This window comes from Ambystoma mexicanum, chromosome 4q (assembly GCF_040938575.1).
Source record: "Ambystoma mexicanum isolate Mex_15411 chromosome 4q, UKY_AmexF1_1, whole genome shotgun sequence".
In the NCBI taxonomy this organism is placed as follows: domain Eukaryota; kingdom Metazoa; phylum Chordata; class Amphibia; order Caudata; family Ambystomatidae; genus Ambystoma; species Ambystoma mexicanum.
Genome location: NC_090928.1, coordinates 791,716,242 through 791,788,330, shown reverse-complemented (window position 1 = coordinate 791,788,330; position 72,089 = coordinate 791,716,242).

The window sequence follows — 72,089 nt, the reverse complement described above, 5'->3', positions numbered from 1 at the left end:
GAAGCTGGAAAAACAGCTGCAGGCTGGGCTACATGGCGGGTCAGGTCTGGAATCGTCTGAAGAACTGGTCAAGACTTCTCAGATGTCTTTAAGTGATGGCGGCTTGACAATGGTCAACGTTGCCATCAGTTGCAGATCAAGGAACTCGACTGGCTCAAAAATGTCCTTAAAGACAGATGTCGCTAGATGCTCCCTGAGGCACTTCTCCCAGATTCTTCAATGGGCTTTTGTCATCCTTTAAGTTGGACAGCCCAAAGCTGAGGAGGGTGTTGCAGGCAGCTTCCTTGTCCTTGGCTGTAGGCTCAAGGGCTTTCTGGCACTTCCTATCCACAAAGCTTGCTCCAGAGCCTAGCAGGGCTCGCTGTGTGCTGGCTGGGTACTGGTTCTGGAGTGGTTGGAGGGTCCTCTGAGTTCTGTTTCTCCCTATGTTCCCTGGGTGAAGTTGAGCGGAGGGATCTTGCTTCCCTCTTTGGATACCCTGGCCTTTCTTCACTGGTGGAAGATGTAAGGCAGACTGTACCTTCAGCCAGGGTCCAAGGTTTAGTTCTGTGTTACTTCAAGTTAAGTCTTCAGAGGATCTGCTAAAAGTGGGGCTCAGCCCTCTTTTAAAGCCAGGTGGACCACAGTGCTTGGTATAGGCTAAGCTTACCTTAGTAAACCAATCCTGAGGTCACTATCAACAACCTCCTTTATGCAAGCACTCATAACCAGAGTGCCTGGCAACAGGAAAGGTAAAGGGGTGAAAACTTGTGATACTCTGTTCCAACCATCTTCCTGTCCGTTGTTGATCAAGAGTCTCTCTGGTTAATGGATCCCTCTGTGGTTTCCTGATTAAAGAGGCAGTTATCCCTTGAAGCTGTGGTGAGACCAGATCTTTGGCTCCTGCAAACTACATTCTTGAACCTTATGAATGGGGTCCCTCTACCGGGGTGGCCTACTGTAAACACACAGTGCCAGACATGGCAGTTCACTGTCATTGATTCTGAGGGCAGGAGCTAGCTTCAGGTTGACACAGTAAAATATGAAAGGTTGCTGGGTTCCTGTCTCCTTTGTTAACCTGTGCAGCCAGGCCCTATGTGTGCCTCTTTGAAGTACCCTCTTATTGCTATGTTAATCAATGCCACCAGCTGCAGGGCCTAAGAAAAGAGCAGGGTGGATCCATTGAGCCTTTGTTAGTTAATAAGGCTGGTCATGGCAGCAAGAAGCTTGGTCCTTCACTTCCTGGAGATGACATAATGTACTCCTGGCTGTCACATTCCAACAAAATATGCCAGTGTGCACTGTGCCTGCAGGCGGTGTCCACCCAGAGTACAATGGTCTATGCATTTGTCGTGGTGTGAGCATAGGAAAATGTATGTGGATTAGCCCCACACAACCAAAGAATCTGCCTAACCTGTTTTGAATTGCATACATCAGCAAGAGTCGATCTAAAAGGAGTAGACATGCCCCTTGATAAAAGTGATTTTAGCATTCTCAGAGCAAAGACAGATCAAAGACATGCAGGCCTTAAGATTTGTAATGACCTGATTTACTAGATGGTAAGCATTTCAAGCTACCCTGACTTTCAGCCCCAGTGTGAATTTATTATTGCAGAGCAAAGTTGCTATCTCAGGCAATAGACTATTCAGATTGTTTTTTGATACATTAGGAAACATGGCACACAACACTGCACAGGACCCTTGCTTCCTGTGTGTTGGCTCAAGTCAACCTCACCTACCGGTCATAACGTGTGGGGGCGGCAGACCCCTAATTATCTCAGCCCAAACTGGGTCCACCACCTGAGCAACAAGTGCACCTTTTCTAAGTAAAGCAAGGTTTATTGTACAAAGTTTCCTGGGAGGAGTTGGATACTCCTGTGGAACCAAACCAACTCAAGTCTCAACGAACTACATCAATTGTTATATTGTTATACATTTTAGCAACAGTTAAAGACTCCCAGATATTTTATGACTACCCACCACTCAAAGATGATTGAACAAAACATTTACATCTTTTCCAAATGTATTCTTTCTCATTGGTCATCGACAATCTTAATGACCATCTTCAGATCTTATTCGAAGTCCGCCTTTGATGGGCATTGCTCTGTGGTAGGTTGTGACATCATGGCACAATGAAACATGCACATATAACATAATTCATTATTTAGTAACAACTGGCCTAGAGCATTTACCTTAAGTGTTATTTGCACATGGTCCCTTTGGATATTGTTGCAATTCGAGGAAGGGCTGATCGGTTTTCTTTGAACTACTGATTGTGATCTCATCTGCCCCAGACTCCTGGCTCCTCATAAAACATTCTAATGTATGCCTCCACCATGTAGAGCCTCTAGTTTTACCCTGAGAAAACAATTCAACTCTGGATACCCTGGCCTCGGGCCTCATCAGTTTTGCCAGCCCAAACAAATGGTCATTCCCCTCTGCGTGACTTCAAGGAAACGAGCAAGAATACATCTGTTCCCTGTGGAACTGTTAAACCATAAACCTTTGTTCTGTTTGGAGTATACCTTCTACTGGATGACTCATTCTTCCTCTGTCAACCCCTGAAGCCCGAAAAACTAGAATGTCTCAGCTGCCTAAAATGCATCGTGTAACTGGTAACTGAACAGTCTGAATAAACTCACAAAACCCCACTGCATGCAGATTTATATAAACTCCTTGTTAAACTTCTTCCATATTTCTCTGTGTGATGAAAATTCCCTTTCTATATATTTCGCTGTGCGTATGTTTTATAAATGTTATTCCTTCTTTACCATGGAATCTCAGGACAGGCTCCCCTCCACATGCACATTGAAACCCTCTCTGTCTTCCAGTTTCCGTGTGTTGATCGTGTCCATGTTGCATTTGTGATTTTAACATTGTATTTTTCTACATGCGTGCAAATCTAATAAGTATCAATTCTAGACAAGAGCAACACTAATCCCATCCACAATTAACTACGCTTGATACATATGACATAACAATATCGCGCTGCCACCCACCAGTCATTAATACGCTGCATGCCACATGAAGCCCTCATAATCATGGAGACCCTTTCAGACTACCCTGACACATGCAAACCTGCAAATGGGTCCCAGTTTTTTCTACCATCCCCTTGGCACTGTGGCATATATTGTCTGGTGGCAGGCTCAAGAATTAGGGGCTTTCATGCTAGTCAAAGTCAGGTTGTGGTTACTTAATCTGCCCCCGTTCTTTACTCAGTCACTAACGTCAAATGGCCCACAACACCCATTAGCAATGCCTGTACCCTTCCTGCTTCCTGTAAACTGGGCAAAAGCCGCTTTTCCATAGGGCAGATTGCTTAACGCCATATTCCTCTTACTTCAAAGCACTGGACTAACAGGTGTTCTTATAAAACCCTTTTTGGTATTGCTCATTTTAATCAATGGTGTCAAGATGAAGGGGTGAGTCAGCGAAGTCACGAGTTTGCACACTGGCATCATTTCAGAGGTGATCATTTATCTGGTGAGAAATTTGTCTACAGTACTTTCTATGCTGGGGGTCATTTCAATATCATTCATGTTCTTTGACCATTGGCCTCAAATGCTCTTCTGCAACCTAAATAAATGAATGTTTTAATTAATTTTCTATGAGGCATTGCTTATTTTCCTCAGAAAATAAATGAATACATCTCAAAGTGAGTCTTGTTTTCTAGATGTTTTTAAAAAGGTTTCAAGGGCAGCACGTTGTACCCTCTACACTAACAAAAGTCTTCGTGGTTCTTGAGCTGTTGTGAATCTACTTTTTCGCACCACAAGGAATGCCAGTAGAATTGTATGCTACAAGTAGCAGATATCATTTAAGTAGAAATGATTAAACACATGATGCGCTACGCAGTCTACAGTGTGTACATCACTTCATTTCATTATATGATTTAAGATTGCATTTTATGTATCTAACAATAAGTGTCATAATTTAAGGCTGCAGGTTGGAGAATTCTAATATATGTCTCTACATAGGGAGATCAGGGATCAATGTGTTTTCATCGTCAGTGTTTCACACGCTTCCACTTTCAACGTGAAGGTTTTACCTCTGGCATTTTTGTTGATTTCTTTTTTTAAATGGGGGTGTAACCCCCAAGCTCCATCTAGCCAGCGCTCACCAGCTCACCCGGCCATCCACTACCAACAAACCACTTACAGAAAACATGTTTTTTTTATTTTTTAAAAGAACAAAGTCCCTGAAAATGCCAGTGCCGAAAATTACACGTTTAAAGTGTAGGGGACCGATTACATAAACTTTGCACCTGTGCAAGTGCAAAGTTTGCACGGTATTAACACCAGAGCAAAGTTTGCCCTAGTGCTAATACAGAATGCTATTAGCACTAGGGCAAAGTACGCCCTGATGCACAAATGCATCAAACATTTATCTTTTTAGCACTAGGACAATTTTAGCCCTGGTGCTTTTAATATGCCAAACTGCACTTGTCGAGGTGCAATGGTTTTTTAATGTGTCCCAGTGGCTTTAAAAATAGGGCAAACTTTGCTCTAGTGCTAATACCGTGCAAACTTTGCACTTGCACCGGTGCAAAGTTTCTGTAATCTGGCACCAGATGTATAAATCGCTGGCCGGTGAATAGTGCTTTTATTGACTGACTCTGAATTACTCAGCTACCTTTATTAGTCTACCTTATATGGGTTCCTTGTTTTGAGGATCTTGGGAAAGAGAGACGAGTCAGCGAGGGGCCGTGAGACAGAGGGACCGTATTTACAAAAGCATTTTCGAATGCTAACATCCCATTGAAAGACGCTTTGTAAATCAGGAGGACAGCGATAAATAACGGTAAAGGTCATCAGAGCACCTTTAACCTGGATTCGTCAAAACAGGCAAAATCCATTAGGCGCCTTATCATCCCCTCATAACATTTACTTTTATCTTACTGATGATCTATTAAACCACAGAAAGCCACCTGGAGATCAGAGGCAATGCAGCTAAACTGCTGCATTTCATGTGGAGTTTGTCACAGGAGCACAGGTTATTTTTTCAAATTTCTGAGCCATATCACAAACCCACAGACATCACTGAGATGAGTGGGACCACATTCTCTGGTTCCACACTCTTCTCACAATGTTAACAATTTTAGATGGCAAATAAAAGTTCATTAGATAAGTAATGAATCCATCAAGGCTTATTACTTTGGACTAATGCGGACAAAGTATAGTTTGACACACATGACCTGACATTTGAATGACTATAAATTGCTAGAATGGACTTTATATAATTCTGATGCAGTTTACAGCTTGCAATCAGCTATGCAAAAAGACTTTGGGGCTAGAATCAGAAAACACAAATACCTACTTCAACTGTATTAGAAGTGCAATGAAGGCCTCCACTTGACAACCAGTGAAATGCGCATAAGAATGCACCATTTGATGCAGTGAGCCATCGTTTATTGCTTCTGAGATTACAACATGTGGGTATTTGTAAGGCCATTCTGGCCCCTTACCACTTATGTTTATTGAATCATGCTCAGACAGTAGCCAGGCCCCTCCTTTCCTCTGCGTCACTGCCATTCACGTGTGGGTCATCCCGTGCTCTGAATTCATTCATATTTACCTTTTGCACATCATCCAGTCATGTGGCTTCTGATTGTATTATTTATGCAGAAGATCCACATATATTATCAAGCCTAATCTTCTCAATAAAACCTCAAAAGGAATTCTACACAAAGGCCTGCGTCACATTGAACACTGGATGACAACCATGCTTCTTAAATCGAGTCCCAACCAAAAAACTGGGCTGATCCTATTTGGACATTCCCACCCAAAATGCACTCCCAGCTACTGGCTGAATAGCCTAGGACATCCTACCTCACCTACTGGGGAGTCCAGAATCTGGGCATCACCCGTGGTACCAAGCTCTCAATTAAATCCAACCCATACATATATTTTTTTTCGATTTTCATCCCAATGCTCACACTGTGGTCGGATTTCTTTATTTTGAACATTTTGCATACTATAATTGTTCTTTTATAACACGCTTAATACCAGAGATTGGTTTCTAAGCCGGATCGGGATTCGAATCTGTGTTTCGCTGAGATGTCTTGCTGCCAAGACAAATGCGTTGGCCCTTAGCTGTCCCACCTGTGGTAATTTCTTTACCATGCAATTAGATTTGAGGCCGATATCTTTCTGCACAATATTGACTAATAATTATGATCTCCTTTTCTTGCTCACCACTTATGTATATGTGCAGAGTTTTCTCCTTCAATTCCCCTTTTTTTGTCTCATTTATCTGTGTAATGGATTGATGTTGAATTTTGATGCAATATTACTATGCATATTGTTATGGTTTTTGCATTATGTGGCACACAAAAGCTATATCATTAAGAAAAATATTTTATTATAGAATAAAGACATAATTCTCATTAAAACTGTGTTAAATAATACACAGATTAAGGAACAACCCTAAAACCAGGTTATAAAAAAACAGGACGATCACATACACAACATCAATGTAAAAATAAAAAAACAACCATACCACATTAACTAAAAAAACAACATTTACCATACAAATATCAGTGAAAAATTAATTTGTTGCAATCTATATATAACCCAACATGTTTCTGTCTGTTGACTCTTAGATGTCTGACATTCATCAGGGGTAGCTCTTCTTAAAATTGTACAGTGATCGTCCCCTCCGGTCCTGGTGGGCATGGATCTGAACTTGATCCTTAATGCAATCTTGGGATCTGTGTATTCCAAGGATCCAATGTCGCCAATAATACAGTCGCATCCGCCGGATATCAGCCGCTTATATTAGCAATCCTTTTCAATGGATTTGAGTAAGAACACACTTGCAAAATGTGATAGCCAAATGTGTTCCCAAAAGAGAATAAACCTTTGAGGAAAATGATCAGTCTTTAACGTGAAACGGCTACTGTGTCAAGTTCTAACTCTTCAAACACAATCGGGTTGCCGAGGGCGAACAGGACGGCGCGAGCCAGAAGAGGAAAAGTACTGAGAGCGCCAACATCTTCCCGCGGCGTTCACTGGGCCTGGGAGCCGGGCCCAGGGGTGCAGACATGTCCTAAGCAGCGGTGCCGACGAGCGACGGATGAAGGCAGTTTGTTTTTAGGGGAGTGAGTCAGACGCTTTCAGGCCCCGCCCAGACCACACAGCTGCATCGCCCCTCGCCGCCCCTGAAGAGATGGAGGGTGCTCGGCGTTGGAAGTCCCGTCCTCCCATCCCCCTGAAATACACGTACCCAGGCCAATCGCGTGTAAAACTTCCCGCGCACCCCTGAAATACACGTACCCTGCTGAAATCGCGTGTAAAACTTCCCGCGCACCCCTGAAATACACATACCCTGCTGAAATCGTGTGTAAAACTTCCCGCGCACCCCTGAAATACACGTACCCAGGCCAATTGCATGGAAAACTTCCCGCGCACCCCTGAAATACACGTACCCTGCTGAAATTGCGTGTAAAACTTCCCACGCACCCCTGAAATACACGTACCCTGCTGAAATCGCATGTAAAACTTCCCGCGCACCCCTGAAATACACATACCCTGCTGAAATCACATGTAAAACTTCCGGCGCACCCCTGAAATACAAATACCCAGGCCAATGACGTGTAAAACTTCCCGCGCACCCCTCTAATACACGTACCCTGCTGAAATTGCATGTAAAACTTCCTGCGCACCCCTGAAATACACGTGCCCTGCTGAAATTGCGTGTAAAACTTCCCGCGCACCCCTGAAATACACGTACCCTGCTGAAATCGTGTGTAAAACTTCCCACGCACCCCTGAAATACACGTACCCTGCTGAAATTGCGTGTAAAACTTCCTGCACACCCCTGAAATACACGTACCCTGCTGAAATCACGTGTAAAACTTCCCGCGCACCCCTGAAATACATGTACCCAGGCCAATCACGTGTAAAACTTCCTGCGCATCCCTGAAATACACGTACCCTGCTGAAATCGCATGTAAAACTTCCCGCGCACCCCTGAAATACACGTACCCTGCTGAAATCGCGTGTAAAACTTCCCGCGCACCCCTGAAATACACGTACCCTGCTGAAATCGCATGTAAAACTTACCGCGCACACCTGAAATACACGTACCCTGCTGAAATCGCCTGTGAAACTTCCCGCGCACCCCCGAAATACACGTACCCTGCTGAAATCGCGTGTGAAACTTCACGAGAACCCCAGTAATACACGTACCCCACTCGCACAGGGTCAATCGCGTGTGGAACTTCCCGCAAACCCCAGTAATACACATACCCCGCTTGCCGTGCTGGTACAGGGTTAGCGCAGCCCTTTGCGCTGGATTGGGGATTTTGATGGCTTTTCCCTGCTGAAATTGCGTGTAAAACTTCCCGCGCACCCCTGAAATACACGTACCCTGCTGAAATTGTGTGTGAAACTTCCCGCGCACCCCTGAAATACACGTACCCTGCTGAAATCGCGTGTAAAACTTCCCGCGCACCCCTGAAATACACGTACCCTGCTGAAATCACGTGTAAAACCTCCCGCGCACCCCTGAAATACACGTACCCTGCTGAAATCGCCTGTGAAACTTCCCGCGCACCCCCGAAATACACGTCCCCTGCTGAAATTGCGTGTGAAACTTCACGCGAACCCCAGTAATACACATACCCCGCTTGCCGTGCTGGTACAGGGTTAGCGCAGCCCTTTGCGCTGGATTGGGGATTTTGATGGCTTTTCCCTGCGCGAGGGGCGTTCTTGGGGGAGTAACTGGCGCTGCTGCAGGGTCGCTGTGCCACTGTGCGCCACGGCTGGTTTTGGTAGCTAAAATCCATGAATACGCTGTGCGGGGAAATGGATTTTAGCGCACGCGGCTGGCGCAGAGATTTGCACGTGCACACTGTACGCCAGCTGCGTGCGCCACTTGTGCGCTAAATTCTATGAATTACCCCCCTTGAGTACTTAATCGGTAGTTAGGCATTTGTATACCTACCTTCTTATTTTAGGAATATTGACATTTTCAAAATAAGAAGTTTATGAAATTTCTGTGTTCCATTATGCCTTCCTACTTTAATGCCTGAAATGCTTTTTATTGAATGAGTAACTAGTATTAATATATAAATGTGGCTTTGTGGTAATAAGTATGTTAATTGTGAAACCTAAATCAAAAAATTATCTTTTCAACAAAGTTCCTGTTCTTTTTGAGTAAAGAAAATCTTATTGTATCTGAAATTGCCATAACAATGAGCCTTATAGTATGTACTGTTTGTCGACATTAGGTTATATCACACATCATTTGTTTGTTACAGACGGGGTATAGGATAAGGTAGTACTCAGCACCGGTAGAATGATTTACATATGTAATCAGTAGCATGGAATACAAAATGACATTCAGACCCTAAGGGGCTGATTCATGGAATACTTTGCGGGGAAAATAAGGACTTTGCGGGCCATTCTGCTTGCAAACCCCACCTTCATCGATTAATGGAATCGACTTTTCAGCACTTTTATGGACAACGCAGGGATTCCTGCATGGACAGGCACATCTCTGCGTGCAGTTGAGCGCATTTCGCGAGACTCCTCGCAGAGCGTGGGTGGGGCCTGCACAGCAATAAAAATAGGGGGTGGAATATTCATATACCGCATTTTCCATGCAGAATGAGGAATAAGGTGGGTGTGTTGAGGACGCAGGACATGGAAAGCAATGGGACACCCAATCCACTGTAAACCCAACCAAATTTTTGGATTCTAACGTCCAACCTCATGTCGGGAAAAAACACACGCAAAACCCCATCATCCACATGATAGCAGACATAAAGTTCAATGTGCAAAGAATCCAATGCATATAAAGCAAACAATGCACACCATACTAACGTCGCACAGCCACAATGAACGTTACAATAGTGGGAGCCATCGTACATGGACACAGAAGGAGGAGGAGGTTGCCCAGACAACAGATTTTGCTACACGCACCATGCTGTATGGGATGCCTGATGACCAGGTGTGTGCCAGGTACCTGCTCCCGCCCCATGTCATCCTAGACCTTGTTAGGGAGTGGGACCAAGACCTAGCATCACCCACCAACTGTTCCCAGGCCCTTACCCCTCTTGAAACGGTGCTGACAGCACTATATTTCATAGCCACAGGCTCCTTCCAGCACACCACTGCCATAGATGGTGGGATATCATAGGCCACACAATCCCGCTGTCTCCACCAGGTCTTGGCCTGTATAATATCATGTGCATGTATGCATAAACACATATATATGCTGAAAACACTGGAGGAAAGGCAGCAGTGTGCTGGGATTTCTACACTCTACCGGGCCCTGGCATCAGGAAAATATGGCAACTCTTCACTCATTGGTGAGTATGAACACACAGAAGCATGAATGGATTCATGGCACACACTTGTCACAGTATTATTACAGTGCACATTCCAGCCAGGGACTCCTTGCCCGACAAGGTTGGAATGACCCGGTAATTCCTCATTCACAGGACCCGGTACTGGAACCCAGTATGGAGGCAGCCATGCCCTTGTTAAGGGCATGGCTGCCTCCATACTCATAATGAGGCACCATGAGTTCTTTTCTGTTTGGGTAGGTCTCCAACATGTCTCCAACCCAACCTCCACAAACACCCCATGTCACAATGGACCAGGAATCAGGCCGGAGTGTATCAATAAGATATTTATCAATTTATTATTTAATCAAAAAGGAAAATCAAACAATTGTACAGTCACTAATGTTGTGGTACACAATTGCACTAATCGCTACAAAACAATTAGGTCAAGATATCCTGTTACAATTCTCACTATCTTTAATGGCAACACAGAAAAAGAGCAATTTTAGAAAGGGATAACACCAATGGTTTAGCACTCCCCCCTGCACCACTCACCCCCAGACATTAGTTAACTTGATTCCTTTGAATGAACGGCAGTGGCAAGGAGTAGGGATAGAGAGAGAAAATCGGATTTGGAGTAAAGCCTACCACCCCAAATGGAAGGCCAGAAAAGAAAGTGAAAACCCATTTTTGGAGCAAAACTGCAGAATTGGATTTTGATTATTACTCACAACGGCTAAGGCACAGAATTAAACGAAATTTGTGTTTCTTACACTTGAGGAGATAGGGAAGCTTAGAGACTACTAATCAGCACACCAGGGCAACAACAGAAATAAAGTAGAAAAATCAGTTTTGGAAGGAAGCAAATGCAAAAGGAAAGATACAATGGCAAATGGAAATTCGTTTTACACAGGATTTACAATGATAGGCAGCTCAGGGAAGGGGTTTTGCTTATAATAGGAAAATCGGTTTTCAATGACAAGGACAGATGCACATCACAGATATACCTGTAGGCAAAAAGGGATTGCTCTCAACGGGACTACGGTTTGGGGTTATAATAGGACAGATTTAAATAGGAATTTGTGGGGTAAGAACACAATACACTGACAAATTCGGTTTTCAGTGACCAGGGGACTGAACACTTTAGTGACTATAATAATTAAAGAAGGACACCAGGCACAAGGTGGCTAATTTCAAATTTCAACCAATTTGTATTGTGAATTTCAATGGGGGAATTAATTGATTTGCTTGAAAATATGCTAAGGATTTAAACAGACACTGAGGTGTTTACCAAAAGGAATATGTGAACATACACAGGCTAAACAATGTTTCTTCTATGGGAAGGTGGCTGAATTACAATGGAAATGTGGGATTTTCAATTGAGGTTTAAATGGGGGAATTATGTGGTGCAAGGCTACAAAAGGAAGGGATTATGCATTTTAGGGATGGGGTATTTGATACTTTCAAAGTAAGCCATGGGTTGGGAATCTGGAAAGCCAGCTGGATCCCAGGACACACTGGACAGCTAGGCAAGGGGTCTGGTCACTGCACTCTGCCTTGGTTTGGGATTCGGGAAAGCCAGCTGGATCTCAGGACACTCTGGATAGCTGGTGAAGGGCTCTGGTCACTGCACTCTGCCTTGGTTTGGGATTCTGGAAAACCAGCTCGATCTCAGGATACTCTGGACAGCTAGGCAATGGGTCAGATCACTACATTCTGCCTTGGTTAGGTTCAGCCAACTTCTCTCCGTCCTCCTTCTCTTGTCTCCCTGGATTTTGTGTCTGAACCCTGACAGTACAGTCCCCCTTATATAGCCCAAATTACATCACTCACTTTACAATCTAGGGGGAGTACTCTGTAATTACCCCTAATGCTCGGATAGGACAGTTTACCGTTCCTCTCTCTGCCCCTGGGCATGATTGGTTCAAGGGAAGAGAGCACCATCTGTCTATTTGCATGTATTACCTTTCTTTGTTCTCTTGGCCACTTTTTGCAAATGATCAAAAAATGCACTTTCTCTCTTTAAAACCACCTGGAAATTACATAAAAACATAGCATAAACTGAAATGATTTCTCATTCTAATTGCTGCGAAAAATGCTTAAAAAAGAAATTAGTCCTTTAACGTCAATGGGGAGGATCTGCCCCCCTCTCTGGGTGGGGCGCTTCCTCCCCATAGCCAATTGTCTTCCCCTGACTCAGCCGGTGACCAAAGATTTTAATGACCCCCTTTGAAGTTGTCAATTTGTTCTTGGATGCAATGCATAACTTCATGTCATTCAATTGCAATAAAAGCAATGCATGGCTGTTATTAGTTGCAGTGCATAACTTCTTGTCATTCATGTGAAATAAAAGCAACGCAGGGCCGTTTTTAGATGCAGTGCTTAACTTCTCGTCATTCAGATTAAAGAAAAGCAAAGCAGGGCCATTTTTGGTGGCAGTGTTTAGATGCGGTTTTTAAGTTGAAAGGGATTTCTGTTTAAGGCCTTTAAATGCACTCCACACACTGAACAATAAACCATGGCAATAAGTGCCAATAACAACCATGTAAACATTTTCAGGGGCATTGCCTACCCGTTATCATCGTTCGTGATGATGCCTTACAGGAATCTTGCAACACCAGCTGAGGCAAGATATAATGCAGAACATGTGGTCACCAGGGGGATAGTGTAGCACACATATGGGGTGCTTAAGTCACATTACTTGTCCCTAGACCACTCTGATGGGGTATTGCTATATGCCCCACCAGTAGTCTGTACAATCATTGTTGCAGCATGTGTACTGCACAATGCAGCCACACAGCGTGGCATACCAGTTGATATGCAGGTGGCACATTGCCCTCAGCCACAGGCACCACAACCAGCTGGTGTAAACATACTTTAGGTGAAAACCTGCCCCTGTGGAGCAGATACAGTGAAGCCACAGTCCTGGTGCCATTCAATGATTAATTGGGCCATATACTCTGTGCTTATAACAATACCCTGAGAATGTGTGTCTGCGAGAGGCAAACTGTGTGTGTCCACTAGACATAATATAACATGCATCAAACACCAATGCAGTCATAGCAAATGGAAATGCACAGGGGAGGACATAGGAGGAGGGGGGAATCATGTGGGTAAAGGTGAATGGCGGAAGACATGTGTATTGTAAAAGCACATACATATTCAAGTGGAAAGAACCTCTTGTTTGCAGACGTTCCACACACAATACATTGCATGCGCTTGATGTAAAGAACATGCACTAACACTTTATTCGACATTAGGCCTCAATCCTCGCAGGCTGTGTTGGAAACACAGAACAGCGAGGCCTCTCCTCTTGCTTGACTATCACATCACAACCCCCAGGCAAGGCAGGTAACAAACACATTACACACACATACAAATATATCAAGTTACAACTTTGTACAATTAGACAAGAATGCGAGCAGTCAAATGAGAGTAGGGCTATGGCCAATTGTGAAGGTCGTAACCCATGGGAACCAGGGCAGAGGTTCTGAGCTGCCAACATACTGCTGAGATTTAGGACACCAGCACCCCCCAGGATAATGCTGATGCCATTCGAATCACCAGACACCCAGGGATAAAGATCATAAATCATTTATGAATCAGATGGATCAGTGGGATATTCAGGAATCCCAGGCCTACCCCTAGGGAGGAGTACCAGACATAGGAGGGAAAAAAGAACAACAAGGTCCATAATTTGTACCATAGTGAGCAAAATGTGATGCCAACGTCAATAAGATTGTGGCAGGGAAGCTGTTGGGGGCACATGCGTGTCTGGGATGAGAAAACAGTCACCTTGTTTGCAAGGACCAGACTGACCCGAAAGTTGTCTACTGAGCTCATGTTGATGGCCAGGTCCACATCACGTGGTTAGACCCGAAAATAGGATGGTGTAATTGAGAGCGTAACCAATCATTTCACAGTGACCCAAGGTGAAGAGACCATCACCCATGTGTGAAGAAGTTGGAGGATAAGATGAGACGGCCAATGGGAGACTGGACAACATGTGAATATAAGCATGTAAATAGGCGGTAGTCAATGAGGGTTTTGGCTGATACCCTACATTGTTCAAAACAAAGCACACAATACAAGCAACAAAGTCCCCAACCACTGTCACATGGACACCACCAACTATTGTGCATATAGACCCTCAACAACACACAGGAGAACACAAGTAGGAAGGGACAGCACAAAATGAAAACAGCAAGTAACACATGGTAGGACTGCCCTGGCCACCCAATGCATGTCACACAACATTATACAGGTGGAGTATCCACCCCATTCTGTGACAGGTATGCTCAAAATACACATCCACATAAAAGTAGTCATGCAGACTTTGAGAAATGCATTTGCACTGCAAGAATGATGCACATCTCACCTCAAATCTTTCCCCTTCTGAGCCTGCACCAGCTCTACCGTCCAAAGCATTGATACTCCCCTCTGTAGGTCTGCATACAAACCAACTCTGCAGATGTGTCCCATGCACGCATCCAACAGCAATGTCCCCTTTAATTGCAGCAACCAACTCCCCCAGCAGAACACTTCAGTAGAGAAAAAACACAAGGCCAGGGCAGGTAACACACCCATAATAACAATAATTCACTTTTTTTTTTTTTTTTTTATTTAAAAATTGTTTATAGTTGACATCAATTTTATAAACTTTTACAATTATTTCATCAACTTTAAAACACTTCATTTCTTAGAAGCATCACATAAAATCATTTTCTTTCTCTATACGCATTAAAATATATTTAGCATAATTCATTTCTATTTTGCGGTTTTCACATTTCATACTTAGTAACATTAGAATTTATATAGTTTCTTTACATGAGTATATATTTTTGCAATAGGCCTTTTCTTAATACATAACAACAAAAAACCCAAATCAATCTTGTATATAGTATATCCAAAAAAAAAAAAAAAACATTGCTTTAAGTAACATAATGATGCAATTAATCAAGTAAAGTGTATAATACATAAGTTATATCCTGAAGTCAACAATTTCATTTAATTTACTGTAATTCTTGAACAAGAAGCATGTTTAAATCCAGATTTTTAATTTTTGAAATCCTCGTCAATTTTGAATAGGAGCCTTGATAAAGCCAAAATAAAACGCATACTATCCCCTTGCATGCTGCGTTCCCAAAAAGCGGCCCGTGCAATATATGTTGGGCCTGGATTAAATTCGCCTAATAACAAGCATCTCTTTTCCTCAAAATATGGGCAATATACCACAAGATGCTTTATAGATTCAGTTTGACAAATCGAAGCACAAAACCGACAATTTGGGTGCACGATCAATTCGCTACCAACATTCCATTTAAAGATACGTTCCAAAGTAGAGAATTGATTTAGTCTGAATCTTAGGTAGATATTACGTACTCTACGATCGGGACATTTCATAAGATATAGTGGAAGAGTACCCCTCGTCCTAAGTCTATTCGCACACTCTGTGTATAAGACATATTTCTGGTTTTTTTCAATTATCATCCTCCAGTCCCATTCGTACATTTTGCGTTTATTTCTAGCTAAACCAAGTTCTAAGTCCTCAATTGTTACTTCAATGGTGTCCAAAAGCAAATTCATTTGTTTTTTAAACTTATCCAATGATTTAACATCACCATTATGTAGTAAACTGTGAAGATCTTCATACAATGAGTTTCTGGGTGGCAACAGCATTTTCATATAGCTCATTAATTGTCGCCATCTCCATTTTGACGCTAATGTAGATAGACCCAGTTCATGGCAAATTATCGAATTTGGTATTGCTGATGACAAGCACAAGGTTTTTTTCCAAAGAGACCCTTGAATCCCATTAAGGATCTGTTCAATGTTCATTAGACAAATGTCTAAACTATAAAGAATAATAGGTTCTACCTTTAACAAGTAGAAGTCCAATAAAGGCTCGACCGAGAACATACAGTACTTAGCATAAATCACCTTCATCATTGATAGGAGAGAACAAGATTTTGAAGTTAAGAACTCCTTCCATGATTTCAGTGAATAGCTGTTATTCAAAGGATAACCTAAATATCTAATCGAATTTGCCATTTCAAGCCTACTACCCGCAATTGTCCGATAGTACGATCTTATTTTTTTCCTGTTATGACAAATGATGATTTGAGATTTTTTAGAATTTGCCGTGAGATTGTGTTCTGCAGCATAATCACAAAAAATATTTATTTTATGCTGTAGTCCCGAAGGGGTCCTATCAAACAGAATAATGTCATCGGCAAAACAAAGCCAATCAAGTTTAAGACTACCAAGTTTTACCGGAAATATACCATTGCATGTCCACAATCGATCCATATCTGAAAGGTACAAGTTAAACAGGATTGCTGCTAGGTTGCAACCTTGTTTTACCCCAATCTCGGTAACAATAGGCGACGTAAGAGCACCTTCCCTATTAATTTGGAAAGATGTATTAGTATGTAACATTGCAAGAAGTTGCACAAGTCATTGAGGAAAACCTAAATTCAATAGTTTTTCCCACAGCACTTCTCGAATTACACAATCAAATGCACTAGTTAGATCAAGCGATGCAAAGTATATTGGTCCAGACTCAGGTAGTTTAGATTTATAAATGAAGTGTGCAAGAATTATAGCATTAAGGGAAGTTCCCACATTCTTTCTAAATCCGGATTGAAACTTTGAGTAAATATCATTGTTGTCAATATAATTTTGTAGTCTTTTTAATAAACAAATGGCAAAGACCTTGACAGAAGCATCCATAAGGGCAATCGGACGAAAGTTTGCAGGGTCGGTTGGATCACCCTTTTTATAAATAGGAATGATTATCGCATTCTGCCAAGATTTGGGAATGCAATTTGAATCCAGAATGTTTGAGAATTTGGTGTAAAGAATTGCAGCCCAGAAAATCGGATCATCCTTTAAAACACATGCAGGCAACCCATCAGGACCAGGAGCTTTTGAAGGTTTAAGTAGATTAATAGCATACAAGATCTCATCCATAGTAAGTGCTAGTTTGTCCCTGCACTTTTCAGTTAAAATGTTTGAGTCTATTTTATGAAGTTTTGATGGTAACTTGAATTTCTCAATCATGAATGATTTCCAAGATTCAGATGAGACCGAAGAGCTTAAATCATGCTGCTCTCGTCCATTAGTATCATTAATGATAGACCAGAGCCTGCGGGTGTCATTTCGAATAATGGCTTTCATGATTTGCTGGTTCTCCATTAGCTTAATTCTGTATTTAATATGTTTGTTCTTATTAGTGTATTTTACGCAGATTTTCTTTTTGCATAGTAAATAAAGTTCAGTAGTCAAATTCAGTTTTCGTAATTTTCTCAAACACAGATTGTTTTCACATTTCAAAGAGGCAATTTCAGCATTAAACGTGTGAGGATGACAAACATTTTGCGTCCCTACATCGTTTATGAATGATTGAAGGTGTTTTTTTATAATCAGATTGTTCCATGCCTCACGTAAAATTACATTCTGTTTGGAATCATCTCCTTTGGGGACTCTCCATAGGTCCCTGTTGACCAAGAAGTTCAAGCTTCTACATAAGGAGGGATGCCATCTCACTGAATGTTGAACTCTCTTGATGTTAATCAATTTAAGAATAGAACTAGTTTCAAGAGTTGTAAAAACTAATTTAATAGTCATATTTATGGGTGTGTGATCACTATAAGGTGTATCCATCATAATGATCCTACTCACGCGCCCCCTAAGATTTACTGAGACAAAGAAGTAGTCAAGATAAGATTCGACTCCACCCCTCCTCCAGGTACCATTTAGTAACCCAGCTTCAAAGTCCACAGGGACAACGTTCCAAGCTTTGAAGTAATGCAGCAATTTATCGCCTCTATTAATTAAATTGATTTTATATTTAGAGATATGAATTTGTCTGTCAAATGATCCCAAGTCAGTGCAAATAGAATTAAAGTCCCCACCAATCAGTATCAAGTAATTCGGGTTTCGTTCCATAGCAGCCAAAAAAATCCCATCTATTAATTCCAGAAGTTTTTCTAAAAGGCACTTAGCAGGATTATAATACACACAGACTAAAAGATAAATATGCTCAGGGTGATCACACACGGAGAATTCAATTGCCATTAGTTTGTCTGTAGCATATAAGGTTTTCACATTATGATCAATAGAGTTACCAATCAAGATTGCCACACCACCGGAAGGACGACCAGCTAATCCTTGGCGAGCAGGTACACTAATAGTGTTAAAGCCATCAATAAAGAAGGAATCTAAGCACATCGTCTCCTGTAGGAATATGACCATGGGCGATTGTATACACATAGACTCTTTAAGCCAATCGCCCAGGTTTTTCATCCCACAGCAGTTCCAAGAAATTAATCTCAGTTCAGCCTGATTAGGGTTGTTTTTTATTTGCCGCCATATCGATGATAGATGTCATTAGGGGCCCTAGCCAGGTTATATTGGATGCTACACCTACTAATGTAGTAATCTGGGTGATAAGGTCTGCTGCCTGTTCTTGACTACCAGCTCGACTCTTCTCACCAGATTTGCTCTCATCCGGAGCAGTCTGTGCATCCAAAAAAACCTCTGCTTCTTCAATAGAACGCAATAAAGATAATTCCAAGCCACGCATCTCAAAGTCCTGCCTGTGTTCCCATAACAATTTCGTAATAATCTGTGACTGAGGAGCACAGATCATACGCAAGTTGTTATGGTTTGCAAGCCTAATCCATTCAATATCGTTAGAGTGTAAAGTTCTTAGTTGCGGACTCCCTTTAAATATATTAAATAAGAATGATCTATTTATTCTTTGCTGACCATTCATCTGGGGATCGCTCTGCCAACCCAATATATAGCATGTGTCCCTTGAAAAGGAACACTGTTCCATAGCTACCACTGAGTTTGTGTGTGCCTGCTGGCTCTGATTTTCCAACTCACTTTCTTCTTGAATGTTATTTCTGGATATGTTACTCAATTTTTGGTTCGTTTGTTCTTGATGAGAGGCAGCGTTTTCAATGCTTTCAAGAATATTTTTAGTTATCGCGTTGACCATTTCAGATCTTTCATCGCTTTCCTTACTTTCATTATCCGCAACATTTTTTTGCATTTTAATCCTAGTATCCTCTCTAGTTTTCTGCAGCTCCTTATCAATCAGTTCGCTCACAGTCGCACATGAGGTTTCTTTGTGTTGTATATTTGTATTTGTATCATGAGTGGAATCTGTTCTACTCGTCTTGATTTTAATAACGGGGTAGAATGCTGAAAGACGCCCTTGCTTCTGAACATTCGATTCATCAGAGGCCATAGCCATCTGGCTGTGTGTGTCTTTTTCTGTAACTCTTCCTTCCCATACCTTTTAGTTTCTGTTCATGCGGAAGAGCCAAATTTAGCAGTGCTTTTGATTCCTCGTTCAACTGTGATAAATTAATCACTATCTCATTAACTTGCTCATTCTCAGTCACCGCATGTATGTCATCTTGGCCATCAATAGGGTTACTCTGTTGTCCTTGAATTTTTTCTCTTTTTTTTCTTTTTTTTTTTGCATCTTAGAAGATTCTTGAGTAATCTGGGCAAGAGTTTTTTTATTTTTTTGATTTACTTTTTTTAAGGCTTTTGCTTGAGCGCGTTTCATCTTTCGAGATAGAAAGGTTGTTGGATTTTCTTTGCTAGATACAATTTCGCTTTCGAGATTAATTAAGTCTTTTTCTCGAGCTACGATTTCGTCAGTACTAGATTTGTCACCCTCTAATTCTCCAAGATCTGGGTCATTATACATTATCAGGTCAACAAGAGGTGTAGGGCTACTAGGATGCACCTCGTGATTAGCCTCAGCTAGAATCACAGGGGCTATCTCACAAGTGTCCATTTCACAGGTTTTGCGCGCAAGACATTGTTGTACTGTTAAGCGATATAACACTTCATCTATTTTTACAGAGTTTGCCTGGATAAGCTTGAGCAGCACATTAGTGGATGTTGTAGGTGCTAAATTTTGTATATTTACCCCTACAGTCAGAGCCTTTGCATACGATACCTCCTCAGTCTGAGAAGAGGTATCCTGTTTTCGTGTAAGTATAGGTTGGGCCATCTTTGTTAGGTGAGAGTCAATCAACATCATTTTTTCGTTTTGACACGTGACATAGGCCAACATAAATCCCTCAATTTTACAAATTTTTCCAGACAGGTCAGCCAAATTATTCTTAATCGTAATTAGGTGTGCATGTGTAAGGTCATGCCCCTTATCTAATAGGTTCAATATAGAGGTGATCACCGGGAATGCTGCATTTTCATCACCCATATTCGGTGGATTAAGAATACTGTTTGAAGCAGTGTCAAAGTTTTTATTCATTGTGTTTTCGGCTAGTGGATTGATTTCATCAACACCCCCTATACTATTCACATGTGGGATTCCGGGCGCAAGTACCCCTGATACCCCAATTCCAGATAATTCCCCCATAGTTTGATTAGTTGGCGAACTGGTGGAGGGGCCTGTAAGAGGTGGCATCAGCGGAGTATCATGCTCAGAGGAAGACGCAACATGTGATATAATATCTTCATTATGCAAATAAATGCTTTCTATGTCCCCGGGATGCAATATTGCAGGTGAAGAAGGCCCTAGGGAGATGCGACAGCGTTTTTCCCATTCATTTATCAGAGCTGGCGCCATAATAGAGACCTCTGACAGCTCATTTTTAGCGATCTTAATAGATGAGAAAGGAGGATTTTTCCCCTTAAAAGGAGTCGTATATATGGGCATCTTTGAGGCATTACCTTTTTGTACTGTTCCAAAAGAGGTTGCTGAAATCGCATCCTGTCTTGTCTCTATGTCATCATTTGGTTCGACAGACAAAGACTGGAGGCTGTAGTGGACCGTATTAACATCCATCACCCGTTTCCTTCCATGTGCCTCAAACAGTATGGGAACAGATTCGTTCAAGATAGAGTCATGAAGCTGAATAGGTACATTACCATCAGGCACAGTGTCTGTTTTATCTTTAGAGACACTCTTTCCATTTCTTAGACTCCCAACCATAATTGAACAATTAGATTAATAATAATAATAATAATAATAATAATGACCCAAAAGCACAACATGCGAGTTTCAGTAACATGCAATGCACAAAGCTAAAAGTAAAGTTTCATAGATTTTTCAAAGACAACTTACTTATATGGGTCCACCCGACACCCGCCACACCGTCAAACAGTCCAACAGTACACTTTCGTACACTTCCGGTGCGCGCGCGGTGCGCGTGACCGGAGTAGTTGTAGTGGTTGCAGCCAATGGAAATCCAGGAGGGGGGAGGGACTGGTGACGGTGTGGGGCGGTGTCTAAGGAGGGGACAAAAAACAAAAAGAAAAAGTGTTTTAGTGAAGGTAGCTTCTCAAAAGGAGAGCAACTCCCCAAAGCAATACAAAAATACTAGCAAGTACCACTAGCAAGTACTATAAGTACTTGGTTTAGCGAATAAAGAATTACTTTTTTTTTGGTTTCCAAGAATTAAGGACGCTAGCAGCGTGTTTTGAGGAACGCGATCCTTCCTCTTGCGGACTAGTGGTTTCACGAGTCCACGGGCAGCAAGTCCAAAGTTACAGTGCTTGAGGACGGAGCACGCCGACACAGCAGCCAGTCCAACAGTACACTTTCGTACACTTCCGGTGCGCTTTTATATAGCACTTTTATATAGCACTACAAACCCTCAGGCATCTGAGCGCTGCTTTTCCCATGGTGTGTGGTGCTCATTTATTGACCTCAGAAGAATGAAATGCTGAGTTTGGCCCTCCCGTGATTCGAACCTGTGTCAGCAGGCTCAGCACGGATGTCAAAGCGAGCACTCTACTCGCTGTGCTATCTGACCGGCCATGCACCCAAATGCACAATAACATGTGCCTCACTGATTTCCATGCAACAAATGCCAACAAGAACTCCCCAGCCACCCATCACCATTTATCCCCATACCGATGCAGTCAGAACCACACACCTCAGGCAAATGCAATTGAATCCCCCCACGCTGACACCTTCCCCACCCAAAGCACCTACACTCATGCCACCCTCATGCCAACTCACCAAAAAATGCTCTACATTGACAGCCTCCCTCACAACAATCCCCCGCAACCAGTGCCCCCTGATTGCCCTGCAAAAACACTAAGCATACAACCACCATCCTGCCATAACCATGTGTTCCCGCACCCATGAAGCCAGATCTGCTCAGCTAAGTACAAGGAAAAATAAAATACACCCCCACACAGTGCCAGACTCCCTGCAACCAACAACACCACAACAAGTGCCATTGTGAGATCCTTCGACTTACCTACACAACACACCAACCTGTCTGGTATCCACAGCATCCCACAGCACAATGCAGCCACACAGCGTGGCATACCAGTTGATATGCAGGTGGCACATCGCCCTCAGCCACAGGCACCACCCTTGCCCTTCGATAGCCAAAGGGCAGAGAGAGAGGCTGCACACAACCAGCTGGTGTAAACATACTTTAGGTGAAAACCTGCCCCTGTGAAGCCAGATCTGCTCAGCTCAGTACAAGGAAAAATAAAATACACCCCACAGAGTGCCAGACTCCCTGCCACCAACAACACCACAACAAGTGCCATTGTGAGATCCTTCGACTTACCTGCACAACGTACCAACCTGTCCTGTATCCACAGCATCCCACCTTAAACAACGTTCTGAACTTGCAAAGACATGCATTGCATCAATGTAGAGATACTGGACAGCCATGGACCATCCAGTGTCAACGTCTGGAAGTACAAAAACCAGGCGTCCTCAACTATCAACATACCAACAGCAAAACTCACCAACAGAGAAATCACTAGCAGTGAAGCCAACAGATCACAAGCAAAGCAGGGCATGCACCCTGGAAAAAGGCATGTCACCCCCAGGATGCATCCACAAGTGGAGACATTGATTGCAGGCATAAAAGTCCTGCACACCCACTTTCAGGTGCCATGTGTGCCTTTGGGTCACCCATAGATGCAGGGGAGGAAGAGGTAGGTTATGGAGTCAAGAGTGGAAGTACACGTGTGGTAGCTGATGAGAAGGATGACAGAGGGCAAGAGTGAAAGGACACTAAGTGATGAATGTCTAGGAGTGGAGAGAGAGGTATAGGGGAATCACGGTGTAATGAGGAGACTGGCTGGTTGGGAGATATGCACGACATTACAGTGGGTGAGGGCAGAGAGAAGGTGTGCAATAGAGAAAGACACAGAAACACATGAATAAGAAACAGAATGGTCAGAGAGCCTGGAAGTCACATAGATGGAAAACCAGCACATGGTGGGTGTGAGGAAGGACCACAAATGGGTGATAGGAAACGGAAGACTGGAAAACAAAGGCCACGAATCAGCAGCTTTCCATCATTTGGCCCTCCCTCCCCCCTCCCCCCGGCTCCCCTGTTGGACACCACAGTAAATGGACATGAGGACAATACACTGCTGTTCAATCACTCCCCTGGACGTGACTGTCCCAGTAAGTGCACGTGAATCACAGGGTGCACTGGCAACACTTACAGAGACAACAGGTTAACAGGAGGTGGGTGAAGTGGACAATGAACCACATGCATGTGGACAAACACCCATCTGCATTGACATTTACTGTGACTCAATCAGTAAACCCTCAGAAAGAGTATTTGTGAGAATGCAAATATCATCATCATTTGGCTTTTAATCGACAGTTAAGTCATTTGCCACAGAACACACAGACACATTTCAGCATTTACAATAATTACATATAACACACATCTATTAATAGACAACCTGGATGAAACTGCATAAAACAGTATATGATGCCATTAGGCCAATCATTGCAATATCACAGGCTATTAATTCATCAATTTGAGCCCATTCAATTTATATTCCACCTGGTCAAATATCAATAATTAAATTGTCCTCAAGCATATGTACAAAAAAGCAATGAAAGTGCACTTGTGCATTTAGCAGCAGCAAAGATGAACTCTAGATGATTAATCTTGGCCCATATGAATGTGCAAAAGACAATAATGTGCATATATGAATTAGCAGCATAATTAGGAGAAAAATTACATTATGTGAAAACCACATTACAATACGGGGTTATGAGTTCATCCGGTTCAGACAAACCTCAACTCATGTTTCCCCAATATTTCGATGTTATTTAAAGTGGTACAAAAACAAAAAAAATATTTGTGTAAGTTTGATAGTAACATCATTGCAAGTGGAAACCATTTTCCCTAGCCCATAGCAACGTGCAAAGAGCAAAAAAGTGCATTTATAAGTTGACAATAAAAATGGGAGAAATTGCATTCCTAGGTTCAACCATTTTACGATACAAACATTGAGCTATTCATATTAAATACTACTCTAGCTCATATTTCCCCCAATGTTCAATATTCTCACTCTTGTACACCATGCCTGGTAGATGTAGTCTGCCTGCCACAAAGTAAACTGTATTTTTGTCATTAGACTGCCCGAATAACGAAAAGGCTGCACGTGTCCGACGTGTACCATGTACATTACATATTGTCTTTAGATACTTGTTCCTAGCTATACGATATCCCTGACAGAAAAACAGGAAATGGCTTAAAGTTTCCTTTGCTGAACCACAAACTGGGCATTAATCACTTCCAGTTAGATCCCATTTGGTTGTAAGATATGTTGAGTTCAATTGGCCTACCCTAAATTTCATGTACAGTTTACGTGCATGAGGGGGATTAACCACAACTAGGTATTTCTCAAAATCCAAGCACAATTTACTAACCAGATAGTAATGCCCCATTGCCAGTATGCTGCAAGCATCTATCAAATCCACCTCAGTCACCTCCTGTGAGGCACACTTCACTTTTTCTGCAGGTCCTTTTGTAATGCCAACTGGGTTATGCCAATATCCATCTAGATGTCATTTTTTCCGAAATTTTTGAACATCAACAAACCATGACAAGGATCTGACCACCTCAGTTCCCAGCATGTATGTGATTGCCTCACAATACATTTTAAGCTCAGGAGTAGAAGAACTCTGAGTGAGTAAAGCACTGGCCTGAGAGCTACATAACCACTAATCGGCCTAATGCACAGCTCCAAATAAATGGGAATTCCTGGTCACGCAACCATACCCAACAGGAGCTTAAGGAAGCATCTTTGCTACTTGCTATATGTCCCCATGTCTCTGCATCATATAATGCTGCAAACTTAGCCTGAGCGGTATACATTGGGAGGGCAGGGGAAATAGCCCCTGACAATGAGCAAGAAAGAATTGGCAGATTGCCTCATCACATTTTTCTACAATTAACTAGATTGAACAAGTTGGAATGTCCATCTACCTTGGTCATTAAATCTTACCCCAAGGTAATCGAAACGTCAAACTTGTTCTAGGGCAATACCATTAATGTTCAATTTAATTTTAGCAAACCTTTTAAAATGTAGTCTGAAGATAAGGAATTTTGTCTTCCCAATGTTTAACTCAAGTTGAAGGTCAGTGCATTTTTCTACGAAGTCCCCAAGCGTGGTCTCCAAACCCCTCACTGATGTTGATAACAAGACTGCATCATCTGCAAAAAGGAGCATTGGTATTGCTTCTGCCCCGAGTTTTGGTTGATCAATGCATTTTGATCTTACATAGCAAGTGACTTCGTCAACATGAATTAGGAATAGCAGAGTGGTGAGCACTCATCCCTGCCTCACCCCTCTAGTCACCGTGACTAGATCTGTCAGTTCGCCCCTAGACCCCATCGCATTGCAGCTTTATTGTGTGAATAGAGTTGTTCAATAAGCTGTAGGAGGCTTGCTGTTACCCCTCTTCTGGCCAATACAGACCAACGTTTTCCCTGTGAGACACAGTAAAAAGCGATCCTGAGATCCACAAACACTGAGTATAGGTTCATGTTTCTCAGGACTGTATATTTCTGTATGACCAACTGTAGGCTAAATACCTGCTCCATAGTACTTATCCTTGGCTGAACCCTTGCTTGGAGCTGATCAAGTATTTCCTCATTCACTACCCATGACTGGAGATGCTTGTATATAATTGTAGTAAACACTTTCCCCACCCCATCCAGCAAAGATATCGGGCTAGAATTTGCAGGGTCTTCTCTCCATCCTTTTTATAAACTGGGATAATGTTAGGGTTCTGCCAAGACAGAGGCACTTTGTTAAGCCTCAGAATTACATTGACCAATTGCCACAATACTGGTGCCCACACTCTGGGCTCATTTTGAATTAAATTAATGGGAATGAGGTCTGGACCGGGCGCTTTGACTCACCTCTGGGATTGAATAGCATTAGTAACCTCCAGCAACTCCACCTGGATAGGGTCTGTGTTTCTCCCCTCTATCTTAATTCCCACAACCTGCCATCCATGGTGTAATTCCCTGGGACTTGACTGGGGTTACAACCCCATAAAGGTTCTGGAAGTGTTCCCTCCACATACTCTGGGTGATATCATCAACCAAATCATTGCCACCACCTTCATCATTCCCACTGACAATGTCCCAGAATTATCTGGAATCCCCGGATTTGGAGGCCTTCTGTAGCCTTTCCCATTCTTCCCATTCTTCCTGTACTTAACTATCTTTTTTTAGATTATACCATGGTGACCACTAATACAGATATGACAAAAGAGACTGTGCTCATACTTACCTGCTGACAGAGTTGCCCTGATGTGATTCACTCATCGCCTCCACCGGAAACTGTATCTCCACATTTGCAAAAGGAGGGCCAGTGCCTGGTAGAGGTAATAAGTACCAGGGAGGTGAAAGGGTGCAGGTGGAACCCACTTGGAGTGCAGTCACTGAAGGAATCAGTACCACTGCAATAACATGGGACATAGTATGTCACTAGACATAGTATCACATCATGCATCCAGCACATATGTGGAAAAAGTCCATCAACCCATTGTTACCTGCACATGTCATCATGTTGTCCTTGAGGCAACCATGACAGTTGACACCACTGTGCATGGCTGTATCTCTAGTACTGCACTCTCATTCCTTTGAGAGGGCAACAGCACATATCGCAAGGAAAAAATAAAAATAAAAAAAAAGTCACTCTTTGATTGGCTGAAAAAACAACATATGCCCCCATCCTGGACAGGGGTATTAAAAACTAGAAAAAAATTGGTTAATCAAGGGGTAAAACAAAATCAGACCACACCGGGCAGGTACAAAAAATTTAAATATGTCCATCCTGGACTGGGGTAAAAAAACGTCACCATTGAGGGGCTAAGGGGAGGGTACATGTCAATACCCACATTAGTGGACCACAAATAAAAATAGAAAACAAAGAAACTCCATGAGCTCATGGACATCACAGCAACAGTGGTTGAGGAGGCGTGGGTGTGCGGGGCGCCACATCCTGCAGTTGATCTGCAGGTGGGTGTGGTGGTTGATCCAATCCACATAGTGCTAAAGCCTGGCCTTCATTGGCCAGGGCCAGTCATGACACAGAGGCATGCATCAGGATCCCAATAGAGGTGAGGTCCCGATGCGCTTCATCACTAATGCCTACAGAGACTGTATGGGTGCTCACTCGTGATGCATCGAGCTGCTGGGACAGTATCTGCCTGAAGGCATCCATCTTCTCGTGGAGCTGTCTCCTTGTGGCTAAGAGTTCATCATGCAGTGTAGTAATCAAGCTCTCTGTCTCACAGCGATTTGATCTACGAGATGATGACATCTCACGCTTCAGGGCCTCTCAATGTGCCCTAGCATCTGCATGCAGGGACTCCTGAAGACACCTCAGATCAGCCCATTGGCCCTTGATGTTGGCCCCCATGCCAGTCTGTGGGATTGGCTTGTGGACTGCATGATCTGCAGTCTTTGCGCTTTCCGGGCAGCTTGTGGGGTCATGTTCTCGGCCAGTCGATCCATGCCCTCTGCAATTCGATCCAACACATTGCCATGTCGGATGGTGGTTAGCAACATTTGCTGCTCACACACTGTCTCTCCATCCTGCATACATCCACCACGTTTGTGGGGCCCACGGTGGCTTGATGCAAGGGACCAGGCCTGTTGCTGCTGTGCCCCTGTCATTGGCTGCAAGTCTGCATCCCTCCATTCAACATCAGCCATAGAACCTATCACCAATTCATGGGAGGGTGGCCTTGTAAATGTAATCACTTCAGATGTGAGGCCCACCACTGATTGGCCTTGTGAAGGCAGCTGCACTGCCGGAGACCCAGCGGCACCATCTGACCTGCCTCTTGTGCCACTCACTTTCTTCCTCAGGGAGTCATCCACTTCTGGTTCTGGATACGAATCAGCAGAGTTGGATGAGTTTGAAGAGGCCGCAGCATGACTGACAATGGCCTGTAGCAGTGGACGACAGCCTCGACTGATAGACTGACGTACCACCACTTCTTCTTCCTCCACCTCCTCCTCCTCTGTATCCACTGCATCATCACCTGCACATGGACAGATATTGACATCTGTAGTAATTTGTGTCCTGACAAACATGCACATGTACATCAAAAGGGCAGACGGACACAACATGGCAGGACACCCATGCATCTGACAACGTGATTTTGCACACTGTGAGCTGTAAACCACAGATATATGGCATTTGCTGACATGCAGCACCACCCCACCCCTGGTCCAGTCCATTCAGTTAGTGGACACATAGACATACTAAAGTGGCAGGCACAATGAGGACATGATATGGCATTTTTAACGCGCTTATACACAAGTGTTTCAAGAGATATGGCATGTGTCTGTCAGGCATCGACCGATGAACTCATACAGGGCTATCATGTCAGACAGATGGTCCGATTTTGAATTATATGAACACATTTGTAAATCAACCATGCACCTACATGACATGCAAAGCAGACAGGCACACTCATTGGCATTATTTATGCAGCCAACCTTTTGCATGGGATAGTAATTTCTATTGGAGTGTACCTGACTGCCCAACTTGGCATGATGACCCACCATCATCTATTATTCAGCATGTTTTATCTAGTGTTGCCCCTTACTTTACACAAGTCAAGTTGCATATTCACAAGGCCTGCTACACAGGGCAGTGGTCTGTGGGCCCTGATTCCCTGGCGTGCTGGTCACACCACACAGTGTCATGGCAGGAAGCTTGGATATGCATCCTGACAAGGCATCCTGTTAGAGCAGGTGACAATACAAATATGAAATGATCCAGGAAATGATGTGTGTGGTCACCGTATATCACATGTACTTGATGTACAATGCAATGAGACAGGCACCAAAACTGTGGAAATGAATGATACATGTGGATGTGGCATTGTTTGGTGTGACACAGAGGTATGTCCCGTGGGTGATGTGTGCCTCTGAGGTGTGCCTGTCATGGAGTATTGCAATTTTCACATGTGTCAAACATTCAAACCCTGCATGCACGTACTGGCACGGATATGTGGGGCAGCTGACTGTATTGTGAAAATTCATGCGAACATGTGCCGCACATGTGGACCACACAGGAAAATCACTGAACGCAGGCCAAGTGACAGAGGTGTACACATTAGCAGACATGCATTGTCCAAGGATAGCTTACAACTGCAGCACGCTGTACTGTTACACAAATATGGGTAGGTCAACCATGATTGTCCAACATTTGATGCACACAAATGCCACTCACCAGATGTGTCCTCATGTGTTTCCACACCTACCACGCCTTGCACCAGCTCAATGCTGATGAGTTGACTCATGGCCTCTTCAATTGGAATCAGCTCCTCCTACTCTGCTGCCACCCCCACCCCACCTCCCAGTGGCCAGTGCAGGGGACAGATTGGCACTGAGCTTATGCTTGGTCATCCACGTGAGATCCTTCCACCACTTCTGAACCTGTTATGATATGATATGATAAGTCATTTTTAACGTGCCTGTACACACAAGTTACTTGGCACGGCAAGACAAGGAGGGGGAAACAGAAGGAGGACAAAACAATGATCTTGCTAGATCTTGTGTCATTCAGATCATTCAAGTGCGGGGAAGAGGGGGGAGAAGTGCCGGGGGGTGAGGGAGAAGTGCAGATAACTCAATAAATGCTGCAGGATGGTGGCTAATAAGTGCTGAGAGAAGGGACTGTAGGGTTGCAGATACAGACCCTTAAGTGCTGGGGGAGCCAGGAGGCAGTGTGAGGGTAACTGGACATGCAGGAGCCTGGAACCAAGCTCAGTGGGTGGCCAGGCGACCACAGCGCGGAACAGTAAGGGACTTCAGCAGTGGCGAGGAAGAGAGAAAGTGAGAAGGATGGTCTTCAGTTGCTTCTGGAAACGGAGGTGGTTCTTCTCTAGCTTGAGAGAGGCAGGGAGGCTGTATCAGTGGGAGACCCCAGCTGAGGAAATAGATCTGCCCCCCACTCTCTGCTTGGAAAAGCGTCTGACCCTCAGAGAGTTGGAGGTGGATGAACAGTGAGCTATAGAAGGAAGATGTTTAGGAAGAGAGAGTTGGAGGTAGTGCAGTCTCACACCCCAGAAAGCCTTGCAGAGGGTCTCGAACTTGATCATTGCAGCCAGAGGGAGCCAGTGAAGAGATATGATCCCTGGGCTTGAGGCGAAGGACAAGTCTTGCAGTCCTGTTCTGGATAAGTTGAAAAGGTCGAAGAGTAGAGACAGGCAGGTTTAGAAAGAGGCTGTTGCAATAGTCCAGCCTAGAAAGGACCAGGGCTCTGAAGGCAGTGAGCTTCTGAGGGAAAGTGAGAAAAGGCAGAATACCTCTGAGTAGGTGCAGCTAATAGTGTGACTTCTTAGAGATGTCAGAGATGTGAGGAGAGAAGGAGAGGGTGGAGTCAAAGATGACACCAAGGTTCTTAGCCTCATAGGAAGGAGCAAGAAGAGGGCCCAGGGGGGGTGACCAGAGAGAGAGATGAAAGGAGGGAGAAGGTGTCTCAATGAGGAGGATCTCATTCTTACTGGCAGTAAGGCAGAGATCATTGGCGGCACACCATTCCTGAATTGTGGCCAGACAGTCTGGTATGAGAGAAGGAGTATAGGTGGCTGAGGGGAGCCTAAAGTAGAGCTAGGTGTCATCCGCATAAAAGTGAAAGTTAGAGCAGAATGTAGAAATGCAGTGGGCAAGAGGTGCCAGATAGTGGTTGAAAAGCCAGGGAGAAAGGTTAGATGCCTGGGGAACACCACAAGGAAAGTGAGAGATAGAAGATAGGAAAGACCACAGTTGGACCTGGGAGGGTTGGTCAGTGAGAAAGGAGGTCAAACAGGCCATGGCCTGACCAGTGATACCCACGGAGGCGATTGAGCAGGGTGGCATGGTTGACCGTGTCAAAAGCAGAGCATAGATCGGAGCGAATGGGGACAGAAGGAAGATTAGTCAAGATTAGAGAGCAATTCTTCACAGGTGTTCAGGAGAGCAGTTTCCGTGCTTCTGGCAGCTCTGAAGCCAGATTGGTGATTGTGGAGAAAACTAACAGATTCTGTGTGCAGATTAAGGTGGAAGATGGCAAGCTTTTCCAGAAGTTTGCCCAGGAAAGGAATGATTGAGATCGGGTGATAGTTAGCTGGAGAGGAAGGATCAGCAGAGAGTTTCTTTAGAAGGGGGTGCACAAGTGCTTAATAGGGGAGGGGAAGGTTCCAGTGGCAAAGGAGTGGTTGCAGAAATCGGCCAGGCCTGGACCAATGGTGTTGATGTGGTTCTTGATGGCTCTGGATGAGCAGGGGAGAACCTGTTTTGATGATACTTTCATGGATCGGACTTGTCTAGAAACATCGTCAGGGGTAAACAGGGGAAAGTAGGAGAAAGGATGAGGAGAAACAGCGGAAGACAGGCCAGCGGTGGTGGAGGAGGAGGAAGAGGAGGTAGAGGAAAAGAGCGTGGTCAAGATTGCTTTTAGTGTAAAAGTATAAAGGAACTGTAAACATCAGAAAAATCAAAACCTATGTGTAAAAAATTAGTGGGGCACAATCTGATGGAAACGAAGTATGAACTCCGTGTTTTGTCCGCTAGTGATATATTTTTTATGCACAGGTAACTGAGACACATATGTTGCTATGTATTTCAATTATTTCTGTCTGCCTTAGAAGAATTAGTGCTGCATTTTTAGATGAGTTTTGCTAAAGTCTACCTGTGGTAAGATTTTATAAAAGTATCCCTTGTTATACACAGCTCCAACCTCTAGTGTAGGCCTGTACCACTCAAGGTATTGGTAGTATGGCAGAGCAACCAGGCTTATTTTAGGAGGGAGATGTGAGCTGTAGGTAAGTACACAAAGCTCAGTAAATACATAGGTCAAATAACCATCGGCACACATGTAGTATATCAAATAGTTATTTATTTTATATGAACAAGGTTAAAGTTAATCTCTGGTACGTACTATTTCAAGCTAACCAGCACATTAGACAACCAATGCATTACTTCAGCCTAGGAAGGTCGCAGCATGTCGGGGGATGGCTTGGATTGAAGGTCATCCTAGAATGCATTATGCCCATCAGTCGAAAGGATGAAGTCACCTTTTTCAGAGCTTCCCTTTTGATTTGGAAACAGGGTCAGGACAGCAGTAGTACTTCAGTAGGATTCTCTGGTTACTGGAAGGGGCTGAAGGTCTCTCTGATCATCTTCTTCTTCGGTTCTTCTGTTCTAGTGGTTGACTTGTCTTTTGTCTCAGGATCCTCACCTTTTATACAGGAACCCAAGGAATCAACACTCATGCTACATTTACCCCTTGGGGGGTGGCAGTCCTTTCAGGACAGCCAGCCCCCCAGTTGGAATTGGTTCCAGGCAGGCATCCTAGGGGACAAAGACAATGGAGTTTCAGACGCCTCCCCTTCTTCCTGTCCTTGCAGACACACTGGAAGCTCAGCAGGATTCCCGCCAAAGACAAAAAGTCAAACCAGGACCCCCTACCCAGGATGGCAGAAGAAGGACCAGGAAAGGCCATGCGCACAAGAAATGGCAAAAAAAGAATGAAGCCACCACTTTGGTTCAATGGTGACCCGTGTGTATATCATTTTAACTGTGAAGACAGCCTGCAAGTAAAAATGACACAAACGTCAGTAGAACACGTCAACTGCCACCAGTCATTCAGGTATGCTCGTCCTGTAACATAAATGTTACAGGAGGAGTGAGAAAGGACATACTGTGTAACCCCTCAGCACTCCACATTGGGTGGTGTGTTCTGATCGCACAAAAGAAAAAACAAGAAGGATAAAATGAATCCCTCTAACCTTTGGAACAGTAGTTCTTAAGCAAAATACCAGAACATAAAAAGGAGAGCCCAAAGGGCTCCCAGCAACACTGCACAAAGGTGCTGTGTGCTGCAAAAGTGAAACACAGATGCCTTAAAAAGAATGGAGGAAAGCAACACTCCATAGAATACAGCAAAAACAGAATAAACAAGGGTTCCCATTGTCAGAGCAAAAAGAATGAATGAGGGTAAAAAGGCTCCTCTCATTCATGAGAACAAGAAAAAAGGTCTAAGACTCCAGAGAAAAGTGCTGGGGTTTTGCAGGTAGAGGAGATTTTTCACATGTCTCGACAGGAGATCTCAACATCAACATGCAACGGCAACATGCTTGCCTTTGAAGCAAGACGACACGGAATAAAGAAACCCCAAATTTCTTAAGCGGACTTGTCCGTATTTCTTTTTTCCACACAAAGCACGTTTCTGACTGCTTAATGATTTCTGCTCTGGTCTCTGGTTGTTTTAAAAATGCTATGTGTACTATTTTAGACAAAAGGTAAGTTCACTGTGCGTGTATTTTTAGCCGTATATTTTGTAATGCAAGGAGATTTCTGCCCGTTCAATTCGCTTGAGGGGTTATATCATCCTGTAATATCTCGTAATGAGATGGGTTAAACATGGTCTTCTGTATATGAAACGAAGGCCGTGTATTGTACTGACAACGTGTGTTGCGTTCAGTACCATAATCCGCATTCGGAAATGCATCTCATTTATTATTCTTGGTAAATATAAAGCACGTGCACATGGATCCGCGTGTGTCTGTTTAAATATAAAGATGCTCAGTGCTAATAGCCATGCAGTCCGGGAGCATCTTACTTTGGTCTCGAGAGCTCTGTGTGAATCTGTCCTCGTTCGGGTCTGTCCTCGGAGGAGACTCCATATTGTTGTTGGTTCGCTACGTTTGTGTTTATTACGGCCTCCATGTTTTGGGCTATTGTCCATCTTGATATATGTTGTGCACGTACTTTTAATTGCATGCGGACAACGCTCTTCATACAGGTGCGATTTTTAAAAATAAATTACAGTTTTACACAAACCTTTTCCTGAATGCACGATTAAATTTGTGTGTATTTTTTTCCTTATTGTAGGAAAATTTGGTTCTTTGTTGTAAATATGGAAATCTTACTTTTTTACTTTTTTATTAGGTGTAGATGGGATTACCCCATGACTGGATGATGAAGCTGCAAAGAATGTTAAGTGCATGAAAAAGACCGGGTAAGCGTAAACATTCCAATGTAATTATGGTAAATCAATCCAAAGAAAGTTACAATGAGCTAATCCAACAGCATGGTTGATCTCATAATAAAAAAACTGCTGTTTGTCTTTTATTTTTATTTTCCTTTGAATACCCACAAACCTCCCACCCCCCCCCCCCCCAAAATGGCCATCTTTAACCTTTCATTTTCTATTTATATATACAATTGTTCATTTTTCTTTTTCAATGGATGTGCATGTATATAATGTGAATTTCTTCTTTTCAATTTAACATTGGCAATGAGTATTTAAATTGAAAAATCATGGTTTACAAATATTTGTTTTACTTTGTCAAACAATTTAAATTTACCTTGAATTCTGGAACTTAGTCCTGATTTGAAAAAGACGGACAATCCGTCGAAACACGTGTCATCACAAAAGGGCACCCTTGTGTGAACCAAAAAGAGGTTGTTGGAATTGTTTCTTTCATTTTTCATTGGAGAAATGGGCGCATTAGCATAATTTAGTGTAACTGCCAAAATTGACTATACTTTCAGTGATGGACTAGACTACAGGTAACCCTGAGGATTTCCTGGTTGACCTCTGCACCCTCGCCTCTTTTGAGTGGGATGAAGTATAGAATTTACTAAGCTTCCAGTATATGTTAACATGGGGCCACTTTGAAAAACATTTCCGGAGCTGCTTTTGGTTCCCAGTCTAGCCCTGCATACTTTAATGGTGTTGGGATTCCTTGCAAGAATCAACATCTGAGTCAAGCTCAGGAAGATGCTAGAGGAAATTGTGAATATGGTGACACCTAGTGATTGAGGGTGAACCCGCCTGATTAATATATGAACCCAACACCCACATTTCATATTTAACGAGAGTCTGCCTCTGTATTGCAACCTCAGGACTATGGGCCTCATTACGAGTGTGGCGGTAAGGGGTTAGTGGCACCGGTAAGGTTGCCGGTGCCGTTAACCCCTACCTCTGCATTCCGAGGTCCCTTAGCGTGTCCCGCTAAGGCCGCTATTTGCAGGCCCGTTATTAGCTCCTTCCCCATTCCCATTGAGCCCTATGGGGGCTCGAATGGGAATGGGGAATGGTTTTCAGAATGGGGATTTACCGGGTCCTCCAAGGTCGGAATGACCCAGTAAGTCCCCATTCCAACTACACGGACCCAGACACGGGTTTGGAGACAGCCATGGCACTAATAGCACCATGGCTACCTCCAAACTCGGAATGAGGCCCTATGACTGCACTTTAGAGTTACAGGAACTGTGGTTTTTGTTTCTCAACTTCCCAACAACCGCACATCACCTTTGTTCTGACACAAGACATTCTTTGGTGGTTCCATTGCAGACCATCTCATCCACAGAGCTTCTTCATAACCACTGAATCTGTCAGTGCACCACCTGAGGTCACAAACCACCACCATAGACCTCCAACCTTACAAAGAGTAGTGCTTTCAATGGCCAGCCTTCAATTACACTCACATTTCTGGTCAAGGGTACTCCCATTTGAGCAGATATTGTTCCCAAGTACAACTTACACTGTATCTTCAGATTGAGAGTTGACTTTGACTGTTCATCGAGGTGAGCCAGATAAACCTTCCAGGGAATGCTATAGCCTGACTATGGGTCAGTGACTCTCATCCCCTTGAACATAGTTTAACACCTAGTTATACCCTACATCCCAACACTCGACGCCTCAGCCACATTTCACATTGTCTACTACAAACAGACTTGGTAGATCCAAGAGAGACTAGTGTGATATGTTCCCAGAACCCGCTTCAGTCTGATTCCTGAGCAGCTGAAGAATCTTCATGATTAAACTATGGAAATGATCATGAAAAAAATGTTATCCAAGAAATAATAGGACACATACCTGTTCTTAGATTGGGAAGAAAATGTAGGTGTGGGCCTAGAGAAAATGTGAGGCACAATATCTACATCCAGATGTTTTGGACTACAAATCGTATCAACGCTAAAAAGCATAGCGATAGTGATAGATCATGGGAATTCCAATGGGAATTATAGTCCAAAGGATCTGGAGAAACGCATGTTGCACAAACCTGATCTACATAGTGCAATTGCCGAGCATGCCCTAGGATTGTAAATAATATAGAACGTCAAGAACAAACGTTTCATTACAAAAATGACCCTCGAGATAAGAATGGGGGATCAAATGTCAGTGGAGGCTACAGCCTGGAATGATGATGCAGCTTCACTGTCTTCTGAAAATGAAGATAAGTCTTCCCTAATGAGAGAGTTGGTAGTTCATCTGAAGAAAGCCTCTGACTAACTGATTACTCTGTGTTAAGTGCCTCTGCAGGAGACAGGCAACTATGACTATGGTGGTGAGACACAAAGTACCCCCTCACCCTTCAGAGAAAGCTCACAGTTTAACTCACCACTTCTGATGCTATTAGTGTATTTGGTTGTACGTGTTTTTAACTAAGTCACTTTCCTCATTCGCACATTGCTAGTGAATGTTTCCCTTTGGTCATTTTCAGTAATTTCTTCTTTAACTGGGTATTCTCACATTTTCCCTAACTAACGCCACCTCCGAAACCTAATCCTCAGGTTTCCTGCATTCACACTACCACACTTACTCTCTCCTATACACCACCACTCAACTAGAACACAGCGATACTATGACACATTCGGTATAGCTGTTCTCATACTAACATCTGCCACTTACTCCTCATCATCCTAATTAAACACAGCTGGTACACCCCGCTAGCATATACACCTCCTCAGGCATAACGCAGCCAGAAATCACTCTGGGTGTCCACCCTCCAGAATTGAACACATACAACTGATCGCCGCCCCACCTACCGTTAAAAAGCAGCTATCATGCAAATGCCACAGCGGCTGCACACATATCGGGTGCACCCACGCACTCTATTGACTCTCTCTCTCTCTACTGACATGAACTACGGTTCCCGAAGGCGTTCAACCTACCAGCGCTTTGAGATCATACCAATGATACATAAGGCGCTATATAAATGCCAAATAACATAACATAACATGTCCAGAGCTCCTATAGGTAGAGCCATGCCAGTTGATGTTGTTGCATAAGCATGTGTCTGTGGGATACAGAACAATAGGGATCTTCTTGCCCCAGTCAACTTTCAGCGGTAGTGACCTTCTCAGTGTCCCAGTGCTGCGTGATTGATGTGTTTCAAACTCCCGGTTTGAAGTATCAGTGATCAGGGCTTTGAGGGATTGAAGGCACAAAGACTTTAAAGGAACACAGCTACAGGAAAGAGTTAGTGTATACTTAACCTTTAAATAAATAAAGATCCACGGAAGTGGTGAAGGCAGTAATATGGCTGGTTACTTTCCAAAGGATTGCAAAGCTTTCTCGAATAGATCAAGGGAAGCAGAAAACGCTGGATTTTCTGGTGCAAGGAAAACTGGGATTGCTAGCTCCAGCTGACACTTGGCCGCATAATGCTCTCTCTGTGCATGGTATCCGTGGCTGCTGGCACTTGCCTATTTTTATCCAGGGTCTCAAGAGCATCTAAATGTTTTGTAGATACGATTAGAGGGTTGAGATTGACCTACTACCAAGAAATAAAACTTTGATATGGTGAATGAGATGTCATTACCCATCACATACTTCACTGTGGCATGTGCTCCCCAAACTTATTGGCCCTCATTACAACTCAGGCGGTAAGGGATTTACGGCGCCGTAAACAGCGCCGACCCTTACCGCCTGAGTACGAGGTCCCTTAGCGCCATGGCGGATTTAACACCTGCTTTTAGCAGGTGTTAAAATCCATGGCGCTAAGGGACCATGGAGTTAATTACGCCACCGTAAATTACGGTGGCGTAATTAACGCCTTCCCCACTCCCATTATGCCCTATGGGGCAAAAATGGGAATGGGGAAGGGTAAATGGGGATTGGGGACTTACCGCCCCGCCAAGGTCGGAATGGGGCGGTAAGTCCGCCAACCACCTTGGCGTAAACGTAGTTTACGCCATGGTGGTAAAGTCACGGCCCAGGCGGTAACTTACCGCCTGGGTCGTAATGAGGGCCATTGTCTTTATTCTTTAGTGGAGCCTACAGCATAATTTACGTCTGCAATTAATCATGTATTTAGTGGTATGCCCACGTTACTTTGCCTAGAAAGCTTCCTCTATGCTTATTGAGTCTACATTCACTTTGCCAGACATGTACTTCTTCATGTCTTTACTTTTTCTGCATTTTCACATTGTGGCAGTGGCAATGCGTGTGGTTAAGGTTAGCTAACGGTTAGGGCTGGGGTCGAGGAGTGGCAGGGGGTAGAATATGGGGTATAAAAGAAGGGGGATACAAGGTGTCTCCCCCCATAATAACGAGGTGAACACCAGGGCAAGTGAAAGACAGAAGTAAAAGTATGGAGATGTAAATGTGCCTAAGTGAATGCAGGGAAAGTAAAGACATATGTGGTTTATTGATCAAAGCAAGATATATGATTGAGGGGAGATTGTCAATTGGCTGCTGGTGCAGCTTAACGCCCAAGGGCCAGTTGCTTGCATGGAGTGTACTGTCAAGGAAATTCCTTTATGCAGTAACCTTTAGCATGCTAATAGGCATCAATAGGCTGTCGATATTTCTGTCACCAATACACGCCAAGAGGGCTATCCATGTACCCTGAGAAATTATCAGTATCACCTCTCCCCCGATGAGGTTATCACATGCTAAGAAAAGATAATGTTACAATAGGATGGTAGGTTACAGCCTCAGTCTTTACTCCTCAAAATGTCCTGGAGTATTCACTGGACATCTGAGAGTACCGCCAAAGCAAGGGAGTGGTGGCCCCGTAGATGCAGATCCACATATCTTGCGTTTATTAAAACCTGGTGCTTTGATAAGAATCAATTAAAGAGATGCAAACTATAGCCAGGACGAGCCGGCAAGCGCATGACTTACCACCAAAGTAAATAGGTAATGTTCCATGAGACAGGCAATGATAGGTGAACAGAGGAACAGCCAAGGGAACAGAGAGAGGTATTTGCAGTGAGAAGTAAGGGTATGTACACTGGAGATGAACCAGATGGGATGAGGGGAGATCGGGAAAGTGTGGTTGCCACTTTTAGTTGTAGCTAAAGCGCCTGGTGTGCCGATTCGAATGCATGGCAGTTGATACATTTTTTGATGTCAGGGTGTTGGAAGTGCCAGTGCTGTGGGCAAGGAGGCAAAAGAAGGGAATCCAGAGCCAGCACAGAGGTGGGTGCTGCAATAGAAAGTGCATGCTGGGGAGTGGCAGGAGATGAGGGGGGCACTGCAGTGGCCATCATAGTACACAATGCAGACTGCAGGTAAGATTGCTGCACCATACATGGTGTAGTAGGTGCACTGACAGGGATCTGAGCAGTCAGTCCAGTAGAATAAGGTGATCATTGAGGGTCAATGTTGATTTCACAGTCCCTCCTATCTCAGTGAGTGTTTCTCCTCTTAGAGACATACCAAGAATTACATTTCTACATCAATTTCTGAAAAAGTGTAATCTTCAAACGTTAGCCACAATCCACTGATAAGTTTTAGAACATCCTGTTTGAGGATCAATGTTCCATGCAGATAAGCAGATAAGAAGCCTCCTGCAATAAACCACCTCATTTCAGCATACATATCTTTGCTGAGGGACACAAGTTACATTTGCAGTTACCCATAATCCTCACAACATATTTTAACATTCACAATGTCTAGTCGCAAAATGTATTTTATGCAGCAGCAATATAGGCGACATTCATTAGCCATGTTAAATCCTAAACTTCAGCTCATTCCATATGCCGGTTCAGCACATAGAAGAGACATCTGGTCACTAAGCACGTCCTAGAACCATCACTCAGCACAGCACCTCAGACAGGGAATATGTTTTAAATGACTGTTCACCCTGGACATCTGCTCAGTTGTTTATAAATGCACATTTCTCTGGTATCCCCACATAAGAGCACACTCCTGTTGGCTTTGCCATTTAAAAATGCCATTCCACAATAAGAAAACATGCCCAGACTGGCTACATAATTTAGTCCAGTCTATACACGTAAAAACACTTACCATGATTACTTTATCATAGATGCCCGGAATTAAATGCCATGCTACAGTAAGAAATGGATAGACTGGTGGCACCAAAATGCCAGTATAGCCACACAATACCACATATCATTCTTGGTTTATCATAGATGGCCAGGAAAGAAACTTTATGCCACAGTAAGAAAGGGCTAGACTGGCTGCCTGCAAAATGCCAGTCTAGCAAAGTAGTACCACTTAACATGCTAGCTTTATGATAGATGTCCAGTAAAAAATCCCATGCCACAGTAATAAAGGGCTAGAGTGGCTACAACAAAATGGCAGTCTAGCCAAGTAATAACACATATCATGCTTGGTTTATACTAGATGCTTAGTAGAAAACGTCATGCCACAGCAAGAAAGGTCTAGAATGGCTGTCTTAAAAATGTCATTCTAAATGTTGCTACTAAGTAGCAACATTTAACACTCTTGCTTTATCATACATATCCAGAAAAAAAAGGATGATACATTTTTACTGGACATCTATGATAGTTGCCCAGTAAAAAAAAGTGTTATTGCCACATCATCAACTGCTCCCCCGCACAGCACAAACATTCACTCACTCATTCCATTGACACACAGCATTCACTCACTCTTTCACACACGCCCCATCATACATTCACTTATTCTCACACATAATATATAAAAACATAAAAATCGTACATGCACGCAGCCTTGGCAGATACTCACTCAGCTCCTCTGTGGCCTTCAGAAAGACATCTGGCTCCCGCACAGCATGAACAGGAACCAGGAACCTGGTTCTTGCACATGCCTGCAGGAGCCGAATCGTTACTGATGTGGCTCCCTGACACATTTGTATGTGCGGGTTGACACATGACTGCTCCCTTGCACGTACAAAGGTGTAGTATGCCAGCCTGCCTCCACAAAGGGCCATGCAAGGCTGGGGAAGCAAATTGACCCTGGCCATACAACTCCAATTGGGAAATGCACGGCTCGTATACAAACTGTCAATGGGAAAAAGCTTTTCGCTTGTCAGTTCCAGACATCCCAGGAATGCCTCCTCAGCTGAAAAGGCAGCTGAGGGAGGGTTCCTGGGTCAGCGCAGTTCCTCCATGATGCCTGAGGGCTCAAAAAGGTGGAAGCCTCCTCGGCCATAATGATGAGCCGGACCTTTTTAAATCCAATGCAAATGAGTTAAAGTGACCATTACTGGCATAGATAGGAACGCTCTCTATGCCAGTAATGGCCACTTTAAATCACATGCATGAGGACACTGACACAACATATCAATAGCAGCAGTCTTTGCAAGGGATTTACAGTGACCATCAGTATGGTTGGTCACTGTAAATCGCTTGCAGAGATGCTACAAACACATGCACACACACACATGCACAGACACACAGTGATACTATTATCTGGATTCATACATACATGCAAAGCTGCTCATTCAACTAGTCCTGCACACATACACACACATGCACACACGCCTCACTGAAGGCTTTCAGGGATAGGAAGGGAATGTCCTAGACTGTCCCACATACTAAGGGAATATAACCGCAGACTAGTTAGTAATGTCCATACAATCTACCCCCTGGCCCAGGGAGCTCCTTTGGAACAGAGGGAAGAGATCCCACCTCAGAAGCACTGTGAGGCGATGGTGGGCACACCCAAAATCACTGAGCCAAACGTTGTAGATGTCCACGATGTACCCGATGGATGGAGGAGGGATCTCTACTATTTAGTCACACAAACGGATAGACAGCCCTGCAGACAAGCACACACCATGCAGAATTTGGAGAGTGACCCTCCATGAAACACCACAATACGTGGCCCAGTTAGAGAAGCATTACACAGATCCCGAAGCAAGGATGCAACCCACTAACCCTATTGCAAAAATCGCAACCCTCTGAATACACTTCTCAAACTTTACACAAAACACAACATCTATCGCACAGCAAACCGCATGTACTTCACTACATTGCAACAACAAAACAAGCCACACATGACAGACTACCGACTAAGAATATGCACCTGAAGCTGTCAGTAGCACATCACAACTCTCTCTGAGCCTTTCCACACTGTGCCCTACTAACCCACACTACCCACTTGCCTTTAAGAGCCTCCAGAGCACCAGGGGACCACTCTGGTGTTGATAGTGCGTGGTATAAATGATCTCTAACATGACATGACATAACATAAAAATGCATTACATTCAAACACATATGTGCCCGTTCAAAAATACACATTCAGACATTTCAAATTGAAATGTATTTATTTATATGTTCAAATACATATATTTCAAATACATACATTCAATTACATACATACACTTTATAAATACATATACACTTACCTTAGATATGTCTTCTTCTGGCCGTGGCAGGCAGGGACACGACAAGGCAGCATGCTGGTGTGGGCACGTGCAGAGACGGTGCACCCTGGAATGACTTGAATCCCGATCCCCGGGCCGGGCCACAACCTCGGGGGCCAAAAAACAGACATTGTTGCCATGGCAACCCTATGAGTGTTGCACTGCGCCACATAGGACAGCGTTTTTTAAATATCAGCGCAGGCTGGCACTGACTAGCCAGCCGGTGCTGATATTAAATAAATGGAGAAAAAAACAGTGAGTGGCGCACTGTCCTGTTTGGTGCAGCACACCACTCTCAAGGTGTTTTTTTAAAAATCAGGGCTGGCGCCAACTCAGAGCTTCAGCCCTTTGGGAGTCTGGGGTGCACACTGGGCATCAAGGGGAGAGGGGTAGCTGCGTTCCAACGTAGCTGATAGCAATGTTTACAAATCACTGGAGGGGCCCAACAGTGTGCACACATTGGGCCTCATTACACATTAGGCAGTAAGGGTTTACCGGTACCAGTAAACCCTTACCGCCTTACTACGAGTTCCCTTTGCGGGACCCGACCTTAACCGCTGGTTTTACCAGCCGTTAAAGTAGGGTGCCGCAAAGGGACCTTGGAGCTAATTTGCGGTACCGTAATTAGCGCCCTATGGGGGCAAAAATGGGAATGGGGAAGTGCCTTGGTGAATGGGGAATTACCGCCCCCGCTCACCTTGGAGTAGGGCGGTAATTCCGCCATCCACCAAGGCGGACACAGTAAAATACCGGCGGCAACCATGGCGCTAAAAGCACCATGGTTACCGCCTACCGTGTAATGAGGCCCATTGTAATGCTTAAATGCATGCTGCACAACACTTCAGTCCATTTTGGTGTACTCCTATCAACAGACAAGGAGAGTCATGATGATACGATTGACCACTATATATCACCTCTACAGCCAGCTCTGCAATCAGACACAAGTGTCTAATACGTTTAAGAGGAATCAAAGGGAAATGAGAAGTCAACAGCAGGTATAGGTAAAGAAACATTGGCAAAACCAATAAGTATGACTTTGCAAATGTGGAAGGTCAGACGTTTTTGCTCAATACACCAAAGCCTCTACATTTGCAAACACCTGATATAATGGCTTTGCCAATGCTTGCTATAATGGCATCCATTATGGATTGGATGCCTTGTCAATTTGTATATATGAGCCTCTCAAACCAGCATGGCTGCATTCTTTAATCACACAAAAAGTGGCAGTGATAACAATTAGTAATAATAATAATAATAATAATAATAATGATCGCAACAAAACAGCAAAGATTGTTCTAAACAATATTAGAGTTCAGTGAATTAATGCAAATGCTGTAAAGTGGCAACCCTTTACAGAACTATTATGAATGGTAATAACCGTAGTCAAATGGACAATGCACACAGGCATCCTGCAACCCACTCTGTTCAAATGGACCACCTTATTGATCCCGGATTCATATGCAACAGTAAACGCAACAGTGGCATACCTGCCTCTTCACAAGTAGTCTCAAACAAAACAAAGGGCGTAAGGGAACATGGTGAACGGCAGTGAAGTGCAGGTGGGGAGACTGACAGGTGGAGTATGACAACTAAGACATACCAGAAATTAAGCGAATGCACATATTATAAAAGCACATTATTTCTTGAAAATAGTAATTCAGACAAGGTCATCGACCACACTGGTGAGGCCTTTGTCCTCATGGTCTCCTGCCCAAGCTAGGTCCGTCTTCTAGCTGCTGGATATTTTTTTAAAAGCCTACCCCCTTTCGAATGTGCATCATTCTTAGAGGTACCATTCCCTGCTGCAAATCCTCTCGTGGGTTCGGTCACACTATGTGGTTTGGGTGTTGTTACTCGTCACTAGTTGGAAGAGGGTCAGATGGGGGTGGTGCTACTGGTGTCATCCCTGATGTTACCTTGGAAAGCCAAAGCCCTAAAGCCCCAAAAGGGTGCTTCGTTCTATCAAAGTTGGTGCCATAGAACCTGAGGCCCAGAGTGCTGGCTACCTTGTGACCCTTAAATTTCACCGTCACTTTATGTCCAATGGCCGAAGGTTTAGCACAAGCAGGCGTCTGATACTTCATTCTGCAGGTTTGTGTCTAAATGACAGCCACCATGTCCTTCAGAAACTCCACGTTTTGGTCATCTACTTACGTGGACCTTGACAGTTTGCATTTAGGGAGTTTTCAATTCCTACACTCGCAATTTTCTTCAAGCACCCGCAGACTGTTCCTGAACATCGACCGTAGGCTCTCCAGCAGGTCAACCTGCTGTCCAGGGCTGCAGAGGCTGCCTTTCATTGTTGCTCGGTATTGCCATTGGTGTTTTAAATCCTCTCACAGTTTTGGCCTGGTGCTAAAAACACAACAGACAATTGTGCCTGGAACCATGCACAAAACACATATGCTGGCTGTGTGATGTGTGTGTGGGGGGAGGGGCTAATGTGGTGCACAATATTCTAAATCTTGTTTTCCCATCTAGAGTCCTTAGGAAGATGTGTGCATGCATTATTGGCTGCGGCTCCAGGGATTCAAGTCTGAATTGAGTTGGTCAGAAACCCATCATCTTCCTATCTTCACCTGAATGTGCACCATGACATCCTCTATGGTGGTGTAGAAGGTGGCATGGTTGGCTGCTAAATTGTAGCTGTCTCCTCCCTTACCAAGAACTCTGACATGATCAACTGCCTTCTTCTGCTATGACCCCGGGAAGCAGGAGCTGTGTGCTTGGCTACCCTACTGTAGGTACTTATCTTCCCTTGCAGAGAGGCCTCAGTTACTCACTTGACTTCCAACCCTCTGATCAGGGATACGATCTTTAAACTACATTATTTCAGGTTTAGTAGTGCTGAAAGTAACGAAAGCCCTAACTTTATGGATGTTAAAGAGATGGAATTGACAGGAGTGAGAAGTGATGGAAATGTGATAAGTGAAAGATAGGTCAGTGTCAAGATGAAGACAAAGATTATGGGCAGTACAAGAGATAGGAATACGAGAAGGTGGAAACAGAACAAAGGGAGGAGGAGCAGGAGGAGGGATAATACAATTTGGGAAGAAAAGAACTTCAGTTTTTGAAGCATTAAGAACAAGAAAGTGATCAGGCATCCAGGTTTTAATAGCAGAGAGGCAAGCTCAACGATTTGTGTGAATTGTAGATGTGAAGGAGGAGAAAGATACGAGTTGGGTATCATCAGCATATAAGTGATGAGATAGGAGAAAAGAAAAGTACAGAAGACCCATGCCTATTGGAGACCATGGGAAAGAGAAAAAGGCATCAGAGTCCAAGAGACCGAATATATACGATTGGATAAATAAGATTGAAACCATGATAATACAGAGCTAGAAAACCCAAAAGAGGTAAGATACTGAAGAAGCAGTGTATGACCTACCATGCCAAAGGCAGTCAATAGATCCAAAAGTATGAGAATAGAAGAGTGTTTAGAGTAGTGAGCAGAAAGCAGAGTCACAAAGAGAAAGAAGAGCAGTTTCAGTAAAGTGAAGAGGTAGAAACCCAGCCTGAAAGCGAGGAAGAATCATGTTTAATGTGACAAAGGAGGAAACCTGTGCAGAGGAGGTCCCAAGCCCGACCCACACTCAAATCGCCCATTTTGAAGTCCCAGGAACTTTCATGCCAAACTATGTGACGTATGATGAGCAAATAAACCAGCAGAGAGCCACAGTGGGGCTATGCACGGTACCTATCGGACTGACAGCACCTCTTGAAGTACAGGTACTTAAGAAATCTTGGACAGTAAGGTACCCATTGAGAAAACCATATCGACAAGTAAGACAAACTGACGATTGTCAAAAAACAATGCCTGAAGAAGCCAAGAAGGTCCTAAAGGAAGACAAATGGTGACATTGCAAGAACCCAGACTGACTCACATATAGAAGATACAATAACCTGCGAATGACGAAAAGAGACGAAACACCATGGATAAGGGACATCATGAATGTAAAGTGAAATAACAATGTCAAAGGTGTGAAGCTTATGCCATAAGCATGACAAAGATATGCAGCCAGTTTACACGTGTACATATGCTTGGAACCACAAGAAAGCTGAGAAAAACATGCTGCTTGCTATGCTTAGTAATAAAATAGATTGCAGCAAGCGCCACCTATACATATCTACCTCAAAAAGCAGCATTTTATATAAGCATACTTCCACTGTGCACATGAACAGAATCAACCAAATGTTACTAAAAGGCCACAGGAGAGGAGCACATCAACAAGAAACGCTAAAAAGACAAGAAACGAAACTCAGACGCATGCAACCCGTACCAAGAAGCCAAGGTTGCATCGGCTGACATAGATGAACCATACATATGATTCATGAAGCAAAGAGCAGAGTATCCTGTTCAAAGAAGTCAAGATAAGCAGCAGAAGGCAGGTAGTGGGCAGAAAGCTAAATCAAAAACACAAATTGCAGGGAAAATGAGACAATTTCACGGTGTCTGAATCACGTGACCTGCCAATTAAGAAGAGTTGGGGCCTTCACACCTACGTGCGGACTTCTGAACTCTTCCCGACTGAGATACAGTCACAAGGCCGAAACAACAAGAAATGATTGAAACATGGCCTTTGGGGAGGTGATTGATGATGGGAATGGTTGGGGGAAGGCTGGAAGAGCGGGCGAACATCCTGCACCAGGCTGACCATTCTGCACGCTGCTAAGCCAGTGAAAAAATGTCCAAGGAGGCTTGGTGCCAGCCCAATAACAATGGACCAAGTAATCTAGGATCCTATAGTATGTAGAACCAATGGGACATTGTACCTTTAGTGATGTCCACAATAGCTATTCTGAAGGCAGGGCTTAGATGCACCACCTGCCACTGATTACCCAATCCTGTCACTCTGTTACCATATACAGATATTGTACCTATAGTAAAGTTGCCCTTCCTATAACCAATAGAATTGCATGCAACATTTTAAGCGTTACACGTCAGTGATGACGAGTTTTTCGTATAAAAGATGTGTTTTCTATGAAGTTCGTTGGAGTGGAAGCGAGAAGGAAGATCAAGCAACAGCTGATGTTCCTGAACTCCCCGTTTTTTGTCCTTGTCATAAAATGGACTCCCTTTGCCAAACCAGTGAGTTGTCATTATTGATTTGATACTAGAGTATGAATCTGTATCCCCATCCATCTCACAGGTGCTGCTACCTCATCTTAAAGTGCTATTGGGCAACCCCCAGCTTTGTGGGCCGTTTGAGGTCCTGGTGCACACCTCAGAATGAACAAAACATTCTAGTAATTTAGAAAGATAAGAAAAAAGAGAGTTAGGGTGGAAATTAGAGAATCAAGATGGATCCAGAGAAGGTTTTTTCAAAATAGGAAGGGTAATAGCATGTTTAAATAAGAGAGGGAAAGTAGAGGTAGCAAGAGAAAGATTAAAGATACTGCTAAGATAAGAAGTAAGGAAAGATTTTTGGAATAGGTGTGGAAGGAACAGGATCTTTGGGAGAGACAGTATGATTAGCCCACAAAATGAACAATGGAGTGGTGGAATTAGGAATATGGGAAAAGGAAGAAATGGTCATGGTAGAAGAGGGAGGAAGAGAAAAGTGAGAGTAAAGATGGGAATTGAGAGAAGTAGCCCCTCAAAGAGAGTCAACTTTAGAAGTAAAGAAAGTAGAAAAGTCAGAAGTAGCAAGCGTTGACTGGAGGGAGTAGTCAGGAGACAGAAGAGTTAAAAAACAAGAAAGGGATTGGAAAAGGTGTTGAGGATGATATGATTGAGAATGCAGGAGGTCAGTTTAACAGGAGCACTTGCAAAAGAGAATTGCGTCATCATAGAGAGTATGGTAAGAAGAAAATGATACACTTGACTTGTGCCAAAGCCACATAAGGCAGCAGAGGGCTCTTCGCATCTTTGCATCAAGCAAATTTGAGAGGTAATCCAAGGTTGAGAAAGCTTTCAGGAGGAAGAAAATGCAGAGAGAGGGTATAAGGCATCAAGTGACGATGAAAGAAAAAGTGGAGAGGACTAAGGCAGCTTTGTTCATTGGAAGGGCAAGAAAAGCAGAATGAGGTGGAAGAGTAGAAATACAAGAAGATACAAAGAGAAGAGTGTGAAAAGCATGGAGATAGTGATGAAGACAAGAGGTGGTGGCGAAAGAGGGAGAATAATAAGTAGCAGAAACTGGGAAGAACATTGAGAAAAAGAGCAGGTGATGGTCTGACGAATAGACAGGATAAACAGAGAACATAGAGGTAGACAAAGAGCAGGTAAACATAAGATCCAATAGGAACCAGAAATATGAGAAGGAGGAGTTGCAAGAGCAGAGAGGTGGTAAGAATCAATAATAGCTAGAAATGGAGTCGAAGGTTGAGTAGAAGAAAGATGAAGATTAAAATCGCCCAAGAGTATAAAAGAATTTGAACAAGGTAAAACAGCACTAAGTAGGATATCAATGTCATCACAAAAGGTGGTAAGAGGACCAAGGTGATGGTAAATCAAAAGTAAGGGGACTGCACAGGGCTTAGAGAAAGTATAATAGAGTATTTGAAAGAAGCAAAAGTAGGAATAGAATGAGAAATAGAGTGAATCATGGAGAACGGCCGATAAAGAATACCAGTATCTCTGCCACGGGCCGAAGGCCAGGCGTGTGTGTAAAGGCAGAATCAGGTGTAAACAAAGATGCAGGGGTAGCAGAGTTAAAAGCAGAGAGCCAAGTCTCAGTGATACACATAAACTGTAAGTTAAAACTGATAGTGTATCAGTCCACTTTCGCAATCTCTGAGTGGATGCAAAGTGAAAGAAACTGTGCACACTCTCCAGTCTTAACGACTAACTGGTAAAACAAGAGAGGCAAGAGAGACAACCCTACAAATACACTATCTGTGTTTGGGTGGTCTTGTGAGAGAAAAGGTAACTTCTCTCTGGTGGAATCCTCCTGGAAGTCAAGGCTGACAGGGCACCCCATGTCTTGACTTGGTCAGCAGGCCTCTGCTGTTCAAACAACTTTTCAGTGCTGCAAAGCTTGTTTGAGGAGTGCTTCATTTCTGGAACTGTCAGGAAATGGGCAGGGAATTAAATGCCAGACAGGTACTTGTTAATCTAAAATTGGAGTAGACTTAGCATGACCTCAGAAGTTGTTGACCAGCCCATTGCCTACATTCAAAGGAGGCTGATGGGGCAGAGATAAACTGTGCCACAGTTTGAAAGAATACAGAGCTTGGGCATTGGGCCATCTCCCTACAGGGATTCTAAATGGATGGGCGGCCTTAGTATGGATTTTAACATTCTATTGCAGATAGCAACAGTATATTTTATCACCTTCTGGATGTGCCTGACCGTTAGAGGGGTGCTTGGTGGTGGAATTGCCATCTGCTGTAAAAGCCCTGGATTTTGTTTGATCACATAATAAAATGATGCTGCTAATTCTATCTCCGAAAGGTTGGTCCGCTGAGCAAACCCGCTCTCCTCAAACTTCATGCCAAAACCATAGTGTATATCTATTCCCTGCTGCATTTGTATCCCGATCCCCAGCTCTCCTGTGACACAGAGCAGGTGGATAGCTCACAGATGCCCTGTTTGAATGTTCATGTGACAGAAAGGTCACTGCAGTGGATAGGCTGCATCTATATCTGCACCCCTGTTCCACACCCATGATGATTATGATAAACTACCAACCTGGTGGAAGGATAGCCTGGAAAAATAAGCCATATCAAGATTATTATTAAAGCCACATCTGATTTTTAGCATACCAGTGTCACCCCTGTGAGCTCATTGTGGATTCCAGACACCTGACTATCATCATTCCAGTGAATGGGACAAACGGCAGGGTACCTCCAACTTTGGACATCCTGAAAGGTTGGATATCTTCTCCCTGACAATCCCATTGGGTCTTAATAGGAGATCCCTCGATAGCATGGCGTCAAAGTGGCAATTTCATACTAAATACCTGACACACAATAGGGGGTTGCACACCAAAAGGCTTTTGAAGTTCAGGGCTTAGAAAAGGGGTTTTCTGTGTGATTCACTTACCTGTCTCCTATACTTCCTGCACACGCAAAGCACTTGGGTATGACACAAAAGGGCACAAGTCACTTGCTACCTTAATAGGGATTGGACCGTTTAAAACAGGCCTGCTTTTAATCAATCCCCTGTGGCGTGCTCCCATAATAAGTAAGGGCTCTCCCCTCTTACATTAATTCATTCCTGGACTTCAAAAATAATTTACTTGGACCTCTTTGGGAGAGTTGACATTTTCAAAGTCCTAAGCCAGTGAGATGAAAAAGAAGTGATCCATGGCAATGGCAAGCTCTGCTCCCTCTCCACGCCAAAGGGAACACATTGGTGTTGAACTGCCATTGGAGCAAGCCCTGCCTCTTGGGCAGCTACACTAATACACAGGATTACACTGGAGGTGAAAGACTTCTGTAGGTTTTAGCCAGCCTCCCCCAGGTTGGGAAAATGAGAAACAGGACTCATCTTGTCCCTGATCCCCTGGATTATGCATCACAGTGCTTGAAAAAGCAATGCAGTCCGTTTCCTGCATTCTATCATGTAAAACCTCTGTCATACCATTGTTGACCATGTTCGAACACATTTAAAACAGCAGGAACTACAGTGCTGTCTTTGGCACTTCTTCAAACCTCTTTGAACTGTTGTTGATGCTACGTGTTAGGAGAGTTTTTCTAAAGTCTATGTTAGGCAGAATCCTGTGCAGTGCCCTTAGGGACCACTACACAAAATTAACACTACAGGTGGCAATACAAGTTTTACCTTTGGTACAAGCCTGTACTACTATGTCAGAGTGGTAGCAGTGGCGGAGCAGCCAGGCTTATCTCAAGAATATATGAGCAGTAGCAGAGATTACACAAAGGGACCACAATTACTGTGAATCAAGCAAACACTGACTCAAGGTTTCAGGTAGAACAATATAAGTACATTTATGTTTAAACCATTCATTATAAACACAACAATTCTATTAAACTTCAATCAAAACCACACGTTAAATATACTACAACGAACCAATTAACTGTGTACAGTAAGTCTCAAGGTAAGTACCGTGTGTTTGAATGAACCAGTGTTTGGCACAAAACACGTTACCGCGAATACGATTGCGATCACTTTTTGACAGTTCGGTCTACTAAACAAACGCGGATCCGTGACATGAAATGCTACCGGGGCAAAAACACACTTAGCACCTGAGATACCCAGAGGGAGTTGGAGGCAAAAATCACAGGCAATATTTTGGTTAGGCAGGCAGAATCAAGAAACACTCAGAGACAGGAGTTCAAAAGTCAAAGGGCCGGAGCCAGGGTCGAAAGACACCAGGCCAGTTGCCGAGGATCACACGGTCAGATAGTTCACGATTCAACGCAGCCAAAAGTACGATATTGTCAATGTTCGGAAGCAAAAGTTATAAGCAGGAGGGAAGACAAGGGCAAGCCTTGGAAATGAAGAAAAGGGATTCACCCAGTTTCTTCAACAAAACATAGTACCTTGTTCCAACGGTGCGGCTGGTGCCCTGGCAGTTGTTCCTGTTGGTTTCCCACAGACCCACGATACCTGGAGCTTCGGCGAGAAGGAAGGACGTCTGAAGGGGGTCTGCACCACACAGGGATGAGGCCGGCAGCAGCGACACAGAATAAAAGGTGCGCTCCTTAAAAACAGGAGAGGCTCTTCAGGTGGCTATCCGGACCACTACAGCAGTGTGCAGCAATTTCGACCATGGAAGAGGATCCTCTGGCTGAAGAAGATGAGCTGGTTATCCCCACCAAGCTCAAGGGAAGAAGACTCCGGACTGGATCTTCTCTGAGTCGTTGAAGGGCAGGTAGCTCAGGACTGCAGCAGGGCTTCACCGGGACGGGGTAGTTGCAGCAGCCGTCACTCTCTCCGCTTCTCTTCGGTTCCTTGTAGTTCCAGTGGCAACTCTCTGACTTCTAGCCCAAGAGACCTGCCTTTGATGCAAAAAACCCCCATTCACGCAGCCTGACTGTCAATCACCCAGCAGGGGGGTTGTCCAGCCCGAACAACTACCCTGGCCAATCATGACAAAGTGCGACTTGGGCTTCCTAGGATACCCTGTGCAGGGGGTGGCTACACCCCTCCCTCACATTCAGCCCACCTAGACACCCAGGCGCCTTGAGGAGGGCTTCTGAGCAGAAGCCCGCCAAAAGACAGTGAACTAAGAAGGCGAACCTGGTTTGCCGCGCAAAGTAAAACACAAGAAGGACTTTAACAAAAAGAAATGGCGAATAAACCCAACCGGAGCCAAAAGAAAGACGATTTGGTCAAGCTGGTTTATGTTCGAGGCTAATATAATAGCCAAGGACAGTGCCACGTTTATCTAATATAATCATGGTAGAAAAGTTAGGGTAGATACCACTGCCACCAGCCAAGTCTAAATGTTAAAAGAGCCAAACAATGCTCAAGGAGGTACAGATAAAAAAGGGATACGAGTTAACCCTTTCCAGTACTCAATGGAAGATGGGGTGTACTGGATCTGTGGTAGATTGACTGAGTAAAGTTAATGGTAACTTCACCCTTTTCTGGGGGACAGTAGTCGCCTCAGAAATGGAGTCGAGGGAAGTCTCAAAGACAATCCTGTGTCACGGCACTGAAGGTGCTGTGTGACGCACACAAAGAAGGGGGCTACTGAAGTGGTGTACTTCAGAGGCCACACTCACAAAAACAGATGGAAACACATAGCAAAACACAGGTACGAGTGGGGGAAAAGCTCTCACTCTTACCAAGTGGAAAGACTCCAGAAGTCCAGCAAAGCTGCTGGGGGACTCACTAGGTGAGGGAAATTAGCCATAAATGAGAATTCTCCCTAACAGTCTACCTGTGAGAAGACTTTATAAAACTATTCCTTGGTATAGAGGGCCCCAACTTATAGTATAAGTCTGTATTACTCAAGGTTTTGGCAGAGCAACCAGGCTTATCTTCGGAGGGTGATGTGAGCTGTCGGAAAGTGCAATGCACTCAGTATATACATAGGCCCAAAGAAACATTTACACAGGTGTAGTTATAGTAAAATAGGTATTTATTTTATATACACATGAAAAACGTTATATGCAGGTAAGTAAGTACTATTTCAAACTAATAAAAACAATAGAAAACCAATGCAATACTTCAGGTGAGTAAACCATAAGTTAAATCTTGTACAGGCAATGCACACAGTTCAAGGTAAGTAAAATAATTTGTTATAGCAACTCAGTAAGTGTATTACATTTCAGAGGCCTTAATACTTTAGCACTCCATCCCTATTTCGGTATGAGTTCTTCAAAGTCAGACTGGAGGTAAAGTAACGTTCCAATGGATTCTTCAATTCCAAGTAAGTAAAGGGCATTTGTTGGGCAAAAAGCTTATATGAACCTTGGCAAAGGCTACATATTGGCCTGCGTGAACTGTATGGGTGAACACCCAAACACCGGAATCAGCACTCCACCAAGAAAGGAGAAACAGAATGTCTCAAGGTAAGTACTACCACAAGTCCCACAGTACCTGAGGAGTGATGAAGCTGCAGCTGGATTCATTTATGGTGCAGCAGCGGTGTACCTGGTCTTCTGTTCCTTGGTCAGGGTGACGAAAGGAGGGACCTGTGAAGATAAAGGACTCCCAGAAAAGTATTCTTCATGCTCCAATGTCAGTCTGCAGTTTTGGCACCCTTTCATACACTCCAAGGAAGAATGGTTATTGTCCGAGCAATTCACCTCGCTTGCTCAGTCCTGCACTCTGGTGAGGTGACTTTGAGGAGGGGGACCTTGCCTTTGGAGATCCAGAAGGAGTCCAGCAAAGTTTCAAGAGAATTCTTTCACAGCAAAAAAATTCACTGCAATCAGGTTTGATGTCACAGGGTACTGGCATTTTGCAGCCCAGGAAGGTCACAGCACATCGTGGAATGGCTTGATCAGAAGGTAGTCTTAGGACTGATTATACCCACCAGTCTAAAGGAGGAAGCCATCCTCTTCAGAGTGTCCCTGTCGATTTGAAAACAGGGTCCGGACAGCAGCTCTACATCAGCAGGCTTCTCTGGTTATTTGAGGGGACGGCAGGCCTCTCTGATAATCTCCTTCGTTGGTTCTTCTGTTCCAGTGGTTGGCTTGTCTTTTGCATCAGGATCCTTGCCTTTTATCCTGGAACCCAGCCAATCAAAACTCATGCTACATTCAAAATTTAGGCGGGGGAGCAACTGTATTTTTAGGACAGCCAACCTCCCAGTAGGAACTGGTTACAAGCATGCATCCTGGGAGACAAAGAACAGCTATGTTTCGGATTCCTCCCCTGATTCCTGTGCTTGCAGACACACTGGAGCCTCAGCGGGATTCACAAAGGCTTCCTGCCAGAGACAAAACTCACACCAGGACCTCTGCCACCCAGGATGGCAGAAGAAGGACCAAGAAAGGACTAGCACACAAGAAATGGCAACCAAAGACAGGGACACCATTTTTGATCAATGGTGATCCTTCTGTGTGTAACCGCAGCTGTGAAGACAGACTGCGAGTAAAAATTACACAAAAATCGGTAGAACAGGACCACTGCCACCAGCCATTCAGGTATGCTTGTCACTGTAACAAAATTGTTACAGGAGCCGTGAGAAAGGGGAAACCATGTAACCCCTCAGCACTCCACATAGTGTGGTGTGCTCTGATCTCACAAAAGGAAAAGATAAGAAGGATACAAAGTATACATCGAACCTTGAGAACAGTGATTCTTAAGGAAAATAAAATAATATAAAAAGGAGAGCCCAAATGGCTCCCAGCAACACTGCACAAAAGGTGCTGTGTGCTGTAAAATTGAAACACAGATGCCTTAAAAAGTATGGAGGAAAGGAAGACTCCATAAAAACTGTGCCTTAGTTTGTCACATTTAATTGCACTCTGAGAACTACAATACTCCGCAGTATTGTAGTCCGCACGCATACTTAATTAGCTAACAGACGCGTTAGCGCATGGCGCGTTGGAGCCTAGCCGGAAAGCGCAGGCTTGTGTTGTTTTGAGTTTCAGCGTCTCTTTCTTCATTTCCTTTGCTGCAAAATGCTGCCCCCACACTTGAATACCCGCTGCCTATTTTTTGTCCAGAAATATGCTCGAGAGGCTCCTATCCGCAGTTTAATTGACTCCAAATGTGAAAATAAAGTAAGCGTGCCTTGTAATATGTGTTTCCCGAAACTCTTAAAGGATCTTACGCTCTCGGAACCAGCAAGCCATGCTCATGCTTTTCAAGCTGAGCACAATTTACTAGGACAGCCACAGCTTAACCGAGATGCTAGAGATATCGTGTCACATATTCATCTCAGCTCTCCCACTAACATTGGTATTGAGGATCCTTCTATCTATGACTTCCCTGATGTTTGTCCATTCCCCCAAACAATGGCTGTTTCCCCGCTCAACACTCGTTCTGTCTGTAAGCACGCAATTGACATCCACGATTATATAACAGAAAACAATATTGATCTGATGTGTCTTACTGAAACCTGGTTGAAGGATTCCAACGGCCCTGACATTGATCTTGCTACCCCAACAGGCTATCATTTTTTGGGACAAAACCGCACCACAGGAAATGGTGCTGGTGTTGCTTTAATTGCCAGGAAAGAATTCAACTTCCTCTTGGTTTCTTGTGAAGACTGTGAGGCACTGCACTTAAAAATCACCTCTACTGCTAACACTTGTGTTGATGTTGTCCTAATTTATCGTCCTCCTAAAGACATGCCCAATTTTACAGAAACTTTAATGAACATTCTAGCACCAATGAACAAACCTAATCGCTCTACTATGGTTTTAGGTGGCTTAAATAGATGGTGGAATAATTCTGCCAATAGTGAGGCTATGGCTCTAGAACAACACCTCCTTAATATTGAAATTACGATTCACAATAGTGCCCCACGCATATCCTAGGTAATACTTTAGATTGGGTTGCTTCCAGGGATCTATGTCTGAACTCCTGGATTATTGTCCTTTGTTTATGGTCTGACCATGTTTTCATTACATTTCAGGTTAATTTTCCTGACAACCTCCTCCCAAGGCCAAAGGTTTCTAAACATATTTCAACTTGTAACATTAAGAAAATGTACCCTGTTAAGCTCTGCATCTGTCTAGGCAAGCTAATGGCTGACACATATGACTGACTCCCCCACCAAGTTAGCTGACTCTTACTACAACTACCTGAGCAGTTTTCCTGGAGCAGTCAGCACCCCTGAAATCCATAGTTATTGCTATCGACTCTAATTCCTATGCATGGTATTCCTCTGCCAAAGGGTATGGTTTAAGGACAAGACAGTGAAAATCCGATTGGCCTGGAAAAGGCTAGACATAAAGCCCTTGCTGCAAAAATGAGCAGAATTGAGAAAGCTGATAATTGCACCAAGAAATTGTTCTCTATTTTTAAACATCCAGAAAGGCCCCATTTGCATCTTGATTTACCATCTCATATGGATAATGATTGCACAACAATTCAGCAGACCTTTTTAGATAAGATCAACAACGCTAGGGTTACAATCTTGGAAGATTCCACTAAGGACGCCCGCCTACCGACCACTGCTGCTCTAACAACTATGGTCACAGAGCCTGGCATACTCTTCACTTTCAACCCTATCTCCGTTAGAGAGATGGAGGCCGTCCTGCAAAAAGAAAAAAAAAAAACCTCCTGCCCTAATGATGTAATTTCGCCAAAGTTCATTCTGAATAACTTCAATGTTTGCCCATTTTTTACACGCTTCACAAATGCTTCTTTTAAGCACAAAATCGTACCAAACAAAAAGTGTTCTAGTGACACCCCTGCTAAAAAAAACATATCTTGATCCCTCCAACACTAGTATCCAAAGCCAAATACTAATGTCCCCTTCTGGCTGAAAATTGTTGACAAGGTGGCCACCAGCCAACTCCAATGCCACCTTGAATCTTCCAACATCCTACACCCAAGACAGTCTGGTATCCGTCCAATTTCAGCACGGGAAGTGCCTTAGTTGACCGGTAGGCACAAATGCTAGATATAGTTGACTGAGGAAATGCTGGCCTCCTTATGCTTTTGGATGTATCATCTGTATTTTACCTGGTGGATCACGAAAAATGACGATCAACTTTGTTGACAACTGGTGCATGCTCAAGAGAAGCCATCGATTGGTTCAGCTCTTTTCTTTGCAATCACATGACTAGGGTAGCTTTTGACAAAGCACTTTCCCTCCAATTGGGCATTACCTGTGGTGTGCCTCAGGGCACCTATCTGTCTCCAGCCCTTGTTAATGTTTATATCCACCCGCCATGCAATCTGCTAGATGAGTCAGGTGTTTTGTTTACCAATTACACTGATGATACCCAGCTTTTGATTGAACTTACAGGTGACTACACTGAGGACTCAATGAAAGTGCAGAATGTAATTGTAATGCTCTCTTCACCGCGTCCAGTAAATCAGCTCTGCATAACCTACAGGTTATTCAAAATGATGCAGTGTGGATTATTAAAGGTGTCCCTAAAAGAGACCACATCTCAGATCATAGGAGAGCCCTCCACTGGCTACCCATTCCTTCCAGAATTCAGTTCAAGCTAAATATCATGGTCCATAAATGTTTCTTTGGTGTAGCTCCCTCTTTTCTTAAGATGAGCCTCAAACAAAAACAGGAGATCAGATCAACTTGATCTTCTAACACCTTTAGATTAATCGGGCCTATATCCAAAAGATCAAGAGGCAGCGACCGCTCTTTCCCAGCACGTGCCTCTACAGCCTGGAATTCTCTCCCCGTGGATCTCCACGTGGAAAGACATTTTTCGGTGTTCCAAAAGAGACTGAAGACTCTCTTGTTTGCTATGATCTGTTATCACACGGACCTGCTACTCCATCTGTTGTAGGTCCCGTTATCTTAATGTTGTCTATATGTCTTTTTGTGCACTTTGACGCCTGCAGGCTTAGGCTGGTTAAAAACGGAATGAACAAGGATTCCCATGGTCAGAGCAAAAATAATGAATGAGGGGAAACACGCTCCACATTCAGGAGAACAAGTAAAAGGTCCAAGAGTCCAGCAAGAAATGCTAGGGGTCTCACAGAAAGAGGGGATTTGCCATGAATATGAAAAATCTCCCTAACACTCCTTGAAGCAGTTCATCTCTGTACTTCACCGGTTCCAAGCAGAAGCTCATCGCTGTGGGAGGTTTTAAACGGCTAAGAACTGGCACTTAACACCACTAGCATCTTCATCATTGGCCCGAAGCCTGATTGTCATCCGATCCTGGTCAACTGGTATCCTTTGAACCAAAAACCTGATTTTTCACCTACATCCCAACTGGACCACCCGGACTCCTGCTCGCAGAATGTTAATATTCCTGGTGCTAAGCATTAAAATTATCAAGAAATGATCACGGTACAGTTGTAAGGCTGCAAGCCTCTGGTTGGTCAATTTGTTATGTTATGATATGATATGATAAGTCATTTATAACGCACCTGTACACAAATGTTTCTAGGGGTGACAAGACAAGGTGGGGGAAACAGAAGGAGGACAAACAACAATCTTACTAGGTCTTGTGTCATTCAGATCGTGCAAGTGCGGGGAAGAGGGGAGGGGAGAATTGCCAAGGGGTGGGGGTGGGGGCTGAGGAGAAGTGCAGGTGACTTAATAAGTGCTGCAAGAGGGTGGCTTTCAATTGCAAAGAGAAGGGACTGTTGGGTACCAGATACAGACCCTTATGTGCTGAGGGAGCCCAGAGGCAGTGCAAGGGCAACTGGACATGCATGAGCCTGGGCCCAAGTTCAAGGGTGGCCAGGTGACCAGTGTGTTGAGCTATCAGAGACATTACCAGGAGAGGGGAAGAGAGAAAGCGGAAGCAAAAAGGAAGGTATTGAGTTACTTCCAGAACCGATGGTGGTTCTGCTCAAGTTTGAGAGTGGCAAAGAGGCTGTTCCAGTGGGAGGCCACCACGAGGAAAAAGATCTGCCCCCATTCTCTGCTTGGGAAAGCGTCTGACCCTCAGAGAATTGGAGGTGGATGTGCGGAGATCTCAGAAAGGAAGATGTTTAGGAAGTGAAATTTGGAGGTAGTGCGGTCCCAGGCCCCAGAAACACATGTGGACGATGCAAAGGGTCTTGAATTTCATCCTTGTAGCCACAGGGAGCCAGTTCAGAGATTTCAGAGCTGGGGAGATATGATCCATGGGCTTGAGGCAAGGACAAATCTTGCAGTTCTATTCTGGATGAGTTGAAAAGGTCAAAGAGTAGAAACAGGAAGATTTAGAAAGAGGCTGTTGCAATAGTCCAGCCTGGAGAGGGCCAGGGCTCTAGAGACAGTGAGCTTCTGGGGTAAAGTGAGAAACGGCAGAATACCTCTGAGGAGGTGCAGCTGCAAGTGTGACTTCTTAGAGATGTCAGAGATGTGAGGAGAGAAGGAGAGGGTGGAGTCGAAGATGACACTAAGGTTCGTAGCCTCACAGGAAGAAGCAGGAAGAGGGCCCAGGGTGGGTGACCAGCAAGAGAGCGGAAAGGGGGGAGCAGGTGTTCAGATGAGGAGTATCTCAGTCTTACTGGCATTAAGGCAGAAATCATTGGCAGCACCCCATTCCTGATTTGTGACAGTCTGGTATGAGAGAAGGAGCAGAGGTGGCTGAGGGGTGCCTGAAGGTGAGATTGGTGTCATCCACTTAACAATGAAAGTTAGAACACTGATGCCAAAATCCTGGCCAAAATAATAGCAACTAGGCTCACACCACTGATGCCATATGTGATACACGAAGATCAGGCTGGGTTTATATTAGGCAGATCTACAGCAACAAATATAAGGAGATGCCACCAAATCATTGCCACGATACCCCCAGAAACCCAAGGAATAGCGGTCTCCTTAGATATGCGGAAAGCATTTGACACTGTCTCATGGCCGTTCCTGTTCGGGGTGTTACGAAACTATGGATCCGAATTCTTTACACGCGACCATACGCTAAGATCAGAATTAATGGATCTTTCACAGATATACTTGAACTACTGGGGGGCACTAGGCAGGGCTGCCCACTCTCCCCACTACTCTTTGCCCTGGTTATTGAACCCCTTGCGGACATACTCAGATTCCGTTATAGCACATTCGGGATATGGCTAGAAGGTAAGCCACATAATATAACGCTTTATGCAGATGATATTTTATTATACCTGAAAAACCCAGACCGCACATTAGGCAAGGTGCTGGCTGCAGTGAAAGAGTTCGGAGAATATTCAGGTCTTCGCCTAAATCCCAATAAGTCAGAGATATTCCCGCTCACAGATGCCACTATGCAGCCCCAGAACCTCCACGGCCTTATATGGAGCCCAGTACACATTGTTTACCTAGGTGCGGCTGTCGCCAGATCCGCTGAACTCTCCCGAACACTAAACTACAGCTCACTGGCAGACGCACTTTGCACCAAAATAAAGCGCTGGAATGCCCTTCCAATATCAGTGATGGGTAGGATAGCATTAATTAAAATGATCATTCTGCCTAAGCTTTTCTATCTGTTCAGTACAGTACCGGTGTGGCCGGGGCGCACACTATTCTCCAGAATAAATAGTGCATGCATAGCGTTTGTATGGGGAGGCCACTCAAGGCTGAGCTGGAGGGTGCTAACAGATACGTATCCCAGAGGTGGCCTAATGGCTCCCCACGTGGAAATGTATTACCTGGCAGCGCAGGCACAATATGCTGCCGACTGGGCTACATGCTTACTCAACCCTGACCTCCCACCCCCTCCCGCGAGGGAACAGGAAGCGATACTGGCCCTACAGAAAATCACTAGGCCCACATCTAAACAATATAACACTATACATCCATCCAATGTCACAATCACTGCATGGGCCAAAATAAATTATATGTTTGGAGCCGGCAAACTATACCACCCGAGCATGGCAATATGGGGCGACCCCCACACACCCTTCCCCATAGACAGTGCAGTGGCAATGCACTGGACTGCCAGAGGAATCACACAATGTGGACAGATGTTTCGGGATAAACAGTTTTTGAAGTGGGATGAGATTAAAGACACGGTACGAAACACAAACGCACACAGACAGCAGTTCGACAAGGTTGCAACAACCACACAACGGATCTACCCATCATTCCTGAACAAACCTGAAATAAACATGGGTATTGGGTACATATTCATGGGGGGACTCAGAAGGTTACGGCCTCCACTCTCTACAAAACTATAATGCAAACACGCCTGAAACCACCCCACACTGCAATGGCCGGTTGGGAGCGAGATCTAGACCAGCCGATAAAAGAACAGGATTGGTCCCACATCTGTGCACTGACTAAGCTGGTGTCCTGCAACTCTAGATTCAAATTGATACACTATAAAATTATCCATAGAACCCACTACACGCCAGCGAAACTCAAGCGTCTATACCCTACTCTCTCTGGCAACTGCCCAAGATGCAACTCTGAAAATGCTAACATATACCATATGCTGTGGGACTGTGTAGAACTAAGTCAATACTGGGCCGGGGTCTGTGGAGCTCTAGATAAGATGGCGGACCAACCGGTCGAATGGACACCGCAGTTGTGTATATTGGGGGCGATTGGGAAAATGAACCCAACTTGGCGAAAACTGCTCAATTTAAGTCTGCTGTTGGCAAAAAGGGTCATTCTGATGAGGTGGAAAAACGCCAACAGTAGAGGACTGGAACAGAGACATGTTGTGGGCTAATGACACCGAAGAATTGTATATAGACTCAGTAATGACCCCCTCTAGACCCAGGAATATATGGACACGGTACAAACAGTATCTAGCAGAGCTACCACCCCCTGAGGACGTAAATGTAATATAAAATCAGCCAATACATGTACTATGATCACTGAAATTGAATGTCGCAAATGTAACTGCTTAATCTGTGTGCAAAGTTAAATAAAGTTGTAAAAAAGAAATACAAAGCAAGGATAATTCCTGGAATCCTCTTCCTCCAAATACCTTATTTTCTGTTTTTCCAAAGATTTTAAACGTAAGCAACACATATATTTTCAACCATTTTGTCTTCACTAGAACTTTAAAGGACGTGTGTGCCACATTGCAAGTTTGGTGGTATCTCGGCATTAAATTTGCCAAGATACCACCATATGGATTTTCTGTTACTGCCACTTGTTCTGGCAAAATTGCTGCCAGATTACAAGTGTCAGCACTGACTGCCCCTCTGACTTGGGACCACTAGTGTTCACACCCCAATTTCTCATTGTGCCTTTTGCATTGTCTGCATCCTCTCTACTTAATTCCACATTGCAACCTATTGGCTGTGCATTTTCACAAGTGTCATGTCACAACATGTCAGTTTCTGGTGTGTGACACCGCTCTTCATTTTGTACGGAGCCTGTCATTTCTGTCCATTGGAACATCTGTGGCTCAAAATACTCCTCAGGTGGCTGACCTGCACCTGCCTTTTGGTAAATTGTTTCCTCTGGAGGTATATCAACAGTATTCTGATTATCAAGTAAAAATTGATCCTAAATCTTAATTTTGTGTTTCATTTTCACATTGGATATTCTCATTGGATATTCTTTTTTAATTTGTGTCTCTGTTCTTTGGGTTTTTCTTTTTTCTTTTCACTTTTTTGCTCTTCATCTTCACACACCCGAATGGTCTGGTTCAACTCCAAATTGAACCACACTCCCTTTTTGTGTGCGTTATAATTCTGTGTCTCAGTTTCATTTGTTTGTTTTCTTGTTTTTGAATCGACAAGCAATTCAGTATTTTCATTCAAAGGCAATTCATGGGCATCTGTGTTTTCATCAGTACAGAGGTGATTAGCTAGTCACCTGTTCTCGTATACAATACAAGATCACTCCTATGAGCTTTTGCACCTTCACTTGGCTGAACTGCACAAAATGTTCCTATCTGTTCAGACAATATTTTGATTTGGGCCGCTAAGTGTTGAAACCTGTCCATATCTCTGAATTCCCCTCTTTGTGGTGTGGGCTGGTAATGATTAAACTTGCCCTACCTGATTAGGCCTGTTCTGATATCTTTCAGGAGATTGATTTCTATTGGTGTTACCTCTGAATTCATGTAACACAAGAGGTGGACAACGTACGCGGAGTGACCACCCTTTGACCATGGTCAACCTGTGGTGGGGACTGATTATTTTGGCAAAGTACATAATTCATATTTTGTCTTTCATTTGGTGGGAACTGTTCCCTGTGTTGATTTTCATTTTCAATTAATCTATCCACATAACTTGGTCTTTCTTGGTGGCCATATACCACTGTATTAGGCTCAAATCTGCTCTGGGCACCTAGTGTCTGGTATGGCCCATTGTACATTTGATTTTGATTGTTATTTAGGCGTGGAATTTCATGGCGAAACCCCACTCTGCGAGAAATACCAAAGTATCTAGGACTAATGTAAGAACTTCTGTCACTGGGATCAATGGATTGGAACATAGGAGTCTCGGGTGATGTCCTCTGTGGAGCCACGCACCTTTGACTAGGTGTCATGTCATTCTTAGCCTGAGTTGGGGCTGATTCTAGCAGCATCTTTACAGACTTTACCTCAAAAACCGCTGGTGGGGATTCCTTAGACTTTGGTTTTGCCTCTTTATTCCTAGGCCCATCCTCTTTCTGACCAAATATCACTTCATACAGTTTGGTACCCTGTTCTATTTTCCATTCTAGTGGCTCTTCCCTGTCAAATTCCCAGATTAATTGAGAGACAATTTCTTTTTGGAGCCCATAAAAGTATGCGGTTTTGAATTCTACTGAGTTAGGGTTAAAAGTCACATCAAAATGTGAAAATGCTCTTTTTAGGTTTTGAAAGAACTGGCGAGGAGATTAATTTTGCTGTGCCACCATACAACAAGTGTATAGACTGAGAAGGTGAGAATTGATGTCTAACCTCCTTCTCAAAGTCTGCCCATGCCAAATTTTCCTGTTCATTGAGACCACGAATGATACTAGCATATGGCGCATCTAGAGTGAGGTGACAATACTCTCTATATTGTTCCCTAGGAACCTAAAAGGAGCCTTGAATATATCATGAAATGCCTCCATAAGGTGTTCAATGCAACAATCCCCTCCACTTTTTAATAGTTTAATCAAAGTATTGATAAATTTCATAATTTTTAAATGACTTCATTGTGCATTCTGTATATGTCATTTTGACACTCATTCCTGTTCTCTTGTGGGCTAGAACATGTGTGAGTATTTGCAGTTGGCTCAGATCCTAACATTGGGTTATAATCAGGTCTGGCTGTGATTAGGTTCAGTTCAAGTGAGTGTAGTACGCCCTGTCACTTTCACTGAGAATTGAGATTAAATATTTGTTGTTCCAGGTTTTTGCACTGTCCATGAAGCTGTTCTGCTTCATGACAGAGAGCAAAATTCTCATCCCTGACCTTACTGATTATTGCTTGCAATTAATTGATCTGTGTCTGACAATGATCAAGTGTTTTAGCTTTTCTTTCATTTTCATCCAGTAATTTAAATATCTCCTGTGCCATAGCATGGAATTCCTTATCTTTCTCCATGTTATCTTCTCTAAAGGTTTGAATTTCGGAAACTGCAATATCTTTATCTTGCCTTATGTCATCCAATATTGTTTTTAGATGGGTGAATTCCTGCTCACTCTCATTAAATTGTTTCTCTCTCTGAGCCAATGGAGCAGCAAGGTCACTACATTTGGCTTGCAGTTCCTTGTCTAGCTCTCTGTGCTTTAATTCTGCTTTTAATTGCTGCACCTGATCACATTCATTGTACAAACTGCACTGTAATTTGCTAATCACCTCACTGTCTTTCCCTTGCATCTTTATGGATCTGTGTAGCAGAAACCAAAGTTTTGCACATAGTCTGATGATGCAATGTTTCTCCTCTGTGCGTAATGTGCGTGCAGTATGATTGCCAATAACACTATAACAAGAGTCATGTGTGCACACAGCACTGCACTACCTCACAGCTCTAATTTAGAGAATGAGTGCACAATATGGTTATGCTTTATGATGCAAGACCATGCCCAGAAATTATTTTACCACTTCCCGCCAACGCGCCAAGATGTTAGAGATCTTTTGGTTATATGTCTGATATCTCATGGTATTTTGCAGTATAGTTCTATTTTTGGTACTTCCTGTATAGTGGTATTTTTGGTCTAGTGGTGATATAGTGGGGAGCCTAACCCTACCGCCTGATAATTGTTCTTTTACCGGAATCACTAACAGTAATCAAATACTGGACTTATTACACTCTAAATAATTAATTCCTGCCGTATCTTATCTTCAGTACCTCATTATGCCCTTTTGGCTTGCATCCCAGAATACATTTACCAGGTGAGTTCATCCCATCGAAGTGATGGCACACAACCTTTCTCCCCTTGACAAAACAGGAAGTGACATCACATAGCATTCTCAGTACAATAAGAGAAATATGGTTACAATATCACTGTAATATTATATACACTTCATACAAGAATGGATCACCATATGTGGCATTAATATCAGTGTGTATAGGCCCATGTTACCAAATTACTGTGAATGTAAGCAGGCGTCCAGCACAACAACCTGGACTATTGTACATCAGTTGGTCTAAACTATAAACAGAATGAGCATCTCAAAGAGCCCTAAACCCCAAAGCACAGACATCCAGGCCTAGGCAAACAAAATGAGTATTGGTGTGCTAAGAGGAACAAAGCAAGAGTCACATGGCTGTGTGATATCCATAGAGGTCCGACACAAAAACGACTACAGTCTTTATTAACAACACAAACGAAAATGATAGGTTCTCCATAGCTTCGAAAGTCAAGGTTCATCAGAGTATTTCCCTATTGGAGTTATTAGTCTGAACAAAATGCCTGCTCCATAAATGTTTATAAGGATTGTGGAGTATCTCCCCAGAACTCACTTTGTTGATTACTTTGCGAAAAAGTTTTCCTAATCGTCTCTCCAAATATTGTGCAGAGTCGACCACCTCCAGCGCTTGTAGTCTTTGTTGCGCCTTGGCCAAAACTTGTAACAGCAGATGTAGCTTAAGTTTGACAGGCAAGGAAAGCATACTGCCCCTTTGGCCCCAGTTTCCACTCTTATCAGCTCCCTCCTTTGGGATCCTAAGATCTATCCCTGACCCTCCTTCACAGAACCTGCACTGGTCATGGCTGTCCTTGCTGTTCTGCCACAAATGTGTTCCTCCTCCAATAATGGGCTCTTCGTCTACAGATATGGGATTCGTCCCTACCAGCTGCCTGGGGTAATTCATACTCTCTCAGACTTTCCTCATCTGATCTCACTAGTATTGTCTTTCACCTCCTGATTTCCAATTGCTGTTCTCCACATTGCACCCCTGCTGCATTCCTCCTACCATCACCCATTGTTTACCTCATTGCAAGCTCTGCTATACTCCATCTTCCTCCACTTGGTATGTTTGCTTTCCCACCCACCTCAAAACTCCTCCATTCCTTCCCCTCAATCTCCACTCCCTTCCTCCTTGTAGCCCTCTCTCTCTCTCCATGCCATCTCGCTCCAAACACTGCTTCACTCCTGCTCCAAATGCCCACTCTAACCCTTTTCTTTTTTACCTTTCATCTCTTGTTTGCTTCTTGCATTAAGTTGTACCTTGGCATAGGGTTTTCAGGCTCATTTTGTTGGATTTTACATTGGTTCAATTTGAAAATTAATTGCTGCTCTTATGTTTCATGAGACATTCTCCCTCACTTACCTGCAGGCTGGACCACAACTTTAAACAGACTGACAAGAAACAGGAATATTTGTCCGTTATTTAAAATAATAAATGGGTGGTCCGCTAACTAACAAACACACGAATAACAGTCATACAAAACGCTATCAGTGAATTCAGACTACAGTGAAATATGACTCAAAAATGCAGCCTGCCTACTTTTGTTTCATTGATCAGTTTTATCAAAACATGGAGCATAAACTTTAGATTTGCACTGACATAATGCAGAAACAAGCAAATATAAATGGGTTTTCTGTATAACATAGTCAGATCATTATTTAACTTTGCAATCAATATGATATTTGGCAACTGAAAATATTGGCGACGCTCATAGGAGGTCACACATATAACAGTTTACCCCATTATTGATGGATGGCTGTCTTTTATTCTTCATACAGTTGCCTGGAGTGCCATTTCACATCCTTTGAATTAATCTTCCACAGTTGTCAGTCAGACTCTTATATGAAATAGCATTTATAACTTTGTCATGCTTCTTATACGAGACCAGAGCTATACGGGTTTCAGAATATCCAGTCTCTAAGAAGTAATCATAGTGTTTAATGGAAAAAGCCAAGCAAGGAACTTGGGAAGGACATCTTGTCAATTGCCTCATGGTCACTGTTTGTGGTCAATCTACTCACATTTTACTCCTTCCTTCAATCGATGAGCTAAGGAATGAGTGGTCCGTGCATAATTCTCTATGTATTTGCACCTATAGTTGGTCAATCCAAATAGACTGTGTAATTCACCTAGATTGGTGGGTTCTTTCAACTTCAGAAGAGTTTCAACCTTCTTTTATTGAGGTACAATGGCCATGAGCGGAAGCTTACTTTGGAACTGCATTGTGCCTCCTGGAGTGATAGTTTAACACCTCTGTTATGTTACTGCACCAGTATGTTGCAGATCTCCACCAGGCATTCTTCAGTAGACCATCCTGATGATCTATGTTCTGTATTTTTTAAAGTTCAGGAATAGCCGTATGTAGGAAGATATTGAACACACTCCTACTGTTAATTTAGCCCAATGATGTGATATGATATGACATTTATAGAGCCTATACGAAAGAGTTTCAAGGCGCGACGAGGAAAGGGAGGGGAACAAAGGGAGGAAAAGATAACGATCCTATTTGGCCAAGCAACATTGAGATTGCACAAGTGCAGGGGAGAGGGAAGGGGAACAGTGCCAATGGAGGAGGAGCAAGTGCAAAACAAACGATCGAAACATCGAAAAGCAAAAAGTGCGGCCAGCATGTGGCAGTGCAGGGGTTAAGTGCAGACAACAAGTGTCAGATAAGTGCAGGTAGGGGGACAGTAGAGTTGCAGATACAGCCCCAAGTTGCAGGGCTGCCAGGGGGCAGTGCAGGTGTGCAACTGGGAGGGCAGGGACCTGGGCCCTGTGGTTCAGAGGGTAGCCAGGTAACTAGTGCAGCATCAAACAGGAGATCAGCAGGGAAGAGAAAGACAGGTACCATTCAAAGTCCCGCCCCCACAAAGAGAATGGCAAGTGTATGTAGATGTTAAAAGAATAACAAGGGAGTCCAATATTGATTGGTCAAATCAAGGACAGACAATACACCCTCATCAATATAAGAGAGAGAGGCCACCTTGGCATCTGTACCTCTTCAGTTCTCTTAAGTCTGCCAGAGTCTCCATTGTCCATTGGGTTTTGATATTCCCCGTACTTGATTATGAAAAGTACTATGGATTTGATGACTGACCCTGCACAATTCCAGATATTTGATGATATCTCACATATACTTGTGCCATAGTGTGATAAATAGGTATGGCTGTATGTTACTTGATATTGAGAACATGGCCATTTATCAGATCGTAGTCTGAACAGATATATAATTAAAGAACATTACATCGCATCTTATTATGATTTATAAATTCTAACTTTTCAAGTATTAACAGCGATGACTTGTAAAATAACACTGTACTATCCGTAGTGTGAAGTAATTCAGGCGTGGCATGGATTTAGCTGTCAGTGACTATGTGTCAGCTGGAATTAATTTGTCATGGGGCTCCACCTTTTTCTATAGGACCCAGCATAAAAGGTTGGAAAGGAGACTGGTATAACTCAGGTGATCAACCTAAAGGGCAACTGTATGCAGTCCAGTGCTCTGCAATATTGTACATGCAGAATACATGCATAATGAATGACAGGAAATCACATGACCATTTCATGCATACATTCACTGTATGTCCACTTGTCAGACATTCGAAGGCCATATAACTGCCATTAGCCATATGTGCATAGAGTATGATATATGATATAGTCTTTCATTACTGAGCATTTTAATGTGCCAAATCACCACCATAGATGTCCCAAAGCCCTTTTTCTTGTGCAAAGGTTAGGCCATGCTATGTTCCCATCCTGGAATCTTCAGATATTAGCATGCTGGAGTAAAATGAAAATGAGGGATGGAAGATGAGACAGAAAGGATAGGAAAAGAAAGGAAGAAAGGAGAAGTGGGTGGAAGCTTGAAATGTGTGATCACATGAACGGAAATTATGTAAATAATGGTATGTGGATGCATGCAGGGTTCGAGAGGGGCTTAGGCTATCCTTAGAAATATGAAAGGTTTGATTAACTGGGTCAGTACTTAGAAAGACTTTGGCGCTGCAGCCAAAAACAGTAGTAGTGCAGTGGTAACAGGGTTATCACTGCGTTACCGCCACAGTACCACACCGCTGAACTATGGGTTTGGAGGTAAGGTAGAGGGAAAACCTCCAGGAAAATGCTGGAGGTAATTCCGCCACCTTACCACCCACAAAAATGGCAATCTCTGCAGAAACCATCAGTAATTACACCTAAATCCCCATGGCTACACTGCAAATGAGTTGTGAGCCCAGGAGACAACGAAATTCAAAATGAAGTGGGCAAAAAGGAGGGTGAATGTCATTTCATATGCCCATTTGCCTAGCAAATAGTAAAAATGAGCTAAGAAAAGTAAGTCCTGAAATTAGTAAAAATTCATGTTTTGCATGCGTATTAGAAGAGGTTGAGGATGGGTACTATGCTCCTATCACTATTGAAGAACAATGTAATGCATTTGCGATGATTGACACAGGTGCACAAGCAAAAATAATGTCAAAAGAACTGGTGAAAAGTATCAATGAAGGGAGATCCCCACAAAATCAAGTAAAGGTGAGACAAAGCGAAGGCCCTAGGCCCAATTTCAATGTGGAAGAAACACCTATCGAAGGTGTCACTGAAGTTGACGTAAAGATAGGGAAGCATCGGATGAGAGGAGGAAGTGTTGGTCACACCCATTAATGAAATACCCTTCCTCATAGGGACACATTGCCTGAGGAGATTATCACTCCTCATTGATGGGGTATATGAGGTATTGTGGTCCTAATTTAGAAAAGCCATTGAAACCTAAGAAAATAATGACCCAAAGCAACAGTGTTAAAGAATGCCACAAAGTTGCTAAATGAGAAAGTGCAGTGGAAATATATCTTCACAATTGCGGTGTGCCTAGCATCACTTTCATTCTCATGTGTCAGGATGAAATGCGAAGAGAAAAAGAGAAGCAGTCTTTGGAGATTTATTTGGACCCTAAGACAAACTGGCAAACAGTAATAGATGAAAACATGTTGTGTTTTTATCTAAATGAAGAAAAAAACAAACCAAATATTACTCTAAAGTTAAATCAGGAAAAACACATTTAAATAATTGCAAAAATACACATGGGAGAAGGGCAGCCATGGATCCCATCCATGTGAAAGGGCATTCTGAAATGATTGAAGCCACTTTGGCACTTGAGCATGAGAGAAGTTTCATTAGTGAAAAGGTACTCCAGCAAATACTCGACAGAGATGAGATCCCAAAGTTTAAAATAAAAAAAAAAAAAACATTTGGCATAGATGACCCTGAGTTGGGACAAACAATTGTAGTAAGATGCATGCTAAAGATTACAATTGGCACTAAAAGCATTCATCACAATATCAGGATCGTGAGCGGAACACAAAACACATTCTATTTGGGAAATTACATCATACACAGAATGTTTATGGCATTAGACATTCTAAATCAAAAGGCCTGGTCCAGATTGGGTGGAGCTGCACCTGAATTTAAAGACAAGAGAGAAGCTTATAATTGTGCCCAAATGACGTCATATGCAATTGAGCTTCAAGTGAAAAAGGATGTTACCATTCCTGTATTTACCAGACAATTTACAGTATCATTAAAATACAAAAAGGGACAACAGATAAAAGATACAGATCCATATGTGTGCCTAAATGAATCCAAAAAGCAACAAGGATTAGAATGCAAATATACACCACTCATAGAGATTGGGGATGGGCCCACTCAAATAATGGTGGAAAATAAAAGGTGTCAAGACATTCATTTGGAAGAAAATACAGGCTTAGGAATGGCAGAACATAAATCTTACTAAACTGCTGATTTCGGTAACCCAGTGATCAGGAATATCCCTGAAAGCTACGTGACTGCACAGTGCGAATTAGCAGAATCATTGGAGTCTAAACCTAAAGGGGTCTTTAAAGTTCAGTCTGTGTACCTTTATG